Source organism: Nicotiana attenuata, chromosome 1 (assembly GCF_001879085.1).
Source record: "Nicotiana attenuata strain UT chromosome 1, NIATTr2, whole genome shotgun sequence".
NCBI lineage: Eukaryota > Viridiplantae > Streptophyta > Magnoliopsida > Solanales > Solanaceae > Nicotiana > Nicotiana attenuata.
In genome coordinates, this window is record NC_031989.1 from 73,930,410 (window position 1) to 74,002,498 (window position 72,089).

Consider the following 72,089-nt stretch of genomic DNA (forward strand, 5'->3'; position numbering starts at 1 on the left):
AATAAGTCAAAAATAGACATTTTTTTAAAAAGCAAAAGTCCACCTTTGTGGATGTGGTTTAGGCGATGACCCCAACCCGTTGTTGCTCCCAAACGCACACGCAAGTATACGTGGTCGACAAGTAATATAGGATTGTAAGTCCAGATATCGTACCCACAGGGACTTGTGATTAACTATCAACTAAATTAAACCAAACAATTAATCTATTCAAGCGAATCCTAGCGTATGAATATTTAACTAAAATTAAACTAGAGTAACAAATTAAGAGATCAAAGAAAATAAGTTGGCGAATTATAGAGACGAATTCAATGTGAGTGAATATTCTAGAGCTATGGGTTGGCTAACAATCCCGTTGAGTTTTCTACCTAAATTGTCTAATTAATTTATCTAGTTTATTGATTGACGGGGTTAATATTGCTCGTAGCCTTCTCCCGAAGTACAACTCGCCTATTCAAGCTAACCTAATGCCTATATTCCTATGGAATTAGGATTAACAAGAACGCATTTATAATTCCCGTATAATAACCAAGCAAGGCGATTAGGTATATTCCTATCCTAACCGCAAATCCGCTTCCCCTAAGAGTTAAGATCTTGCTCTACTCAATCTTATATGCAATCTAGAATTCCCTCTCCCAAGTTCAATCCTAGATACGTAGATAGTATTCAATTGGTGATCAAGCAATCAAATAATTAAGCGCAAGATTGAATAAATAAACCAATATGATAAAATAATAAGAACAATTCAAGCTTCAAACTATAACGTTCATGTAGCACCCAAAACTCTAGAACTAATGAACTATGAAATTAAAGGAAGAGAAGAGAAGAAAAACTAGTTCGAAGCCTCCTCCAAGCGTGGTGTGTGTTGCCCCACGTGAATTCTCCTCCAAAGTATGTTAGTTATCCTCAAAAGTGGCGTCCTCCTCTCAAAAAAAATATGTTTAGTCTTGCTTTTATACGTGTTGGGTAGGTCTAGGGCCGAAATAATCTTTTCCCGGGCAAAGTTGGACAAAATTCCCGTCATTGGCGCCCTGGCTAGCGCCAGGCGCCCTCCACGGCCCTCCAATTTAGAGTATACTGTTTTTGGCGCCACAGGTAGGGCCGGGCGCCACCTGTGGCGCCTAAATTCGCAAGTTCTCCGATTTCGTTCGTTTTGGCTCTAATTTTGCACGTTTCGCCCCCAATTGCTCCCGGATCATTCTTACACATAAAAACACATCAAATTAACATAAATCAATACATTTCACATGCTAAATCCACGAAACAAAAGTAAGATATGAGGCGATATACATGCAAATATATATACTTTAAGCTAAACATCAACACCCCACACTTAGACTCTTGCTCGTCCTCGAGCAATGGGACTATCTAATAAACCCCCTAACTACGTACAAGTATCAATTATAGAGGAGCACTTTAAGTTTTAACCACACACTATACCCTTGACTATGATCAATACCGGCACAGAAGCATGAACATACGAAATTTTCATATTCTTCCCGTTTAAGCATACCCAAGTATAATATTTCAATTCAATAAATTCCAACAACCTATTCGTCACCACCCAACCTCAAAAGTCTACATGCAACCACTAAGCATCCTCAATTCATGCACTTACCCAACAAGAAAGTTTACAACATTACCAATCATTCATAAGATCATGTGCCCTCAACAACAAACAAAATAGTGAATATAAATTGGTCCACACATTCAAATGTGCTTTTGAATATAAATTAAGGACATCACACAATTGAACAAAATTCGCTCACTCTCACAAAGAATTCATATGCATCCCGTGGTCGTACCATAAGCTTGCCCGTAGTGTATATCTCTACTAATTTAAGCTAGCAAAATCTAGGATCAATTAGGACTTTTAAGATTGTAATGTAGGCTAAGGGACGGGTAGGATATATTTAGAAATAGTGACTAACCCTCCTAAGCACTTTAATACACTACACTCACAACTTAAATACATATTCTTCTTAACCAATTCACTTGTCACAAACCATATACAACATTTCCCTTTTTCAATTAAGCACTTCTGTACTCCCACTAGCACAATCAATAAGAATTGGAGGTGTGTGTTTTTCTAAATTATTTGAGCTATCATATTTTATTCTCTTTTCTTGCAATTTTTCTTTTCCTTTCTCTTTCTTTTTTTTTCTTTTCTTTTCACACTCCATACATTAAAGTTCATCGGCTAGTGACCTTTGATTTCAACTTTAGTGCACTAACGGGCCCTTCCATGGTTCCACTCAAAAGCTACTCCCCAATTTCTAACCTTACTTCTTTTAGCGACTAAGTGCCTTAGGAGGTAAAAGTTCAATCAATATCAAATTAAAAACAAAATAGGGGTATGGCTTGTAATGTGGGTGCCAAAGAAAAGTTCTATAGGCTTAAAGGGGCTAGCAGCGGAAAATTTTATTTTCTTATGTGACAAGCACATCTATGATCAAGCAAGAGAATGCCTAAGTCATCTCCTAGATTAGCACAACTTACAATTTCTCTTCAATTAACACACGGGGCAAGTTCTAGACTACACAGGATAGCACAGAAAATCACAAATCCTCACACACACGTTGCACATGACTCAATCGAGACGGTTCTGTTCAACTCAAGTCGAGCAAGCACACATAATTGAGAAATTTAAGCAATATTGCACTATGTGGCATACGAGTCAAACAACTGAGAAAAGGCGTCACAAAATAGACTATTTACTTTACTTAGGCTTCAGAATTCAAACCAAATACACGGGAAAACAGAATGTATGTCATAGCCTAATGTGCCAGCATCAACCATGTCAATGAGTATCTCGGAGCGACTCAGTTTCTTCCTAAACTACTCCTAAAAAAAAAGAAAGTACCCGGTTCGAGCTACATCCTTGGAAAAGAACCGGTGCCCAAAGAAAAACCAAGGAATACTACCCAACTATTCTAAAAATCTTTTTGGTACTTTTAATCGGACTTTTATCCCTCAAGAAAATTGTCCAAAAGATCCATCGTCGGGAAAAGTCCGAACTTTTTCTAATTTTTTTTTACCTAGACTATGTCTACTACGAGTTTCAAAGAAAAACTAAATAAACAAAAAAATAGTTTTATACAATTACACTTCAGAAAGTAGTTTCCCCACCCCACACTTATTGTGAGCGCTACTGTGTTAAAACACAAAATCAGAAAAACTGTTAGAAAAATAAAAGAAACTGGAAAAATAGAATAGTTTAAGAAATATTCCAATATTTCGAGTCCACAATTTGCTTGTGTGTCCTTAAGGAACTTTAACCCCCTCACACGTTGCCAAGGTAATGGATTAAATCCTCCCAGGATAAAACGGAATAAACCTTCCTGCAACAGTGGCAATACAAACTGCAGGATACCAACGAACTTAAAGAACGGAACAAAATCACACTTACGAATTTTAGAGAGAGAGACTGCGAATTAGAATGCAGTATATTCAGAAAGAAAGAAGTTCTGGAGTGTTTTTTGTGTGTAGAAAATGGAGCCTTGCCTCAGAATTTATAGGCAATTATCAGAAGAGGTGTCTGGAAAAGGTGCCTTTTCAGAATAATACGCTGCCTGCCGCGGTTCTACCGCGGTTACGGCAGAACCGCGGTCAGAGAGGCTCTCTGAATCTGCCTGCCGCGGTTCTACCGCGGTTACGGTAGAACTGCGGCCAGAGAGTACCTCTGAATCTTCAGCAGGGTTCTGGCGTATTTTCAGCAGTGATTTGGCATTTAATTAATTATTAAATAATTAAATAAATTTTGTCCAAAAATAATCTTATCGATCGATCATTTGACAAATCCAAATCCAAATCCAAAGCCAAAGCCAAAGCCGAGCCGAGCGAGCGACGACGACGGCATGAGGGTTCATTCTCTTCAACTCCTTTTAAGAGCTTTAAGAAGTGATTCTATATATAAGCACACAAATGTGATTGTCCCTCACCAATGAGGGACAAAGTGCAAGACAAAAGTCCACTTCATCAAATTTTCATTTTTCCCTCCATTTTATTTCCCTCCATTTTCAATTCACACTTCTTCTACTTTAAAGCCCAATGGCTTAAAGTCCAACAATCCCCCCCATGAATGGGAATGGCTGTATCAAGAAAGATCATAGATGAAAGCTGTGTGATTTGCAAGTAAGGATTAATTGCATCTGGATAAGTAGGTTTCCCTTTGAACTTTCCGTAGTTAACATATGTCGGATATACTCGGTCAATCGGTAGATTTGATATCTTTGAACCGTCGAACTTTAGTGTATACCTAGACAACCATATGTCACACAATCAACCCTTAATCGTCTTTTAGTTCTCATTGTTGTGTTCGTTTCAGCCATGAACACCGCCTGGTCTCATAAGTGCGTAGAGAATTGGCCTTACAGAATTCTCATTGAAGCGGCTTCCACTTCACACTTACATAGGTGATTCCTAAACGTGTAATCCTTTAGATTGACACTATTTGATAACTACCACATCAAACTTAGGTAATCATTAAAGAACGTGTAAAGTTCTATCCTTGTTACTGAACATTGTCTTCATCACGAGAAGGGACCAAAGATTTTACTTTGACAATGTTGAACCGGTCAATCACAACTTTGTTTGAGCTCCTTGAACCTAGATCTCGGAACATCCAAAATTCTAGGTAGAGTTACCGCCATGTTGACTTGTCCTCGGCCATAGTCCCATTCCCTTAGATAGATTTCTCAACTCCCTCTCTAGTTAAGCCTTTTGTAAGCGGATCCGCCACATTATCCTTTGATCTTACATAATCAATAGTGATAATTCCACTAGAAAGTAGTTGTCTAACGGTGTTATGTCTTCGTCGTATATGACGAGACTTTCCGTTATACATAACGCTCCCTGCCCGTCCTATTGCAGCCTCACTATCGCAATGTATGCAAATAGGAGCCAAAGGTTTTGGCCAGAACGGAATGTCTTCTAAGAAATTCCGAAGCCATTCAGCTTCTTCACCGGCTTTATCCAAAGCTATAAACTCTGATTCCATTGTAGAGCGAGCAATGCACGTTTGTTTGGAAGACTTCCAAGATACTGCTCCTCCACCAACAGTAAAAACATATCCACTTGTGGACTTTGTTTCTGTTGAGCCGGTTATCCAATTTGCATCACAATATCCTTCGATAACCGCAGGATATTTATTGTAGTGCAAAGCGTAGTCTTGGGTATATTCCAAATATCCCAGAACTCGTTTCATTGCTACCCAGTGATGTTTGTTGGGATTACTTGTGAATCGACTAAGTTTACTTATCGCACAAGCTATATCAGGTCGTGTACAGTTCATGATGTACATTAAGCTTCCCAACACACGAGCATACTCCAATTGAGACGTAGTTTTCCACATTTATTCTTTATAAGATGATGATTTAGTCAATTGGAGTTCTTGCACTTCTAAATTCCAAATGTTTGAATTTTTCAAGTACCATTTTCACGTAATGTGATTGAGACAAAGCTAGACCCTGAGGAGTCCTCTTGATTTTAATTCCTAGAATTCAATCGGCAACTCCTAAGTCTTCATATCAAACTTACTAGCAAGCATGCGCTTAGTAGCTTGAATGTCGTTTGCTCATTATTAGCATATCATCAACATATAAGCAAAAATGACTATATGATTTGGAACGTTTCTAATGTAAACACATTTATCACATTTATTAATCTTAAAGCCATTTGACAACATTGTTTGGTCAAATTTCGCATGCCATTGCTTGGGTGCTTGTTTTAGTCCATAAAGAGACTTAACAAGACGACACACCTTCTTTTCTTTTCTCGGAACCACAAACCCTTCAGGTTGGTCCATGTAGATTTCTTCCTCTAAATCACCATTTAAGAAGGCTGTTTTACATCCATTTGATGGATTTGAAGATCATACAAGGCGGCTAACGCTATTAGCATCCGAATGGATGTAATTCCTTTTACCGGTGAGCATGTGTCAAAATAGTCAAGACCTTCTCGCTGTCTAAATCCTTTGACAACAAGTCTTGCCTTGTATTTGTCAATAGTACCATCGTCTTTCATTTTCTTCTTTGAAAATCCATTTAGAACCCAATGTTTTATTACCTGGAGGAAGGTAACCAATTCCCATGTATGGTTGCTCAATATGGATTCTATTTCACTATTGACCGCTTCTTTCCAATATTGTGCTTCTGATGAAGACATTGCTTCCTTGAAGGTACGAGGTTCATTTTCTAACAGAAAAGTCAGAAAATCTGGACCGATGAAGTAGATGTGCGTTTAACGATACTTCTCTCGGATTTTCCTCATTAGGCATGCCATCTGTTATTTCCTCCCGAGGTCGTTTTGACTTTTGGTATGTCACTTCACTTTCCTTTTTATACGGATAAATAGTTTCAAAGAATTCAGCATTATCTGATTCTATTATCGTATTAACGTGAACCTCCGGATTTTCTGACTTATGAACTAGAAAACGATATGCCTTGCTATTGGTTACATATCCAATAAATACACAATCAACCGTTTTTGGACCTATCTTAACCCTTTTAGGTTTAGGAACTTGTACCTTAGCTAGACACCCCCACACTTTGAAGTATTTCAAGCTGGGCTTCCTTCCTTTCCACTTTTCATAAGGAATGGACTGTGTTTTACTATGAGGTACACGGTTGATTATTCGGTTAGCTGTAAGTATAGCTTCCCCCACATGTTTTGTGGTAAGCCAGAACTTATCAGCAACGCATTCATCATCTCCTTCAATGTTCGATTCTTTCTCTCCGCAATTCCGTTAGATTATGGAGAGTAAGGGGCAGTTGTTTTGTGAATAATGCCATTTTCCAAACATATTTCTTCAAAAGGAGATTCATATTCGCCACCCCTATCACTTCTTATCATTTTGATCTTTTTGTTTAGTTGTGTTTCAAATTCACTCTTGTATTGCTTGAAAGCATCAATTGCCTCATCTTTACTATTAAGTAAATAAACATAGCAATATCTCATGCTATCGTCAATAAAAGTAATAAAATACTTTTTCTCACCGCGAGATGGTGTTGACTTCATGTCACAAATATCTGTGTGAATTAAGTCTAAAGGACTTGAATTCCTTTCAACGGACTCATAAGGATTCTTAGCATACTTTGATTCCACACATATTTGACATTTGGAATTAATGCAATCAAATTTTTGCAATACTTCTAAATTTATCATCTTTCGCAATATTTTGAAGTTGACGTGTCCTAAACGCGAATGCCATAAAGTGTTTGACTCAAGTAAGTAAGAAGAAGCATTCACTTTATTGATAGGAACTGCTATTACATTTAGCTTTAAAAGGCCCTCATTCAGGTAACCTTTTCCTACATACATATCATTCTTACTTAGTACAACACTATTGGAAACAAAAATACATTTGAATCCATTCTTGACAAGAAGTGAAGTCGACAAAAGATTCTTGCGAATTTCTGGAACATGGAGAACTTGTTTAGAGTCACTATTTTTCCCGACGTCATCTTCAACGCAATCTTGCCAACTCCTTCAATTTTGGCTGTAGACGAATTTCCCATGAAAATTTTCTCGTCGGGTCCTGCGGGGGCATAAGAAGAAAATAACTCATTGTTAGCAAAAACATGGCGGGTGGCTCCAGAATCTATCCACCATTCTTTAGGATTTCCTACCAAGTTGCATTCAGACAACATAGCACACAAGTCCTCCATTTCTTCAGCTTTTTCAACCATGTTAGCTTGATTCTTCTTCTTCTTATCATTCTTTGGTGCACGACAATCCACGGCCTTATGTCCAGATTTTCCACAGTTGTGGCAATTACCCTTGAACTTCTTCTTGCTTTGGTAGTTCTTTGGTCTAGAAGCCTTCTTTCTCTTCTTGGATTGTGGCGCCTCCTCAACAATGTTAGCGCCAATTATTGTCGAGTTCCCACGTGACTTCTTTTCAGCATTTTTGTTGTCTTCTTCTATCCTCAAACGCACAATCAAGTCTTCAAGTGTCATCTCCTTCCACTTGTGTTTTAGATAGTTCTTAAAATCTTTCCACAACGGAGGTAATTTCTCAATGAAAGCGGCGACTTGAAAGGCCTCATTTATGACCATACCTTCAGCAAGGAGGTCATGCACAATGAATTGTAATTCTTGGACTTGAGTTATGACCGACCTAGTGTCAATCATCTTGAAATCCAAAAATCTAGCAGCCACGAACTTCTTAAGTCCGGCATCCTCAGTCTTGTACTTCTTCTCTAGTGCATTCCATAATGCTTTTGAAGTTTCCATGACGCTATAGACATTGTACAAGCCATCTTCCAAACAACTCAAAATGTAATTTTTGCACAAGAAATCAGAATGCTTCCATGCTTCAGTTACAACAAGTCGTTCATCATCCGGAGTACTTTCTGCCAAGACCGGAGGATCCTCCTTGATGAAACGTTGCAAACTCAACGTAGTAAGATAGAAGAGCATCTTATTTTGCCAACGTTTGAAGTCAATACCGGAAAACTTTCCGGGTTTTTCTGCTGGTGCCATAGCATGAGCAGGAGTAGAACGGCTTGACGAGGCAGCAACACTCGTAATAGTAGCTCCCGTTCCCACAACATTTCCATTAGTTTGGTTTTCGTTCGTCATCTTTTCTGTAGAGTTGGAAACACAACAGAACTTTGTTAAATCAGTGAAGTTTTGATATCTTCAAACTGAATACCAAACCAAACATACGACACGTAACAATGGTGAAGTTTTTATATACTTCAAACCCGTACGTTTATTATTCCGGTAAAGTTTTTATATACTTTAAACCGGACAGAACAATTATTGGAGTAGAAAGCACGAAGGCTTTAGTCTCCAAAACAGTATACAAAATATGAATAACAGTTTAATATATGTTTCAACACAGAAACGTTAGTATAAAATTCCTTAAGCTTGTGAGCACTACTGTGTTAAAACACAAAATCAGAAAAACTGTTAGAAAAATAAAAGAAACTGGAAAAACAGAATAGTTTAAGAAATATTCCAATATTCCGAGTCCACAATTTGCTTGTGTGTCCTTAAGGAATTTTAACCCCCTCACACGTTGCCAAGGTAATGGATTAAATCCTCCCAGGATAAAACGGAATAAACCTTCCTGCAATAGTGGCAATACAAACTGCAGGATACCAACGAACTTAAAGAACGGAGCAAAATCACACTTACGAATTTGAGAGAGAGAGACTGCGAATTAGAATGCAGTATATTCAGAAAGAAAGAAGTTCTGGAGTGTTTTTCGTGTGTAGAAAATGGAGCCTTGCCTCAGAATTTATAGGCAATTATCAGAAGAGGTGTCTGGAAAAGGTGCCTTTTCAGAAGAATACGCTGCCTGCCGCGGTTCTACCGCGGTTACGGCAGAACCGCGGTCAGAGAGGCTCTCTGAATCTGCCTGCCGCGGTTCTACCGCGGTTACGGTAGAACTGCGGCCAGAGAGTCCCTCTGAATCTTCAGCAGGGTTCTGGCGTATTTTTAGCAGTGATTTGGCATTTAATTAATTATTAAATAATTAAATAAATTTTGTCCAAAAATAATCTTATCGATCGTTTTCCAAATCCAAATCCAAATCCAAATCCAAAGCCGAAGCCGAAGCCGAGCCGAGCGAGCGACGATGACGGCGCGAGGGTTCATTCTCTTCAGCTCCTTTTAAGAGCTTTAAGAAGTGATTCTATATATAAGCACACAAATGTGATTGTCCCTCACCAATGAGGGACAAAGTGCAAGATAAAAGTTCACTTCTTCAAATTTTCATTTTCCCCTCCATTTTATTTCCCTCCATTTCCAATTCACACTTCTTCTACTTTAAAGCCCAATGGCTTAAAGTCCAATACTTATATTATGCATAGTCGTCGATGCATGATCACAGAGAAAGATATTAAAACAAGGGTGAGAAATACTCCCCGAGACCCTCTCGGGCCTAGCTCGGACATGATCCTCAATATTAAGGGTCGGGACGACCGTACACTTAAGCTCAAACATGCTCCTCAGCTTCAACTTCGGGTACTCAGACTTCCCCTACTCTGCAAAACAAAAACAACACGAAACTTGACACTATATAAAAAAAATAAAAATTAAAAAAATTAAAATACAGGCTGGGTTGCCTCCCAACAAGTGCCTTATTTATAGTCGTGGCACGACTCCATCACTTTCACCACTTTTCCTTCCACTTTGAAGATATGAATTGCGCCCCCAATTTTGCATTAATTTTTCTATCACGTTCATGAGGCGGTGGTGTAAAAATAAAGAACCCAAGTAGTAGGTATCGCATCTTGCACTTCTTGGTCTTTAAATAAGGAATGTCGTTTTGTCTCCTTGACATCACAAATTTAGAATATAAGCACTTTGTTCCTCATCCATTGACTCCTCCATATGCTCGACTGGATCAATTCCTATGTCACCAACCAAATACAATGGTGAAAAGTGTTTAGAATGAGGTCCAATACGCTCTAACTCCAAAATTGCATTATTTTTGACATCCTTAATTTTGCACTATTCGTCAACCTTGGCATCATTAATAATATTTTGGTCGAATAGTTGGAATTCCTCTTTGTGCTTCACAAGTTGGCCAGTATCCACAAAAGTTGGCTGTAGGGCATCAGACACCTCAACCTTTTTATTCAATTGATCGTGCAGGTCATGGATATCTAAGCCAAGTTGGCCTATCTCTTGCCTAAGCTCAGTTCTTTTGTCTATCAGCTGTTCTGTCATATTTGAAAGACCATCACGAAGAAACTCTTGAGTTTTTATCAGTTGATCTTGTTCCTCTAGCCAAGATTGGCTCACTACATCTGCTTCTTCAAAATTTTCTTTTGGTGGGAACTCTCTCTCTTCAGCCACTTCCTCCGCCTCAGCCATCATTCTCATGATTGCTTCACTAATTCTTTGTAAAGCCTTTTGATTTTTATCTTGTTGCTTGGCTACTTGCCTCATCATCATCTCATGTTTCTCGACTACTTGCCTCATCATGTCCATAATACGAACCATGCTTTCCATATCCTCCACTTCATTGCTCCTATCAAACTCATAAACATTATTAGAAATATTATCATAGGAACTCTGGGAAGGATAATAAGAATTAGGACAACCACAAATGGCCACCTTGACAACCACACATATTATAAAAATTTCACACATCAGATTGAGATGCACAATTTTGCCCTAAGTATGGTCCTCCACAATATGGACAAGGATCACCATAATAAGAATAACCAATATTCGACCAATTATCATTCCAAGATGCCATATCAACAAAGATAGTAAAATATTAAACTAAGATAAAAAAAAAAACTTGAATAGGCAAAAAGTAAAAATCCAATCTAGTAAATAATTAATTTCTAAGTCCCCGGCAACGGCGCCAAAAGCTTGTTGCTCCCAAACGCACACGCAAGTATACGTGGTCGACAAGTAATATAGGATTGTAAGTCCAGATATCGTACCCACAAGGACTTGTGATTAACTATAAACTAAATTAAACCAAACAATTAATCTATTCAAGCGAATCCTAACGTATGAATATTTAACTAAAATTAAACTAGAGTAACAAATTAAGAGTTCAAAGAAAATACGTTGGCGAATTATAGAGACGAATTCGATATGAGTGAATATTCTAGAGCTATGGGTTGGCTAACAATCCCGTTGAGTTTTCTACCTAAATTGTTTAATTAATTTATCTAGTTTATTGATTGACGGGGTTAATATTGCTCGTAGCCTTCTCCCGAAGTACAACTCGCCTATTCAAGCTAACCTAATGCCTATATTCCTATGGAATTAGGATTAACAAGAACGCATTTATAATTCCCGTATAATAACCAAGCAAGATGATTAGGTATATTCCTATCCTAACCGCAAATCTGCTCCCCCTAAGAGTTAAGATCTTGCTCTACTCAATCTTATATGCAATCTAGAATTCCCTCTCCCGAGTTCAATCCTAGATTCATAGATAGTATTCAATTGGTGATCAAGCAATCAAATAATTAAGCGCAAGATTGAATAAATAAACCAATATAATAAAATAATAAGAACATTTCAAGCTTCAAACTACAACGTTCATGTAGCACCCAAAACTCTAGAACTAATGAACTATGAAATTAAAGGAAGAGAAGAGAAGAAAAACTAGTTCGAAGCCTCCTTCAAGCATGGTGTGTGTTGCCCCACGTGAATTATCCTCCAAAGTATGTTAGTTATCCTCAAAAGTGGCGTCCTCCTCTCAAAAAATATATTTAGTCTTGCTTTTATACGTGTTGGGTAGGTCTAGGGCCGAAATAACCTTTTTCCGGGCAAAGTTGGACAAAATTCCCGTCATTGGCGCCCTGGCTAGCGCCAGGCGCCCTCCACGGCCCTCCAATTTAGAGTATACTGTTTTTGGCGCCACAGGTAGGGCTGGGCGCCACCTGTGGCGCCCAAATTCGCAAGTTCTCCGATTTCGTTCGTTTTGGCTCTAATTTTGCACGTTTCGCCCCCAATTGCTCCCGGATCATTCCTACACATAAAAACACATCAAATTAACATAAATCAATACATTTCACATCCTAAATCCACGAAACAAAAGTAAGATATGAGGGGATATACATGCGAATATATATACTTTAAGCTAAACATCACCCGTATATTATCAAAAATAATTGAGGACATAGACCATAGCCTCCAAAGCAAGATAAGGACTGATAGTCATTGCTTATCAACAATTAGCCATTAAATTATACAATTAAAAATATCCAGAAAAAAAGATCAACATTCAAAAAACCTAACCAATTCTTTTCTTCCAATGGGTATTGTTGGACTTTGCTAAAATGATATAAATGAGGCAATATTAAAATTTGAGCAAAAAATTACACCGATTGTGTCTCTAAATGACTGATCTTTATATAATATCCATGTTTTTGACTTTTTTCTTTGCAAATAGGCTTCTTCTTGCCAAGAATACGATCGTTATTCAATATTGGAAGCTTGAAATTATTATTTGGGATTAAAATTGAAAAGTAATGATTTATTATTATTAAAATCGTTTGAATATTGATAATTTATGCTTAAATTTTTAGTTCAAATATTTGATTTAATGATTTATATTAAAAATCTCAAAACTCTATTGTTTGTCCTTAGAAAGTACTGAAGAAGGCAAACTATATCTTTTGGATTTGATGTTATTTGACTAAATTGGTGATTGGGTACCGATTTTGGTAGTATTTGGAGGTTTTGTTTCAAATTTGAGATTATTTGGAGCAGATTTGGGGTGGTTTGATCGAAATTGAAATTGCGATATATCGAAGAACACTTTGTTGAACAATACAGAAAAGTTATACCAATCGAGGTAGACTTTGATGAACAATTTAACGGATAGGTCAGTTGTAGATAACACAAACTCATACCAATATGGTAGAGTTTAGCAAACAATCGAACAATTACAAAGCCATGCCAACTAGGTAGAGTTTGTGAACAATTAACGATGTAGGTAGAGTAAATATAATATAAAATTTACCAATCCGAGAGAGAAATTTCTGATAAGCAATAAGTATGTGTGGTGCTGGAGGTTATTTTCTAAATACATTAAAAAAACAAGGATAATATTTAAAGACGAACCCCTTATAAGGTCCTTTCTGTCAATCATCTAAATTTGAGAAAGATGAGAGGTTATTTAGACTGGTTTGAAGTCAAAATTCATAATTGAAATCATTACCAAGAAAAAAATAAATTTGTAACGGACAAGTGTGTGACAATGTTGTGACAAATTTAACCAAATTTATTAATGTAAACAAACTTTGTGACGGACATAATGATCTCTCACAATTTTCGATTACAAATTTATGACGGAGAAGACGATCTGTTACAATTCTGTCACAAATTTGTGATGGAAATGAAGGTCTGTTACAACTTCATCACAAAGTTATAACATGTTTGGTGATTCGTCACAAATATACTATTACACAATTTCTTTTTTGAAAAACAAAGTTTATGACGGAGCCATCCATCACAAAATAGTGAGTCACTTGTCAGCCCGTCTCAATCTTTTTAACAAGACAAATTTTATTAAAATTATTAAATGTTACGACGGAACCTTCTGTCACAAAAATTGATGATGAAACAAACTTTTGAAAACCAAATGTCCCACATTGGAAGACAAGGAAAGACGTAGGTTCAGGAAAAATTTAAGGAAGATCGGAGGTGATTCCTCTCACAAATTTGTGACGGATTTATATTTTTTTAATCCGTCAATTTCTGATAGATGTAATCTTTATCACATCAAATATTTTGTAACCCCTAAGCAAAACATGTCTTTAACTGAGAAGGACATGTCATAAATTTTGTAAGTTCTTGTAATGAATCGAACTTATTTTTTTTTTTTTACAATACATGTATCTAACATGAATCTCATATACATGTATATATGGATATACAAGAGATACACAGAGGATACATATCTTATTTTCTTTCTCTGTGATGACCCGATAGGCCATTTTCCGTTTTAGCCTTCATTTCTATGTTCCGAGACCTCGAATAGCTCTATTTAGCCTTTCTCGATTTGCGTGTGCAATACGTGTCTTTTTCCTAAAAACTTTTATGTGAAAAATTAATAAAAATGTGAAATTTAGCTTTAGAAATGAATTGAGTTGACAACGGTCAATATTTTATGTAAACGGGCCCAGATCAGTGTTTTGAAGGTCCCGGTGGGTCCGTATTATGATTTGGGACTTGTACGGATACCCGGCGGAAGTCCCTAACTTGATTTAATGCAATTTGTTGAAAACTAGTAATGTGAAGGTTTAAAAGAATTCCTAATTTTGACCGTAGGTTGACTTTGTTGCTACCCAGTTCGAATTTTGGTTTCGAAATTTGGTATAGGTTCATTACAGTATTTATGACTTGTCTACAAAATTTGGTGCAAAACGGAGTTGATTTGAAGTGATTCGGACGTCCGGTTGTAAAGTTGCATGTTCTCAAGTTTCTTTGAAAATTTATTCGTTTTGGTGTCCGATTCATAGTTCTAAGTGTTATTTTGGAGTTTTAATCGCGCAAGCGAGTTCGTATGATGTATTACACTTGTGTGCGTATTTGGTTTGGAGCCAGAGGGGCTCGGGTGAGTTTCAGATAGGCTACGAATGATTTTGAACTTAGAAGAATGCTGGTTTTTGAGGTCTGTTGATATTTGGTGCATCCTTCTGCGCGATTGCGAAGCTACTCTCGCGGTCATGAAGCTACTCTCGCGATGGAGAAGCTACTCTCGTGATCGCGAAGAGTAACCTGGGCTGGGGGTGAATTTTCTCTATGCAAACGCGAGGCCTGGGTCACGAACGCGAATCAATGGTGGGATCACCCTTCGCGAATGTGACCAAAGCTACGCGAACGCAAAGGGTATGGTCCTGGAAAGGGGGATCAGCTGCTTTTTCTACGCGAACGCGATCATAGGGTCGCGAACGCGATGGCCAGGGGGGAAGAGCTATCGCAAACTCGAAGGACAGCTCGCGAATGCGAAGGCCTTTGGCCGCTGCTGGTTTGCAATCGCGTCAGGTGTCTCGCGAATGCGATGACACCTGACGCCTAGTCTTTTAAACTTCTAAAAATCGGGATTTCACCCATTTTTCACCATCTTTACCTTAGAGCTCGGCCTATAGGTGATTTTGAAGAGAAATTTCATCACCATTTCATAGGTTACTATACTTTAACTCGTTTCTTCCATTTCTATCAACACCCATTGATTTCTCACCATAATCTATGCTCTTTTATGGTAGAAAATTAGGGATTTGGGAAGAATTGGGAGTTTTTGTAAAAATTGAGATTTAGACCTCAAGTTGAGGTCGAATTTCAAAACTAATCACATAATCGGGCTCGGGGGTGAATGAATAATTGGATTTTGGTCTGAATCTCGAGTTTTGACCAAGCGGGCATGGGGTTGACTTTTGTTGACTTTTTAGGAAAAGTGCAAAGAACTTAGCTTTATGTATTGTAATTAATTCTTCTCGCGTTATTTATTGATATTAAGTCGATTTTGGTTAGATTCGATTGGTTTTGAAGCTAATTTTGGAGGAAAGGCCCCAGTTGAGCTTTGATTTGATTGCAAAGCGAGGTAGTGTTGGGTCTAACCTTGATTTGAGGGAATTAAGTACCCTTTTACTGTGTTATGTGAATTACATGTGTCATGACTTATATGCAAGGTGACGTGTGTATATACGCCGTCAAAATGATTGTTTTCATGCTTTCCCATATTTCATTAATTATCTTATTCCATGTCTTAACTGTCACATGCCTTAATTGCTTTCTATGCCGAAACTTGTTACTTGTCATCTATTTACTCTTGTATTGAAATGTTCGTTTCTTCCATGATTCTATGATTAATTGCAACTTGCCTTGTCCTACTTGTGCATCTTAAATGTCATATATTTGGCTTATCTTGTCGCTTTATATTAATTGTATATTCCTTGATTTGGTACGGGGTTCTTTTATGGATTTGCTTTCATACTATTTAATCATAGAGACTCCCGTGAATTGATTATATTTATTAATTTTTGATTATGGATCGGGTTGCATAACGCAACGGGTGGAATAAAGGAGGATTGATATTGATATGGTGGATCAGGTTGCATGCCGCAACGGATTTTATATGTGATTTCGATATGGTAAAATAAGGGAGGATTATAATATTAATTCTGATTATACGGTGGGATCGGGTTGCGCGCTGCAATGAATTTTACATGTTATTCTTGATATTGATATGGTTAAATAAGGGAGGATTGTGTTTGTACGGTGGGATCGGGTTGCGCGTCGCAACACAATGTGTGTTATGTATTCATTGTTGCATTGTGTTAGCTTTCAATATTTCACACAAGATTCTGAGGACTGATGTTTCTGGTTTTTCGAAGATTGAGTTTATTTTCTTAAGTTAACTGCCTTATTATTATTATTATTATTATTATTATTATTATTATTATTATTATTATTATTATTATTATTATTATTATACTGCGTACATGTTATTGTAGGTGACCCACCTTAGCCTCGTCACTATTTCGTCGAGGTTAGGTTTGGCACTTATAGAGTACATGGGGTCGGTTGTACTCATATTTCTAACGGTGGCTTGCCTAGTAAGTGAAATGTTAGGCACCATCACGGTCCCGAGGGTTAGAATTCCGGGTCGTGACAAGTTGGTATCAGAGCACTAGGTTGCCTAGGGCTCACGAGTCATGAGCAAGCTTAGTAGAGTCTGGAGGATCGGTTCGGAGACGTCTGTACTTATCTTCTAGAGGCTGTGGAGTTTATGAAAAATTTCACTTCTTTCTTTCTCTATCGTGCGATTTTATTCTATCATTGATGATTGAACCATTCTATTCTTGTTCTCTAATAGATGGCAACAAGACGCACTGCATCTATAGCTGGACGGGAGCCGGAGCCCCCTGTGGCAGCTATTACCAGGGGCAGAGATCGAGGCAGAGGCAGAGGCAGAGCTCAGCCTAGAGCTCGACCAGCAGCATCCGTAGTGGAGCCTCAGATTTATCATGAGGTGGAGGTTCCAGCTCAGACTGTACCAGTCGGACCAACTCAGGTCCCCGAGGGGTTCATAGCCACTCCAGTGCTTCAGGACGCTCTAGTCCGTTTGGTGGGACTTATGGAGAGTATGGCCCAGACCGGTACATTCCCGGTGGCACCAACCGTCTCTCGGGCTTGGGGAGGAGCACAGACTCCTGCTACTCACACCCCGGATCAGGCGACTCCCTAGTATCAGACTCCACCAGCCCCCCTCGTTGGGGTGGTTCAGCCGGTTGTTGCGGCATAGGCCGGTGTTGGGCCCTCTATGTCTTCTGAGGCTTTGTTGAGGTTGGATAAGTTTACCAAGCTCTTTCCTATTCATTTCACTGGCGCACCTTCTGAGGACCCACATGATTATCTAGAACACTGCCATGAGGTGTTGCGGAACATGGGAATAGTTGAGACCAATGGGGTCGACTTTCCAGCGTTTTCAGATGACTGGTTCCGCCAAGAGGTGGTGGAGAGATTATATGTTGACTAGACCAGCTGGGTCGCCTGCACTTACCTCAGACCAGTTTTCACAGCTATTTCTAGAGAAGTTCATTCCGGTCACTTTGAGAGAGGATTACCGCATGCAGTTTGAGTGTCTTTAGCAAGGTAGTATGACTATTATCCAGTACGAGACTCGATTTGTGGACCTAGCTCGCCATGCCATTATCTTGCTCCCTACTGAGAGGTACAGAGTGAGGAGATTCATTGATGAGCTCACTTTCACTATCAGGCTACAGATGGCCAAGGAGACTAGAGATGATACTACTTTTCAGAGGGCTGTAGATACTGCTAGACGGATCGAGATGGTCCTTGCTCAAGAGTGGAGGCTGGTGTCTGATAAGAGGCCTCGTCATTCCAGTAGTTTCAGTGGTGCCTCAACTGGAGGCAGGGGTACTTTTGGTAGAGTCCATCCTCCCAAGCCATTTCAGTCAGCGCTTCAGGCATCTTACAGTGTTTCAGGGAGTTGTGGTCCTTATGTACCTCATTATGGCAGCCAGTCTATAGTGCACCATCATCTCCTATTAGTGCGCCTCCGATACAGAGCTATCACCGTGGTTATCCGACCCGTTCGGGTCAGCTTCAGCTTCAGTAGCCTTATCATCAGGATGGGTGTTTTGAGTGTGGAGGTACTGGTCACATCAGGAGGTTCTGTCCGAGATTGTTGGGCGACATGCAACAGAGTTCTCGTGCCATAGTCCCGACACCGGTTGCTCCACCGCTCGCTCAGCAAGCTAGAGGCAGGGGTCAGGTAGCCAGAGGTAGAGGTCAGGCCGTTAGAGGTGGAGGTCAGGCCGTTAGAGGTGGAGGCCAGCCAACTAGAGCCCGTCCTAGAGACGTAGGTCAGAGTGGTGGGACCCAGCCCTGATTTTATGCTTTCCCAGCTAGGCCCGAGGCCGAGTCATCTGACTCCATTATCACATGTATTGTTTCAGTTTTCCATAGAGATGCTTCAGTTCTATTTGATCCGGGCTCTACTTATTCCTCCGTGTCATTCTATTTTGCTTCTTATCTAGTTGTGCCTCGTGATTCTTTGAGTCCTCCTATGTATGTGTCCACGCCTGTGGCAGATTCTATTATTGTGGGTCGCGTCTATCTCTTGTGTGTGATTACTATTGGGAGTCTTGAGACTAGCGTAGATCTCCTACTTCTTGATATGGTAGATTTTGATGTTATCTTGGGTATGGATTGGGTGTCACCTTATCATGCTATATTGGATTGTCACGCCAAGACGGTGACCTTAGCCATGCCAGGGTTGCCTTGATTAGAGTGGAGAGTGACTTCTGGCCACTCTACCAGCAGGGTTATTTCTTATGTGAAGGCTTAACGTATGGTCGAGAAGGGATGTCTAGCATATTTGGCCTATGTCCGTGATCCGAGTGCGGAGGTTCCTTCCATGGATTCGGTATATGTTGTGCGTGAGCTTCCAGAGGTGTTTCCTGCAGTTCTGCTGGGTATGCCACCCGACAGAGATATTGACTTCTGTATTGATTTGACTTTGGGCACTCAGCCCATTTCTATTCCACTATACCGTATGGCCCCATCGAAGTTGAAAGAATTAAAGGAGCAGTTGCAAGACTTTCTTGATAAGGGATTCATTAGACCTAGTGTCTCGCCCTGGGGTGCGCCTGGTTGTTCCTGAAGAAGAAAGATGGGTCGATGAGGATGTGTATAGACTATCGACAATTGAACAAAGTCACTATCAAGAACAAGTATCTGTTGCTGAGGATTGATGACTTATTTGATCAGCTTCAGGGTTCCAAGGTGTTTTCGAAGATTGATTTGAGGTCTAGCTACCATCAGTTGAAGATTAGAGCATCAGATGTCCCTAAGGCAACTTTTCGGACTCGGTATGGGCATTATGAGTTCCTAGTGATATCATTTCGGTTGACAAATGCCCCAGCATCATTTATGGATTTGATGAATTGGGTGTTCAAGCCTATTTGGATTCTTTTGTGATTGTATTAATTGATGATATCTTTATCTACTCCCGCAGTCGAGAGGAGCATGAGAAACATCTTCGGATTGTACTTCAGACTCTGAGGGATAGTTAGTTATATGCCAAGTTTTCAAAGTGTGAGTTTTGGTTAGACTCAATTGCCTTTTCAGGGCATGTTGTATCGACTGAGGGAATAAAGGTAGATCCTAAGAAGATTGAGGCATTTCAGAACTAGCCTAGACCTACTTCAGCTATAGAGATCCGGAGTTTCCTAGGTTTGGCGAGTAACTATAGCTGGTTCGTGGAGGGGTTTTCATCCATAGCAGCCCCATCGACTAGATTGACCCAGAAGGGTGCCCCATTCCTATGGTCGGATGAGTGTGAGTTGAGCTTTCAGAAGCTCAAGACTGCTTTGACTACGTTGCCAGTGTTGGTGTTGCCCACAGGTTCAGGATCGTATATGGTGTGTTGTGATGCATCTCATATTGGGCTCGGTGCAGTATTGATGCAGGATGGCAGGGTGATTGCATATGCGTCGCGGCAGTTGAGGGTTCATGAGAAGAATTACCCTGTTCATGACTTAAAGTTGGGAGCCATTGTTCATGCGCTGAAGATTTGGAGGCACTATCTTTACGGTGTGTCGTGTGAGGTATTCATGGATCATCGGAGTCTATAGTATTTGTTCAAGCAAAAGGATCTTAACTTGATTCAGAGGAGGTGGTTGGAGCTGTTGAAAGACTATGATATCACCATTTTATATCATCCCCGGAAGACCAATGTGGTTGCCGGTGCCTTGAGTAGAAAGGCTGTAAGTATGGGTAGCCTTGCGTATATTCTAGTTGGTGAGAGGCCGCTTGCATCAGCTGTTCAGGCTTTGGCCAATCAGTTTGTGAGGTTAGATGTTTCAGAGCCCAGTCGCGTTCTAGCTTGCACAGTCTCCCGGTCTTCCCTGTATGAGAGCATCAGTATGATGACCCTCATTTGCTTGTCCTTAAGGACACGGTGCGACAAGGTTTGTCAAGCAGGTTTTTGTTGGAGATGATGGGGTTTTGTAGATGCAAGGTCGTATTTCTATGCCCAATGTGGATGGGCTTCGTGAGTTGATTCTTGAGAAGGCCCACAGTTTCAGGTATTCTATTCATCCGGGTGTCCCAAGATGTATGACGACTTGCGGCAGCATTATTGGTTGAGGAGGATGAAGAAGGATATAATTGCATTTGTAGCTTGGTGTCTAAATTGTCATCAAGTAAAGTACGAGCATCAGAGGCTTGGTGGTTTGCTTCAGAGGCTAGAGATTCCTGAATGGAAGTGGGAGCGTATCACTATGGATTTTGTTATTGGACTCCCACGGACTCAGAAGAAGTTCGACGCAATATGGGTCATTGTGGACAGGTTGACCAAGTCGGCACATTTCATCCCAATGGCGGTTACCTATTCTTCAGAGCGATTAGCTGAGAGCTACATCCGCGATCGACCGCCTTCACGGTGTGCCCGTGTTTATCATTTCTGATCGAGGTACACAGTTCACCTCGCACTTCTTGAGGGCCGTACAATGTGAGTTAGGCATACGGGTTGAGTTGAGTATAGCATTTCATCCCCAGATGGACGGGCAGTCCAAGCACACTATTCAGATATTGGAGGATATGCTTCGCACTTGTGTTATGGATTTTGGGGGTTCTTGGGATCAGTTCTTGCCGCTTGTGGAGTTTGCCTACAACAACAGCTACTAGCGGAGGCATTCAGATGGATCCCTATGAGGCACTGTACGGAAGGCGGTGCCATTCGCCAATTGGTTGGTTTTAGCCGGGAGAGGCTTGGTTGCTGGGTACCAATTTGGTTCAGGATGCCTTGGATAAGGTCAAGATTATTAGGATTGACTTTGCACCACTCAGTCTAGGCAAAAGAGTTATGCCGACCATAGAGTTTGTGATGTTGCATTCATGGTTGGAGAGAGGGTATTTCTCCGGGTTTCACCCATGAAGGATGTGATGAGGTTCGGAAAGAAGGGCAAGTTGAGCCCTAGGTATATTAGACTCTTTGAGATTCTTGAGCGAGTGGGTGAGGTGGCCTACAGGCTGGCATTGCTACCTAATTTATCAGCAGTCCATCTAGTGTTCCATGTGTCCATGCTCGGGAAGTATCATGATGATCCATCCCATGTGTTAGATTTCATCTCAGTCCAACTGGACAAGGATTTGACTTATGAGGAGGATCCAGTGGCAATTCTAGTCTGGCAGGTCCGGCAGTTGAGGTCTAAGAGTTATCCTTCAGTTCGAATGCAGTGGAAAGGTTAGCTAATCGAGGCAGCCACGTAGGAGTCCGAGTCGGATATGCGGAGTAGATATCCATACTATTTCACCAGTCCAGGTACCTTTCTATGTCTGTTCGAGGACGAACGCTTGTTTTAGAGGTGGAGAATGTGATGACCCGATAGCTCATTTTCAGTTTTGGCCTTCATTTTTGTGTTCTGAGACCTCGAATAGCTTCGTTTAGCCTTCTTCAATTTGCGTGCACAATCAGTCTCTTTTTTCAGAAAATTTTTTGTGTGAAAAATTGATAAAAATGAGAAATTTAGCTTTCAAATAATTAAGTTGACTACGGTCAACATTTTATGTAAACGGACCCGGATCATTGTTTTGAAGGTCCCGGTGGGTCCGTATTGTGATTTGGGACTTGGCGTATGCCCAGAATCGAATTCGAAAGTCCCTAACTTGATTTAACGTAATTTGTTAAGAACTAGTAATGTGAAGGTTTAAAAGAATTCCTAAGTTTGAATGTAGGTTGACTTTGTTGCTTCTTGGTTCATTTTGGTTCCGGAACTTGGTATAGTTCATTACAGTATTTAGGACTTGTCTGCAAAGTTTGGTGTGAAATGGAGTTGATTTGACGTGATTTGGACGTCCGGTTGTAAAGTTGCATGTTCTTAAGTTTCTTTGAAAATTACATTCATTTTGGTGTCTGATTCGTAGTTCTATGTGTTATTTTGGTGTTTTGATCGCGCTAGCGAGTTCGTATAATGTTATTACACTTTTGTGTGTGTTTGATTTGAAGCCCGAGGGACTCGGCTGAGTTTCAGATACACTATGAATGATTTTGAACTTAGAAGAATGCTGGTTTCTGAGGTATGTTGATGTCTGGTGCATCCTTCTTCGCGATCGCGAAGCTTCTCTCGTGATCACGAAGAAGAACCTGCACTGGGGGTTGATTTTTTCTATACAAATGCGAGGCTTGGGCCGAGAACGCTAAGCAATGGTTGGATCACCCTTCGCGAACGCGACCAAAGATACACGAACACGATGGGGTTGGGCCTGGAAAGGGGGATCATCTGCTTGTTCTACGTGAACGCGATCATAGGGTCGCGAATGCGATGGCCATGGGGGAAGAGCTATCGCAAACGCGGAGGACAGCTCGCGGACGCGATGAACACCTGACACCCAGTCTTTTAAACTTCTAAAAATCGGGATTTCACCCATTTTCACCATCTTCTCCTTAAAACTCGGCCTAAAGGCGATTTTGAAGAGAAATTTTATCACCATTTCATAGGTTAGTATACTTTAACTCGTTTTCTTCCATTTCCATCAACACCCATTGATTTCTAACCTTAATCTACGCTTTTTCATGGTAGAAAATTAGGGATTTGAAAAAAATTGGGGACTTTTGTAAAAATTGAGATTTGGACATCAAATTGAGATCAGATTTTGAAACTAATCACCTAATCGGGATCGGGGTGGATGGGCAATTGGGTTTTGGTCCGAATCTCAGGTTTTGACCAAGCGGGCCCGGGGTTGACTTTGCTGACTTTTTGGAAAAAGTGTAAAGATCTTAGCTTTATGTATTGTAATTAATTTTCCTCGCATTATTTGTTGATATTAAGTCAATTTTGGTTAGATTCGATTGGTTTGGAGGCAAATTTTAGAGGAAAGGCCCTGGTTGATCTTTGATTTGATTGTGGAGCGAGGTAAGTGTTGGGTCTAACCTTGTTTTGAGGGAATTAGGGATCCTTGAACTATGTGTTATGTGTATTACATGTGTAACGGCGTATATGCGAGGTGATAAGTGTATATACGCCGTCAAAATAATTGTTTCCATGCTTTCCCGTATTTCATTATTTATCTTATTCCATGTCTTAACTGTCACATGCCCTAATTGCTTTCTTTGTCGTAACTTGTTACTTGTGATCTATTTACTCTTGTATTAAAATGTTCATTTCTTCCATGATTCCATGATTAATTGCTACTTGCCTTACTTGTCTTACTTTTGCACCTTAACTGTCATATATTTGGCTTGTCTTGTCGCTTTGTATTAATTGTAGCATTCCCTGATTTGGTACGACGTTCCTTTATGGCGTTGCTTTCATACTCTTTAATCATAGAGACTCTCATGAATTGAGTTGTTGAATTGATTATATTTAATTATTTTTATTTACGGATCGGGTTGCATGCCGCAACGGGTGGAATAAGGAAGGATTGATATTGATATGGTGGGATTGGGCTCCACGCCGCAACGGATTTTATATGTGATTTCAATTTGGTAAAATAACGAGGATTATGATATTGATTCTGATTGTACGTTGAGATCGGGTTGCGTGCCGCAACGGATTTACATGTTATTCTTGATTCTGATATGGTGAAATAAGAGAGGATTGTGTATGTACGGTGGGATCGGGTTGCGCGCCGCAACGGATTGTGTGTTATATATTCATTGTTGTATTGTGTTAGCTTCCAATGTTTTTATACGAGATTCTGAGGACTGATGTTTCTTGTTTTACTGATTTCGAAGATTGAGTTTATCTTCATAAGTTAACTGCCTTACTTCTCTTGTGTTCCTTTCCTGTTATTATTATTATACTGCATATAGATTATTATAAGTGACCTGACTTAGCCTCGTCACTAATTCATCGAGATTAGGCTCGACACTTACAGAGTACATGGGGTCGGTTGTACTCATAATATACTCTGCACTTCTTATGCAGATTCTGGAGTCTGTCCTAGTTGCGGTCAGTAGTTGCTCGGATTGATTGCCTGACAGAGACTTGAGGTACAAATACATGGCATTTGTAGCCCTAGAGTCCCCTTCTACCTTATTCTAGCTGTTTATTTCATTTCAGACAATCGTGTTTTCATTCAGACCATTATTTTGTATTATTCTAGTCGCTCATGTACTTGTGACATAAGTTCTGGGATTGTATCTAGATATCACTGTTATTATGCTTTCTCATTCTATTGCAATTTATTCAGTTTCTGGTTTATTATTTAATTTGAATTGTTAAAAATGGCTAAAACTAATTCTATCGCTGGCTTGCCTAGCAAGTGAAATGTTAGGCGCCATCACGGTCCCGAGGGTGTGTTACACCCTATGTTTTCATACGTAAGAGTACGTCGTAAGTCAATTGATATAAGCTCAGAAATGAAATCATCTTTGAAAAGTTTATAAAATAAGTTAATCATGTTACCGTGGAGGTTACAAATATTTATGATCATGAATAACAAGTACCAAGATGGTTAGAAAGCTTTGAAGGTAAACGAATTGAAGAAAATAAGTTTTGTCGAAAGTCGACAAGTTTGGTGTTACACCCTGTGCGTCCTAGTATGACGTATAACGAATATGAGACTTGTTAATCATGATTTGAAGAAGTGTAAAGTCATAATATGATTATATCTGATGTTTGGATATAACATATAAAGTTTGGGAAAAATTGGATTTAACTTACGGAAAAATCGAGTTAAGATTTGCCTTGTAACGAACCGTTTTGAGAAATTAAATTCGTAAGCTTTATGATTTCATTTTAGGACATATATCATACCAAAATGAAGGTCTTGGAACCTAGTTTCCAATGGTCCAAACCAATTATTCATACGACATCAGGGTAGAGAAATATAAATTTTTAAAGTAGGGTCACCAAGTCACATCGCCGCACTTCGGAGAAACTGGCAGCTTTATAGGCCAGATTACGAGGCCATTTTCTCTAAAATCTATTGAGAGTTACATGGATATCTTTATATGGAATTAGAGCCCTATGTTTGTAGTTTTCAACGCTGCAAACCGTGTATCAATACGATATTGGAGTAGAGAGATACAAGCGTTCGAAGTTGCACCGCTCAAGCTGCCAAGCAGGCAGCTTACCCACCTGCTTGGAGAATTGAGGCGGTGGGCTTATAAGTTATCTTCTCTCTTATATATCTTATCATTATACACAGAAGACTTACACAAAAATACTTTCAAGCTCTCCAAGGCTGTTCCATGAAATTCCAAGCAAGATCAACATCCCTTTCACGAAATCAAGAAGCGATAACATTAGAACGATCCCTACGACGTAAGTATCATTAAACCGCCTCTATTTTTCCTTTGTATTTTGAGTTTTAGAAGGTACTTCATATTTAAGAAAATACCTACTTTCTGTATTAAAACTTTTAAATATCAAGGAATATTGGTAAATTCATTTCCTAATAGTTAGAACTCACGGGACGGTGATCGAAAGTCGTGGGTTCGATTTATTTCACTTTTTGTGGACAGTTTTGTAGTCCACTCGTGTTGGCCTATGTGCTACTGATTTATGGAGTTTGAAATGATGAAGGGCGTGGAGAAACGCCACATGTGGTAGGGTAGTAGGCAGGTAGCTCATCGTTGCAATTTCAGGCTAATTGATAACTTGTTGATTGGGTGTGTTATGATATATTTGGGGTTTTTGTTGTATTGAAGGTCCCAAATTGTAGTTGGTTTTTTTTTGAGTTGCTGATTCTATTGTGTTTGTATCTCGCCTATAGTAGGCTTGAGGGAGTAGCAAAATCAGGGAAAATGCTGCTCGTTTTATTTTAGAATCGAGTTATCGTTTGAGATACGTGATATACTAGCGCCATCTAAGTTGTACATGTATTTCTTTGTTATAGGGTTGGCGCGCTAGTTGTCATAAGCTTGTTGTTGAGTTGCATTGACGACTTGAGGTATGTTAAGGCTATCCCTTCTTTCCTTTTGGCATGATCCATATGATACAACGAAACGAGCAAGCACGTAACTTTCACAAATAATTCTATTCTTAGAAGTACTAGGGTTGTCTATGTTGTTGATTCCCCATATGTCCTACTATCATATCGTCTATTCATGGGTCTCATGACATTTCGAGAGATCTTATTGACTTACTTCATTATGCATTGCATCTATTTATACATGTATATTGACCCGTGATCAGATGGCGTTATATACGCGTATAGTATATGTATATGGGGTATGGGGAAAGGTTATGGCATTATATACGCACCACCACCTGATCAGCTGGTATACGTTGATAATTTCGCCCACAGAGGACGAGATGATATGATGGGATGCCCTCAGAGGCTTGATGATGTTAGGAAGTCTTTCATCCCCGCTTTCTACCAGCTATAGTACTGGCCGTTGAACAAGGGTGAACATGTGGTAGATTGTCCTTCATTCATCTACGATGGTGCACTCATCTTGTGAATCTCTCAAAGGTGTTAGGCTAGTGATTGAGAGCCTGCTCTAATACCAATTGTTAGTTTAGTATACCACATATTCACTAGAGAGGGGAGGGGGTTTAATAATGTATTGATCTATTAAAATTTTACACCAAAAATTGTCATGTTATACCCAAAATCAGGTTGTTCAACTTGTTCTCACAACTCCCGTAACAAATAAGTACGAAGAGTAAAGAAGATAAGAAATTTTATGTGGAAAACCTCCTTGCTTAAGGGAGTAAAAATCACGACTCAACTTTAAGATTTTTCTCACAAACTTCACTAAAAAAAACGAGTAGTTTCAGGTTACAAAAATCTTTTATTTTGATACTAACCGTAATCGCCCTACAACCTGCAACCTAGATGAATGCATCTACTCTCTAAACTAATTTCGTAGTGTAGATGTGAAAAGAAACTCTCTAAAAAAACAATCCTTATAAAAGTGCTTCAAGAATAAGCAGAGCAAGGTTATAATTCAAAGTGGCTACTACAAGATCAATTCATTTGAAACTGGGCCAAACAGGCATCACATTATTGAATTTAACAAGTTTCTAGCGGCTGATACTCGCATTCAAATTTCTCAAGTCCCTTTAGGTGATGGAATCACCATTTGCAGGCAACTGTGAAGTTTCTGTACTTCATATGGAATATTTTGTTGAACGATGAAACAAAACAATGTATTATGTACGTAGATCCAGAGAGACTCTCATTTCTTCTTTGTTTCTTCCTTAGGAAAAACATTGTGTATCTAGCTGTTTCTGCTGTTTGTCGAGTGTCCTAAGTCTGAAGATAAAAGGTGTTACTATAATAAGAATTGATGAACAATCCTTTCTTTATTAGTTGTTGTTGCACTAATTATTAGAAAGTTCCCTTCCACTTAGAGTTTGTTTGGAAAGCCATATATAATTACCTGGCTGTGTAATTATAAGAGTAATAATTATATAATAGTTACAATGGCTTGTTTGTTGTCATAATTATAAAAGGTTAAATTAATAACAAGGAACAAAAGTAACTAAATTCTATAAAACATCCCAAGGATTGGTAGTAAATCATGAGCCACTAAGATTCAAAGTTGCAAAACTGTTACAAAAATAAATACAACATCTGTTTGACGATACCTAAACAGAAGTATAATCCTAAACAACCAAGAACAAGTTGTAGCTTATATCCGAAATTCAGGTACATCGCCAATGCAAGGCATCATCCTCCACAGCTACTCGGCTCCCAGATCTGCACGCAAGGTGCATAAGTGTAGTATGAGTACAACCGATCCCATGTACTCAGTAAGTATCTTGACTAACTACGGTGAAGTAGTGACGAGATTTTAGGTCAAAAGATACTCACCTATTATTAACCTGTGCGGATAATAAGCAGGAAAACAAGGCGAGGGATGCGATGAGTAATAGTAAGAGCATCAACTAGAGAACTAAGGAGCAAGTTAACAAACATAGCAAATAAGACATAACCTTATGAACCATTTCTACGAGGGAAACAAAAATTATGAAGTACGTGAAAGGGTCATAACCAAACATCACTAACAAATACGTTTTAGCGTGCAACCCGTTCCCAATATTAATAAATACTGTTGCGGCATACAACCCGATCCCAATATTAATAAGTACTATTGCGGTGTGCAAACAGATTCCAATATCAATATATGTATATTGTCGCAGCGTGCAACCCTATCCATATGTCAATGTATATACCGTTGCGGCGTGCAACCCGATCCATATATATATATATATATATATATATATATATATATATATATATATATATAGCTATCCAAATATATATCAGTTCATATGAAATTATTTAATAACAACCAAGCACAGAAAAATTCATAACATAACACCAAGAAAACGAACACACAGAATTCAACTAGGAAATACAAACTCAAACAAAGTAAGATGGACAACCCAGTACCCAAGAGCTAGTCTCCCAGGCTTCCACAAAGCACAAACGCACAATGAATCTAATAGTCACCCAATCCGACTAAGCATAGAAGAATAGGACATGAAATGAGTAAAGGAGTATGACAAGTAAACATAGTTATCAAGTAGAGGCATTTAATAAATGAGCTCATGTAGTAAGTGAATGCATGTAGCGAGCAAGGGCGTATAGTCAGTGAAGGCATGTAGTAAGTGAAGGCATATTGTAAATAAAGTTATGTGACAGGTAAAGTCTGGTAACATGTAAAGGCAAGTAAAAGCGCGTAACAAGTAAAGGCATGAAGTAGGTAAGTACATGTAACAGTAATAAATCAAGTATAAAGCGTATGTATAACGATAATAAACAGGGTAGGGACATACATCTATAATAACAGGACAAAGAGGAAACATAGAGGTAAACTAAGTAAGGAAACATAGATATGAAAGTAACAGAGAAGATACAACAACAACAACAACAACAAACCCGGTGTATTCCCACAAGTGGGTCTGGGAAGGGTAGTCTGTACGCAGACCTTACCCCTACCTTTAAAATGTAGGGAGGCTGTTTCCGTTAGACCTTCGGCTAAGGGAAGATAAAGGGAAGGTCCAATGACAAGCAAACCAATCGGAAAACAGGCGGAAACACACAACTATCACTAACTAGTACAGTTATAATCGAAGCGAAGACAACTACAAGTAATAACAGAAGTCCAAAAGGCGAAAATACATAAGGACACTAAGTGGTGTACTAAAGCTACTGTAACAAAACAAAGACAAAGCTCGAATACCTAACCCTCTATCATAATTCCCAACCTCCACACTTTCCTATCCATGGTCATGTCCTTAGTAAGCTGGAGCAATTCTATATCTTTCCTAATCACCTCTCCCTACTACTTCTTCGGCCTGCCTCTACCCCTCCGTTGGCCCTCCAAGACCAACCTCTCACACCTCCTCACTGGTGCATTTGTGCCTCTCCTCTTCACATGTCCGAACCATCTTAGTCTTGCCTCCTGCATCTTGTCCTCCACAGAAGCCACGGCCACCTTGTCCAGGATAACTTCATTTCTAATCATGTCTAGCCTGGTATGTCCACACATCCATCTCAACATCCTCATATCAGCCACCTTCATCATCTGGACATGAGAGTTCTTGACTGGATAACACTCCACCCCATACAACATAGTCGGTCTTACCACCGCTCTATAGAACTTCCCTTTAAGTCTTGGTCGCAAGTACTTATCACAAAAGACACCGGAAGTGAGCCTCCATTTCATCCATCCTGCCCCAATGCGATGTGTGACATCCTCGTCAATCTCCCTATTCCCTTGGATAACGGAACCAAGATACTTGAAACTCCCTCTCTTAGGGATGACTTGTGAATCTAGCCTCACGTCTTCGTCCACCATCAGAGTCGCATCACTGAACTTGCACTCCAAGTACTCAATTTTGGTCCTACTCAACTTGAAACCTTTAGACTCTAGGGTCTGCCTCCAGACCTCTAACCTCCTGTTAACACCGCCGCACGTCTCGTAAATTAGCACAATGTCATCTACAAATAACATGCACCACGACACTTCCCCCCTGAATATGGTGCGTCAGTGCGTCAATTTCCAGGGCAAATAGGAAAGGGCTATTACATGTATGTGTCTAAGGAACGAGTAAGCATAACGTAAGGTCCAACTTCCATCCTCTTCGCAAAGAAACAACCCACGTGCCAATCTCATTTCAAACCGCATAGAAATACCCATTGTGCAAACATTATATCAATCGCACGGAAATACCTATCGTGCAAAACATTCCCCTAAGGCCCCAATCATAGTTATGAATAAAGAACCTCAAGTAACATGAAATGACATTTACAAATGTGTGTTGATAATATATGAATTTCTACGGCCAAGTTAAGTACGTCGACAATCTCAAAAATAGCTCATTAAATTCCTTTAAGATGTCAGATGTTTTAACAGGATCTCTAGCATGGATAAATTAACTCATTTAGCCATAGAAGTAAATAAAGCATAGGTCAAAGGCCACAAAGTTCAACAAGGCACAAAGAAGCATATAATTTACTCCGAGTATAGATAACCCTGACACATGTATATACGCTCATCACCTCGCATATGCATCACCCCCGCATGTAGCAAACAATATCATTTATTAGGAATTTTTTTTTCAACAATGCTAAGCAAGACACATACCTCAAACAAGCCAAATCAATACTCTAAAAACATCTTCCCATGCGAATCGATCTCCAAGCGACTTGAATCTAGCAAAAAAAATCAATAACATCAAATAATGCCATATGAATCAAGACCAAACGATAAAGGTCGAGTCTTTAATCAAATACTCAAGTGAACCAAAAAATCAACCTGGGCCCGCATCCCGGAATCCGACGAAACTCACAAATCCCGAACACTCATTCCAATATGAGTTCAAATATATAAGTTTCATCAAAAATTAACTCCAAATCGAGGTTCTAATCTCGATTTTTCAATTTAAAAAAGTTTTCCCAACCCCCCCAACCCCCCCCCCCCCCAAAATACACTTTCTTATATTTCAAGCCAAAACCCTCTTTTCTTCTTAAACATTCCTTGATTTAGAGCCAAAATCAATGATAGATTTTTTTAATCATAAATTCGAGTTAGGTTTACTTACCCCAATGAAGTAGATGATAACTCCCTAAAAAAGTTGCCTCTTCCCGAGTTCCAAAACTTTGTGAGAAAAAGTAACTAAATCCGAAATAAGTAAAAAAATACAATTCCTGTCCCAACCCAAATCAGATGCTAGATTATCTCGAAACCCACATTTTATAAGCCCAACATGATCCTTGCGAGATTACACCCAAGATAGCCTTTTGAATCACCCAATTTGGCCTTAAAATGAGGAGATATGATATTTTGATTTTTTAAATGAAGTATGAAAATTTGAGGAACATAACTAGTATTTCTTAATTATTTACTCTAAAAAAATCAGCAAATAAACAAAATTTGTTTTAGCACCCAAAACTCATTCGGAACCTTCCTTGACACAAACCACGTATGCATTTTAACGGTAAAACACACTACGAACTTGATTGTGCACTCAAAAATACCAAAAAGAGATCGTCTTGACTCGATATTGACCATGGTCAAACTCCAAATCCTTAACTTAACTAGTCTCTCAACCAGTGATCTTAAACACACCCGAGCCCCTCAGGACCCCATCAAATCATACTAACAAGTAAAAATACAATATCCAAAATTTTCCAACGCCTCAAAACACCCACAAAAATATCACAATAAATAATCGACGCTCAAACCGAATAGAATTTCTCTTAAGTTGTTAAATCTTCTTTCCTTCAAAATAGTGCCCGAATCACACTTACTGTCACGATCCCAATTTTCCTCCGTAGGATATCGTGAGTGCACCTAGTCTCTACGACTATGTAAGCCTAACATTTGATAATAACTTGACCGAAATAATCAACAAAATAGTACAACAAGTCTGATAAGTTGATATAAACTCCTAAAATAGAATCTCAACAATGCACTCCCCAAGACCGGTGGAACTAAGTCATAAGCTCTACAGAGTAAGCTAAATGTCTACAACATCACTGTCTAAATGTCACGACCCCAAACTCCTTTCATAGGATATCGTGATGGCACCTAGTCTCTAAGACTAGGTAAACCGATTACTATAAGAATTAAGCCAGTTTTTAACAATGATAATTTGAAATAGAGTTTAATATGAATACCGAAACAAGAGCGAAATGAGCCTACGCGGAAATAATCATAACAACCTCCCAAGACTAATAATGCAGATTCACGAGCTCTAGCTAAGTACATGGAAAGATCTCAAAGATCAAAATACAATACTGTTCAAATAACAAGTTGACAGTACAATGAAAGAAAAGGACTCCACGGGACTGCGACGGCCAAGCAGCTCTACCTTGAATCCTCGTGACCAATATGCTCACTCTGCTCGAGTCTGATACCTCCAATACCCGGCTCTGCATAAATATGTGCAGAAGTATAGTATGAGTACACCACGATCAGTACCCAGTAAGTATCAATACTAACCTCGGTGGAGTAGTGACGAGGTACAAGTCAAGACACTCACTAGACAAAATAACCCGTGCAGTATAGAAGTATAAAGCTAATAATGTAAAGCAGAAATCTGTAAATGGAACCAAGAATCAACAAGTGATATAAATAGTAAAGCAATAAGAACACCATGAAGTACCGTTGAAACGAAATAAGGAACACAAAGGACAACAAATTAATCAAGCTGCTCTAACACAAGTTTCACAACGAAATCACTCCGTGATACCTCATCTCATAGTCATAAGTCAGGGGGTCTTAACCCACCATCCTATGCTCACCGCACCTTGTGCCCACATTTCAATTCACAACCGCACGGACAACTCACTTGCAAATATCTCAATCTGCCCGGCATGATCACAAGTTCACATTCACAATCCGCTCGGCATGATAACAGGCTCACAATCATAATCCGCTCGGCATGGTCACACGCTCATAATCACAATCCGCCTGGCGTGGTCATAGGCTCACAAATAACAATCCGCCCGGTATTGTCACAGGCTCAATATCAACGTGAAAACAAATAATACAAGAACATATGGGCATGAGCAATAAATGTCAAGTTTCCTACTCCTGAGCTAGTATAGGTGGCATGCTACGGTGTATGCTTGTGCGAGTGTACTAGTGTAGCCCAAATTAACAAGTAATATCAAGACATCGATTAGCTCATCGAAGCAACACAACAAATCACGTAAGGTGTATGACATACACAAGGAAAAAACACACCATCACACGAATATCACCAACAAAATGTCCCCAAGCCATATCACATCATCCCTGACATTGCCACCCTTATCTCTCCGATAGCCACCCGTTACACTCCGCCCTGACATTAATCATTAGCCACCCATATCACTATGATAGCCACCCATATCACTCCGTATAATAGCCACCCTTATCGCTCCGCCTGGACAATAATACAATAGCCACTTGCATCACTCCATACATTCAACAATAGTGAGATACCACCCTTATGCCCGGCATAACAACAACGGTGAAATATCACCCTTATACTCCGCATAACAACAACCAAACCACACAACAATTCACATGTGCTAACATCACAACAACACGACAAATCAACTCGTATCACAAGTGCCCATAAGTCACAACCTTTCCAAAGATCCAACAATATCAATATTTCCACAACAAATAGCCTGCGGCTCAATGCAATGTGCATAGAATTTGAACAACAACAAAATAAACGAGAAAGTAACTCAACAAGGAACAACACCCCCTTTAAACACAACTTCAATTAAAATAGATTAATGACTTTCGATAACCTCAATTTCAATTAATTGTTTAAGGATAAACTCAATAGTGAAAGTATTTCTATGAAATGGCAAACTTCAGATTCTAGTGTATGAATAGGCTAACAATGAAAGAGATGGAAAGAACTAGTACTATGTCTAAATGCATGAGAACAACCCGGCAACAAAAAGATATCATGTAATAACAATTTCAACTAAGAGTAACTCCACAATAAAAAGAAATCACATAATGATAAAAGTGATAATAACTTCAATAAAGCATGCGATAGTAGACATGAGGAATAAGAGATATAACATGTACTAACAATTCCAAATAAGTACATGAAAGAAGCCTAAGAGTCTAAACCGGTCAATTTCCACATATAAGCCCAAGTACTGCTACTACTCGTCACCTCGCGTACACGGCTTTCACATGACAAAAATAGCACAAACGAATCAATTCCTAAGGGGTGTTTTCTCATACAAAGTTAGGAAAGATACTTACCTCAAAGAAGCTAAACTGATACTCTAAAATGACCTTCTTGTGTGAAACAACCTCCGGACGGCTCAAATCTAGCAAAAATAACTTACTATCATAAATAAAACCCATAGGAAACAATTCCGGATTATAAAGCTTTGATATTAATGAAAACTAAAAAGCCAACCCAAGAGTATTGTCACAGAATGTTGGTGAAGCATTACCACACCAAAAGACCAGTTAACTTTTTTGCTATGCTGATCCAGCACCACCGAGCTGACCTATTTCTTCTAATCCTCCTCGACTTGTCTTCAGGTCAACACTTTCCCTTATCGGTACACAATGATCCTAAGTCAAAGCTCTATGCGGAAGACCCTAGCACGAACCACGTCGTCTGAAAACCCTTAAACAATTGTATTTCCTCTAGAGCACCCAATTATGCTGTAACCGTAATACTCACTCTGAAGATACCTTCTGTGAATCTGAAGATGTTTCTCTTACCTCTCTAATACTGGAATGTAGATTTAGCAATGATACAGATATACCAAAAGTTCAAGCACCATCCTATGAACATATCAAATCTTAGTCATGTACGGGCAACCCCTCAACACTACATATATACCTCGGACCCAAGACTAATATGACACTTGGCGCGGAGTCATAGAGCACAACATCCCATAATCCACATTACCTACCTTCATAAGCTCGTACATCACCAATCAGAAACACGAACCAGTTGCATCCCACACTTGAACAATTGAAGATCTATCAACACGTCCGCGTCCTTAGTTTGGAAAATACCTCGAGACAATGATCGAGCATCTATGGCCCCCTCGTAACCCATTTGCAGCAATATAAACCATTGGAGCATAGCTATTGCTGAGCGCACAACATCATATATGAGTGGATGTAAAGGGATATAAGATATATGCTTCAAGTTGAATCAATGTCGCACGATAAGGAATGAAAGAAGTAGTTCCTAATAGTTTTGTAGCCTCTTGAAGATAAGTACAGACGTCTCCGTACCAACCCGCAAGACTCTACTAAACTTGCTTATGACTCATAGAACCTATGAACCTAGAGCTTTGATACCAACTTGTCACGACCCTAATTTCCCACCTTACGATGTCGTGATGGCACCTAGTCTCTAAGTCTAGGTAAGCCTAACATATGATGATTTAATAACAGAATTGAAATATTTAATCATTTATCATAAACCATTAAATGACACATATAACTGCAAGCGGCCAATAGTTATATCCCAAAATCGGTAGTACGGGGTCATAAGAACTACTAAAACACACTAGAATTGCTAAATACAATACTGTTTTGAATTACAATTTAACAGTAGCGTAATAAAGTAAGATGGTGACTCCGAGGCCTACGAACGTCAAGCAGGCATACCTTGAAGTCTCCCGTCGCGCAGACGCAACTCTAAACAACACAATCAGAATACTTGGATCTGCACAAAAATGTGCAGAAGCATAGTATGAGTACACCACAACGGTACCCAGTAAGTATCAAGCCTAACCTCGGTAGAGTAGTTACGAGGCCATTTCATGACACCTATTAGACATAGAAACCTGTTCAAGATATACATAAGCTAACAATGGAAAGATCATCAATGTAAGACCAACAACGGAAAAATTATTGATTTACAACCAACAATGAAGTAATAAAACATAAATGGCAGCAAGTAGTAAATGAGTAATAAAGAAACAACATAATCAGGACACCGATGAGATGTAAATGAACACACATAAGGAAAAAACGGATGACAACTCAAATAATCAAATCGCTCCCAATGCATGGACTTTCAACAAGAATTACCCCGAGGCACCACACCTCATAAAACACAAGTCATGAACAACAATTTCCCAATTCATACAATATGGCACCTCGTGCCCACAATAACAATAACCTTGGTACGGCAAGCAAAAAGTAAAACTCGGGCCCGCGGAACCTGAACTCATAAAATCCGACAACTCATTCAATTACGGGTCCAACGATACTAATTTCACTCAATTCCAACTCCGAATCGGTGTTCAAAACTCAAAAATTCACTTTAGGAAAGTTTAGACAAAAACCCCCAATTTCTCTTTTGAAATCATCAATCAAATGCTAAAAATGACGATAAAATCATAGAATATGATCCAAACCGAATAGAAAACACTTACCCTATGGAAGAAACTTGAAGAAAATCCTTGGATTCTTCCAATCCCAAACTTTCAAGATGAGAAAAACTCAAAACAACATTAATAGCCAAAAATGCCTAGCTGTTCTGCCTTGTTTCTTGTACCAAATGATTCCGAAACTCGCTTTTTGATGCCTCCAATGGATTCCTCGTGAAATTCCAGTCATGTTAGGCTTTTGAATCACTCTATTTGACCTTATAATGAAGGAGATATGTTGGTTTCAATATTGGAAATAGTGCAGATTTTTAAATACGAATTCAGTGGCCATTTCGTAATTAATCTGAAAAATCTGGCAACCTAATTCTTAGTAAAATGACCTCAAATTCCTTATACGATGTCAAAACTAGATGATTTCAGTTGCTATGATTCCAAAATTACGATACGGATATAATAGTTTAGTTGAAAGACGAAGCAAAGGCGGTTTACTCAGTATGGTAACCTTTATGCTCAAATCGACGTCAAAATCGAAAACAATCACCATACAATCCAAACATATCCAAAACTCATCGGAATTTAACCAAAATTTGCTGACATGTCAAAAATCATCATATAAGATTATTGGAATAATTAATACCCGATTCCAAGTATGTTTATCCAAAAGTCAAACCTTCGTCAACTCTTCCAACTTAAAGCTTCTAAAACGAGAATCATTCTTCCAAATCAATCTCGAACCGCTCGAAAATCGAAACCAACCATATCGTAATACATAATATGAAGCTACTTAAAGTCTCAAACCACCAAATGGAATGCTAAATCTCAAAATGACCGGTCGGGTCGTTACAAATATGAAGCTACTCGAGACCTTAAGCCACCGAACGAGATAATAATTCTCAAAACGACCGGCCGGGTCGTTATACTCTCCCTCTCTTAAACAAACGTTTGTCCTCGAACGTGCCAAGAATCGTTCCAAAGTCATCAAATCACTGAATGAACTTAACATACATATACTTGCGGGTGATCCCACATCACCCCAATTCACATAGGCCTGACAACACCATTTTCACTGAAAATTATTCCTTCCACCCACCCTAATAAACCTTAGAACCAAAATTTTCACCATCCGATCATTTCCCAAAGACCCGATTCCCACATCAACACATGGTATCAGCCTCAACCAGCTACAACAACTTATGCCTACACCCACAATGTACAACCACACAACGTAACACATCACACATATGCCCATAACAACATCTCTGACCACCATAGCTGCCCATAATCAAATCCAACATCGGCAATTAACCTCATATCAGCTAGAACCTTGTTCCAAACCTTCATAACACTGACAACTAGGCAAGAAACATGAAGATCCCATGACCATTCACTCAAATCAACAAGTCACATCTAACGCCACTTGGGCACACACATCCAAGTTAAAACCAAATAAGCACATTACGAATATGACTGAATATGCAAAGAGAAACACTTGAGAGAACTATCAAACAAGCCCGACAGGCACAGCTCCTTATCACTACCATACTATGAATAAATTCTACAAGGGAGAATTAAATCATATGAACTAATCACAAGGATCTCATCCTAATATAACCCCATCGTGGCACGTAGCCCTGTTCAAACATATCAAACCACATGAAAACGCGAGGATCCCATCCTCAGCTCTGAATCACAAGTAGAGTGCACGTCATACCAACTGCAACCTTCCACTAACCCAATTATGCGAAACAAAATCACCACACATAACAGACTCCCAATACTGGTAGAGCACCTAAATCACGAATCATAGCTAAACCATCAAGAAATCGCATCAAAACTTACCATATTGAGTAACAAAAAGTTCAATCTAGTAGTATAGCTCTCAGTGGTGAACAAAACAAAACGATAGACACGGGCTACCACTATAGAATCTCCTAGCAAGGGTAAACACATAAGCAGAGTACAAAATCATGAAACTCACCCATATGTGAAGCAAGCTAGGAGGACTCACCCCGACAAGCACAATTGAATCCAAATAAGAATGATGCTCCTCTATAATAAATCGAAACCATACCTGTAACAACACCATCTGATGCAACAGCCTCAGCCCTACCATAGAAGGCATATCAACGGGCCGGGCCTCCCCCCTATGGTGCCCTCTACCCGCCTATCCTCCACCCCTAACTTGCTGTGCAGGTGGAGTAGCAACTGGAGAGCATATAGCCTAAGCGCTCTGACGAAATTTACCCCTCCCGAGTCCGGGACAATCTCTCATTATGTGCCTAGTATTGATGTGCCGTAGAATTTAGGCACTTTTGATACAAATAACTTTGATTTTAGCTTGTCTTTCAATGCATTTTTTTAGCTAATTCTTATCAAGTGTTGGTATTTTGTAGTGCATGAGACTTGAAGACCCAAAACATGGAAAAGAAGTCAAAAAGTCACAAAAGGATAGAAATGCTGCAAGTATGCGACCGCAGAAGTCAAATGCGAATCGCATAACCTCCGCAAAGTGAAGCAGAGCTTTTGGCCAACTGAAGAGAAAAATGTGCGGCCATTATGCGATTGCATAACGCTTCTGTGGACCGCATAATGACTGCACAATTCAAACTGAAGCTGCTAGGTAGCTATTCTGCGATGGTATAATGCGGTCGCGTAATGGATATGCGGACCGCATAATTGGAATGCGACGGAGATCTGGGCTTCAAGACCTATAGCTATGCGATGCAAATGCTGATTATGCGGACCGCATACTTGGTCTGCGTTATGCGGTCGTAGAAGGTCTCCGCAGGGGCAATTTTGTCGGATTTTGACCACGACTTTTGGTCCACTATAAAAAGAATAACTAGGATTTTTGTGGGGCATTGAGTTTGAAAAAGGGACAACATTGAAGGCATTGAATACTCCATTAATTTGGAAGCTTGTGAAGAGAGAATCTTGCACTTTTGTAAGCTTTATGTCTTTATTTATTGATTTGCTTTTGTATTTTAGTATAAATAGCTAGTTTTAAATCTAAGGTTGTGGACCCTAATGTTAATGGGTATTTGACATTGAATATATATATAATGGTTGGTTGATATTTATTCATTTCTTGTGCTTTATTTATTGTTGGTGGTTGCAAACATTAACATATTCCATCTTACTCTTTCTTTGCTTGGAAAAACGGGTTAGGGTTTGGTAGAAGTGAATATCAAGAACTCAAGACTTTAAACCTTGTTTAATAGCATCACTTAGGAATAAGTGAGTTCTACTTGGCAAAAATTGGTTGTTCTTATTTGCAACCCTTTTATATTTGGGAAAATCATAAAGAGAAAATACTATCCACCAATTGGAAAATATTGGGTAGTCATTTAGAAACCATTTGCATATCAAAGGACCTTCCATTAAAAATATATCATATTAACAGCGATAGCATTACATTTCATTGATGGAGACACAACCTTGGTTTCCTTAATCAAATTAATCACATTCTCATAACAAAATAGTTATCTTGTTAAATCACAATTATATCATTCTCTTGTTAAGCTAAAGGAATAGAATTACGACCTAAGTCAAGTTTCACACTACTTAAGTAACCTTTTCACACCTATTCCCTGTGGGATTCGACCCCAACCTTGTCGGGTTATTATATTTGATACCGACCGCCTTACACTATTTATTTAAAGTGTAATTTGAGCGTATCAAGTATCACCACACTAATAACAACCCCTTTGTGGGCGTGGCTGCTCGTACTGAGTCCGTGCCGGACAACTAGAATAACTGATGTAGGAACCCCGTGTCGGTGGTGCACTAAAAGATGACTGCCCCACATGAGTACCGTGACTAACTGGAGCACCACAAGTAGTATGAAGTGCGGATTGGACTGGCTGACTGCCGGAGCCTCCGCCACAATTAGTCATAGCTGAAGAGTAGACTCCACTAAACCTCCAGAACCTCAAGACCTCTTGGTCTCCTTATCCTCCCTCTCCTAACCCCGAATACGCTCTAACATCCTAGAAACTCCAGCATCTGCTGAAATAGAGTATCACTCTGCAACTCCCGAGCCATGCTGAATAAAAAATCACAACTGAGCCCTTTAATGAATCTGAAGACTCGTTCTCTGACTGTAGGAACCAAAGTAGGTGTATGACAGGATAAATCACTGAACCGGATGGAATATTCTGACATCGTGATGGTGCGCTGACGCAGCTGCTCAAACTTGGTACGCCATGCATTTTGGAGGGTCTCGGGGACTAAATCCCTAAAAAACATCTCTGAAAACTGAGCCCAAGTGGGTGGTGCTGCATCTGCTAGTCCACCCTCCTCATAAACCTGCCACCACTGATATGCTGCTCCCGACAACTGAAATGTAGTAAAAGCAACTCTGTTCACCTCCACAATATCCATGGTATGGAGAATACGATGACATTTGTCTAGAAATCTCTGTGCAGCCTCAGTAGATGTGCCATTGAAAGTAGGTGGACTATAACTCTTGAACTTCTCCAGCCTCTTCTGCTCCTTCTCTGATGCCCCTGGCCTGATCTCAGGCTGTACCGGCACTACACCCAGAACCTGAGCAATATGAGCCCGGCGCTCTGGAGTACAGGCGGTGGGAGTCTGAGCTCCTCCCCCAATCTGCGAAGTAGCTGGTGCAACGGAGATCAATCCTGACTGAGCCAATGGCCAAAATTGCTTAGGAAATGCTAAAGTCTCCTGAAGTCCGGGGGTAACAATATGCGCCTTGGTGCTTGTCCCCTAACCGGAGCTACAGACGACTCCTAAAATGCTATTCTGATAGGTGTTGTAGCTATGATGCGCGCCCTTCCTCGGCCTCTACCTCGGCCCTGGCCTCTCACGGATCTAGCAGGGGGCACGGGTGTCTGCTTAGCTGATCCGGTAGCGCGTGTCCTCACCATCTATGAGAGAATAGAGATACAAAGGCTCAAAATTCGAAATCAACAAATCCACACGACATGAATGAAAGAAGTGGAATTTTACAAATAGTTCTGTAGCCTTTTGATGATAAGTAGAGTCGTCTTCGTACCGATCTGAGAGACTCTACTAAACTTGCTTGAGACTCGTAAAACCTATGAACCTAGAGCTCTGATACCAACTTGTCATGACCCCAAACTCCCTCCATAGGATGTCGTGATGGCACCTAGTCTCTAAGACTAGGTAAGCAGATTACTATAACAATTAAGCTAGTTTTTAACAGTGATAATTAGAAACAGAGTTTAATATGAATACCGAAACATGAGCGAAATGAGTCTACGCAACAATAATCATAACAACCTGCCATGACTATTATTACAGAGTCACTAACTCTATCTAAGTACATGGAAAGATCTCAAATATAAAAATACAATAGTGTTCAAATAACAAGCTTACATTACAATGTAAGGAAAGAGCTCCAAGGGACTGCGACGACCAAGCAACTCTACCTTGAATCCTCGCGACCAATATGCTAACTCTGCCCAAGTCTGATATCTCCAATACCTGACTCTGCACAAAAATGTGCAGAAGTATAGTATGAGTACACCACGGTCGGTACCCAGTAGGTATCAAGACTAACCTCGGTGGAGTAGTGACGAGGTATAAGTCAAGACACTCACTAGACAAAATAACCTTTGCAGTACAAAGCTAATAATAGAAAGTAGAAATCAGTAAATGGCAACAAGAATCAACAAGTGATATAAAAAGTAAAGAAATAAGAACACCGTCAATCTCTTCTAGCAGCTTGGATGCTTCCTTTGCGTCGACACACCTGAGTAGACCCAAATCAGGAGTCCTCCTATACAGGATTCCTCCACTGTGAAAGAAGTTGTTGGATAACCTCCGAAGTGTGCGCTTATGAATAGGATTTGCAAGTTCTGGGTATTCTCCTTTTGTCAAATATTCCTTGATATCCTGAAACCAAGGTTTTTCGTCTGCTTCTTCCTCAACATGGGCACAGTAAGCCGGCTGATTATGAATTTTCACCAAAATGGGACCAATGAAATTCTTATCGGGATGCTGTATCATGCACGACAAGGTAGCCAATGCATCGGCGAATTCATTCTGGATTCTGGGAACATGTCGGAATTCTGTCTTTGTGAACCTCTTTCTCAATTCCTGTACGTGATGCAGATACGGGAGTATCTTAGAGTTCTTGGTTGCCCATTCTTCTCAGACCTGATGTGTGAGTAAGTCTGAATCTCCAATTACTAGCAACTCTTGAACGTTCATCTCAATGGCCATCTTGAGCCCTAGGATGCAAGCTTCATACTCGGCCATATTATTGGTGTAGGGGAACCTGAGTTTGGCAGACACCAGATAATGCTGACCGGTTTCTGATACTAGGACTACTCCTATGCCAACTCCTTTGAAATTTGCCGCTCCGTCGAAAAACATTCTCCAGCCGTCATAGGATTCTGCAATGTCTTCTCCTACGAACGATACCTCTTCATCGGGAAAATATGTTTTCAAAGGTTCATATTCTCTATCAACGGGGTTTTTAGCAAGGTGATCTGCTAGTGCCTGTCCCTTGATTGCTTTCTGAGTCACGTAGATAATGCCAAATTCACTCAACAGGATTTGCCACTTGGCTAGCTTGCTAGTGGGCATGGGCTTCTGGAAGATGTACTTCAAAGGGTCCATCCTTGATATGAGATATGTAGTGTAGGCACAGAAGTAGTGCCTCAGCTTCTGGGCCACCCAAGTTAGAGCGCAACAGGTACGCTCTAACAGAGAGTACCAGGCCTCGTACGGAGTGAACTTCTCGCTGAAATAGTAAATGGCCTGCTCTTTCCTCCGCGTTTCATCATGCTGCCCCAGGGCGCAACCGAAGGCACTGTCTAATACTGCAATGTAGAGTAGTAAAGGTCTACCCGGCTCGGGCGGGACCAAGACTGGTGGTGTTGATAGGTATTCCTTAATTCTGTCGAAAGCTTTCTGGAAGTCATCGGTCCACTTAGTAGCGGCATCCTTCTTTAACATCTTAAAGATTGGCTCACAGATAACTGTGGACTGTGCTATGAACCGACTGATGTAGTTGAGTCTCCCTAAGAAACTCATCACATCCTTCTTGTTCTTTGGCGGTGGTAGTTCTTGAATGGCTTTCACCTTTGATGGATCCAGTTCTATTCCTCGGCGACTCACAATAAACCCCAGCAATTTTCTAGTGGGTACCCCAAATGTGCACTTCGCGGGATTCAGTTTCACGTTGTACCTTCGCAACCTATTGAAAAACATTCTCAAATCTTCCATGTGATCGGTGGCCTTCTTGGACTTGATGATAACATCATCTACGTACACCTCGATCTCCTTGTGTATCATATCATGAAAAATGGTGGTCATAGCCCTCATGTAGGTGGCCCCTGCATTCTTTAAACCAAACGGCATCATCTTGTAGCAGTACATTCCCCACGACGTAATGAAAGCCGTTTTCTCAACATCTTCTTCATCCATCCAAATCTAGTGGTAACCGGCGAAACAATCCGCAAATGATTGCAATTCATGCTTGGCGCAATTGTCAATCAGGATGTGCATGTTTGGAAAAGGGAAGTCGTCTTTCGGACTGGCCCGGTTGAGATCCCGGTAGTCGACACAGACTCGCACCTTCCCGTCCTTCTTTGGTACTGGCACAATGTTAGCTAACCATGTCAGATACTCAACGACCCTGAGAACTTTAGCTTTGATCTGCTTAGTGACTTCTTCCTTGATTTTCAGACTCATATCAGGTTTGAACTTTCTGAGCTTCTGCTTTACCGGTGGACATGTCGGGTCAGTTGGTAGTTTGTGAGCCACAATAGACGTGCTTAGGCCCGTCATGTCGTCATATGACCAGGCGAATATGTCCTCATATTCTCTTAGAAACTCTGTGTATTCCTTCTTTTCTGATGACGATAAGTGAACACTGATTCGCGTTTCTTTGACATTTTCTTCATCTCCCAGATTAACAATTTCTGTCTCGTCCAGGTTGGATTTTGGTTTGTTTTCAAACTTCTCAACTTCCTTAAAATTTCTTCCGATATGTCATCTTCCTCTGAATCTATATCCGTTTGTTGCGTTGTCTCATTGCATGTCACAGTCATCGGTTCATCAAGATAAGTAATAGTAATGCTGTATAAGTAGAGTAATGAGAGAAAATAATAAGAGTGTTGATTTATAAGAAAAAATTGAAATGCTTTGATAAATTCCATAACTGTTTTGAACATTGAAGGTCTTATTGTGGAAATTTAAAATGCGAAAGAAAAACTAGTAAAGTTAAAAGATAGTGCATGATGCTTGTTCAGCCTTGCTACCCCGAGGCTCGTCGGGCTCTGGTGGTTCTGATGGTCCAGTTATTGAGGCATGCTCCTCCACTCACAGCTTGTATGGAAGGGCCTTCCTCCCCCTCTTCCTCGAGAACGATGCAACGATCCATATCATCATCTTCCAGGAACAAATTCTTCACTGCTGCCAGTGCTTCCTCTTTTTCTGACCAATAGATAACATCGGCCGGTTGGAAAGTCTGTTCCAAATGTGGTATTGGCTGCTCCAGCGGATAGTAAGGACCGCGCCATGGTGGCGACCAGTTGTTGAATTCCTCCCAGGTGTACTCATATCCCAGACTGAAGGTGGTGCCATGCTTCTTGAGCTTTATGGGCTTAGCAATTCCTTGGAGGTTCTTGCCAAGCCCTTTACCCGGTTCGTACCCACTCCAATTCAATATGCTCTCGATTTTGTTGTCCCACCATTTATCCTTGTCAACGGCGTTGACTCGCTCGATGTGGTGATAGGTCTCCCCACCTATCTTTCTTCTGCCTCCGATTGTCGGGATGGTCTGGCGACTGTATATAGGGTTGCTACCGTCATCGTAAATGATCACCTCCTGGTGATTCCACTCAAACTTTACTGCCTGATGTAGTGTTGGTGCTACGGCTCCAGCAGCATAAATCCAGGGTCGTCCTAACAGCAGATTACAAGATACCGGCACGTGTATCACTTGAAAATCAACATCGAACCAAGTAGGCCCCATTTGCAAACATAGACTAATTTCCCCAACGGTGGACCTTTGGGAGCCGTCGAAAGGTTTTACGTTGATGGCCCCGTCCTTGATCTCATGCAGTCCCTTTCCCAATGTCCTGAGTGTTACCAACTGACAAATGTTGAGGTTGGATCCCCCATCAATCAGGACTCTGGTGACAAAATAATCTTCGCACTGCACGGTGATGTGCAAAGCCTTGTTGTGACTCAACCCTTTTGGTGGCAGCTCATCTTCATGAAAAGTGATCTTGTGACTTTCCAATACCTGTCCTACCATGTTAGCCATCTCTCCGCCGGTGATGTTGCTTGGCATATATTCTTCACTCAGCACCCTTAACAAGGCATTCTTGTGTGCATCGGAATTTTGTAGCAAAGCAAGGATAGAAATTTGCGCCGGTGTTTTGTTTAGCTGATCAATGATCGAGTATTCCTTATCCTGTATCTTTCTCCAGAGATCATCCAGCCCGGTCTCAGTGATGGTTGGCCGGCTAGAAGCCTGCTTGCTTGACTCAGCCAGATGTTCCGGGGTATAAACTCTACCAGTTCTCGTCCTACCCTGTGCTGCAATAGCTTCTCCGAACATAACCTTGACTTTCCTTCTTGCCTCAGCTGTGTAGTCCCATGGTATAACCTTTGTATGGAACGGTGGTCAATGGAATGGCGTGGCTATCTTTACTACGAACGGAGCCTGCATCTTGGGCGGTAAAACTACAACCTCGAATGGTGTAGGTGCCTTTGTTGGAGACACGAATTCGACCTCAATTGGCGTTGACGTCTTTGCATATGGTGGCGCTTCAAACTCCAGCGGTATGGACATATTTACTTGGCATCCCCAGAGGGCTGAATCTGGACTACAATCGGATTAAGGGTGACTATCGGTTTCGTTGGGTCGTCACCTTATGTGATCAAACCGATCGATCCCTTGGGATCCCAATCATCCTCTATTTCAATCATGTGAACGCCTTCTCCCTTGTGGTCTGGCAGAGGGTTATTGCGAACATTTGGAGCAGGCTCTTTTTCCACAATAATCTTGTTATCAATTAGAGTCCGGATCTTATCTTTCAGAGAACGGCATTCGTCAATGGTGTGTCCTTTCATGCCAGAATGGTATGCACAGGATTTATTTGGATCAACCCACTGAGAAGGGTTCTCAGGGGTTACAGCAGGGATAGGGGTGACATAACCAGCAGCTTTAAGTCTTTCATACAACTGGTCGATAGGTTCAGCAATAGCTGTATATTATTTTGAAGGTCTTCGGTCAAAGTTTGGTCGACGTCTAGGGAAATTTTGGCGTGCAGGTGGGGATTGATAGTGGGCTGGTTGAGTATTGTAGGCTTGGTAAACATGTGCGGGTTGGGAATATTTGGGTGAAGTAGGCTGATAAGTAGGTGGTGGAGGTGATTGATAAGTGGGTGGTGGAGTTTGGTAAGAGGGTGAGGGTGTTTGGTAGTTTGGAGTAGGCTGATATGTGAGTGGAGGCATTGGGTAGGTTTGGTATTTGATGGGAGATTTGGTTCTTTGTGCAACCATCACAGCTCCTACGTCTCTCTTTTTGGACACACCACCGGACTGCAAGGCCTTGTTTGTAGTTTGCAAGGCCTCAAAGTTTGTGACCATACCGCTCTTAATGCCCTCTTCGATACATTCCCCCAGCTTGATGATGTCAGAAAATTTGTGGCTTTCAATCATCATTAGTTGCTCATAGTATTGCGGGTCTTGTGCCCGGACAAAGAATTTGTTCATTTGTTCCTCCTCCAAGGCAGGTCTGACTTTAGCGGCTTCCGACCTCCAGCGAGTAGCATACTCGCGAAATGTTTCTGTAGGTTTCTTCTTCAGATTCTGGAACACATCCGGCGCATTTTCTGTGTTAAATCTGAACCTGTCCATGAAATCAGAGGCCATACCGACCCAACTTGACCATTTCTTAGGATCTTGGCTGATGTACCAGGATAGTGCATCTCCTTTTAGACTCTTCATGAGTAGCTTCATGCGGATTCTCTCGTCTTTTCCTAACCCAACCAATTTGTCACAATATGTCCTCAAATGGACCCTGGGATCACCTGTACCATCAAACATCTCGAGCTTAGGAGGTTTGTACCCCTCGTGCAATTCGACATCGGGCTGTATGCAAAGATCTTCGTAGTTCAGCCCTTCCATTCCCTTACTCCCTTCAACGCCCTGAATTCTGCTAGTCAATTCCTTAAGTTCTTTAGCCAGGTTCTTGATAAGCAAATCTTTATCATCAGACTCGGGTGTGTTTGAGATGGGTGGGGTGGAGTGCGACACAGTCTCCACGTAGATGGGGGTGTTATGGTGGGTGTGGCAGAGGTCATTTGTGGAGTTTTGTGGTTCTGGGATGAGCAGCGGGGTATTGGAAGTATGGCAGGTGTTGCAGTGGTGGAGAGGAGCGGGATGGTTTTGTTGCTTCGGGATGTTCTGTGGAGGTGTAGGGTTCTGAGCATTTGGGAAATTGATATCTGGAGTAGTGAGGGAAAATGACAGATTCGCCAGATTCCGGACCTGATCAAGTTCTTCCTGAAATTTCAGCAGCTTTTGTGCTAGTTGGGATGCATTTTCCTTGGGAGCCAAAGTACCATGACCGTGAGTGACCTCTACCCGTTCAGCTGAGTTCTCCTTTCTGGCCGTTGTTCAAATCTTCCATCTTCCCTTTGTTCTTGTGTTTGACGGGATTGAGAGGAGGAGTGGGTGGAGGGCCCCTGGATCTTGTGAAATAGGATGATGTTTCCAGAGTTCACGAACTAACCTTTGGGGAGGGGAATAACAAACAAAAATAAAACAAAAAAACCAAGTTAGTTGGGTTCATGAAAAATGTTGCAATATTTAAACACATAATGCGGGAATGTAAATCGTGTCCTAATTTGGGTAGGCCTAACGACAAATTGATTTGGAGAACTTGGAATGCTAAATGCCTCATTTTATTGATAAAAGATAGATGAATCCCAAATCGACACTAAATAACAGGAAAAATAAAGTCATTAATGGCCATTGGCCTTATTACATTTTAAATAGCGAAAAGATAAAGTCCTATCTACTTGGCCCTTGAAGGACCCTCCCCAGACTCGGCATCCTTGGCTCCGTCGAACAACTTCCCAGCTCGCGAAGTCCCAGCAGCAGGTAGGCTCTGGCTAGATGTCCGCCTTCGGTTTCTTCAGCATTTTGGCAATCTTCGACCCTTTTGAGAAACGATTTAGGTCACTAGAGTGTAAATCTTTTCACCAGCTTAGCAATCTTGGGTGGATGTTGGTGATCATGCCGAATCTGGGGTCTTCGTGCCTCATATTTCTGCAAGACAAAAGGGTTAGGCCCTTACCCCCACTGGATTCGACTATTTAAATATCAATAATTGGCATAAAAGCATTTAGTTCTCCAAATAAATGCACAGAACGTGATAATGTCCGTTTGGGTTTCAGGGAAACCCAGTGGACTTTGGACAAGGCTATCTTAAAGAGTCATTATGCAGACAACATAACTGACATGGCTAGGTTTGACCATGATGCATGCATAGTTAAACAGAGTAAGGTTTCTATGGGGTTTTAGAAGGGTACCCTTGAGCGGACAACTCAAGGGGGAAAGGCACGGAACTGTCGACTACACCGTTGATCGACTGGTTTTACCGCAAATATGCCTTTTCCATATTTAGGGGGTGATAATATTGGAAGAGCGCAACCACTCATTATAAGCGTTGCTATAGGATTTGTTTGGCATGAGTGGAATATGATGTTGAGCATGATTATGCAACAATTAAAGGCATGTTGTCACGTATTTGCACGTTTAAGAAAGCAGTAAATACAACAGCTTCATAATTTAAAGCAGTAGTAAAGGAAAGCAAAAAGGAAAGAAACAAAAGACAAGTTAGTTTTGTAGTTGAAAAGAAAACTGAATGCTAAAAAGAAATAAACAAATAGTTGCGCATAAAGAAGCATAAATTCACAATAATAGCCTGAAATGGTAAAAGCCTCAAAAATCCCCAGCAGAGTCGCCATGCTGTCGCGCCCTCTTTCTCTCACGAAATCGGGTTTATGACATTTGGTTGGGACAACTCTTTCCTTTTGGGAAAGGGGTTTTGATATTTTGAAGAGTCGCCACCTAATGATCAGGGTGCATTAGGACACCAAAAGAGTTCGATTTGGATAACCAGAGATAGGGTAAGGGCTTGAAATTATTCTAAGGGGAAGGTGTTAGGCACCCCTAGAATCCACTAGTGTGGTTCCCGGCCAGACAATTATTGTGAATTTAGGTGCAAATAACATATAATCAAATAAGGCTCAAATAGGAGGGGATTTCATCACATAAAGGTTTGAAAGTAAACAAGGTTTGAAAGAGTAATTAGAAAAATAAAGAGTTAAAATGCTGAAAAGAAAGAAATAAAGAATAAAGGGAGAGGGGTCCTAGGTTTATTAATAATATGGATCACCCCACACAATGCCCGGTAATCACCCCTCAATGAGGGGCTACACGTGACATTATCGCGTGGTCATCATATCCATATCTACCCTTCCCATCCCGTTAAGGTATTAAAGCGCGAAATGTTCTCGATTACTTATTGTATGCTATTACCAGCCCCAATCCTATCAGTCCCGGAGGCACTTAGGACTACTAATCCTAAAAGGGGAGGGATATTGGGCTTATTTGAGGTTTTGAAAGGTAAAAATCTAAGGCGACATACAAAACACATATAGCACATTTTAGGAGGAAAAGCATATAAACAAACAGGGGCTCAATTATACCTCCTTGAACAGAAAAGCACATAATTAGCATGACTTTCACATACTATTTAGGTCTGATTAAATACTAAGTGTGAGAGAGAATTTAAGAGTTGAGGCAGACTGGTTCATTACATAATTCAGATAAGAAACCCGAATCAGGCCTGCCTGCTAGTTGTAATTGTTAAAACAGATTCAGTTTATAGTTATTACCCTATGGCTTGCCTAAGTGTTAAGACGGGGTCCTATAGGCATGATATCTACTGAATTCAGAAAATAGTAAGGCTTGAAATAAATTGTTTGAATGCATACTTGTTAAACTTGCTAAGTGAGGGAATCAGATTATTTAAAGAGAGGCAGGATTTAACAAATTGATTATAAATTCTACAACTGACAGTATCCATTATTACTGGTTTTATATCTAACATTGAGTGAGGCGAATCAGATTCGATTAGAAATTCCTATAGGCATGCTTTCTATGCGTTGCTGATTTTAAACTTTATAGACATGGTGTAAAAAAAGGCAGAAACCTTATAGACATAGTATCTAAATGCATAAGGCTTGTTTTAAACCTATGAACATGGTATCTAGATGTAATTGAATATGCAGAAGTGAATAATCCTATAGGCATAATTTCTATACGAAGTTGGCTATGCAGAATTCAGAATAGACCTATAGGCATGATTTCTATTTGAATATGCAGAATTCAAGATACCAATAGACATGGTTTCTATATGAAATTGGATATGCAGGAATATAGTAGTCCAATAGTCATGATTTCTATATGTATTTGAAATATGCAAAATTATAATAGACCTATAGACATGATCTCTATATGTATTTGAAATATGCAAAATTATGATAGACCTATATACATGATCTCTATATGTATCTGAATATGCAAAATTGTAATAGACCTATAGACATGATTTCTACCCTTTGCATGCATAGTTACCCACCCTCTTTCACTAGCCAGCCCCAAGCGTTTTTTACATTTTATTACAAACCAGAATGAATAAAAAATTACATCAGAAAAAAAATTTAAAAAAAAAGTACAACCAAAGAAGAGCCTGATTCAGACTTCCTGTCTGAAATATGAGATAGACCAACTCAAAGACCACTGATCCAAAGCCTTTCTCCAATCTGAGTGTGTCAAAGTTCCCTAAGAGCCTCAATGGGACTCTCGGCAATGCTCACACCCAAATTATATCACCAGAATAGGGACAAGTGCAGTATGGAAGGGCCAGCCCTCAAGTGTCCAAGTTCAGAGGGAGCTCAAAGGGTCCCAAGGCAAGGCTCACAAGAGGGGGGCAGAACTTAAAATCTAAGAGAGAGTGCAAGTGAAGAACAGAATTCTAAGGAATAAAGGAGAGGGAAACAGCCACAAACAGGTACACAATGGAATAGGGGAATTGCAAAGAGCCTATTGCTTAGGCTAGGGCAAGCTTTAGGCATATCCAGCAATGGAGGATGCTGGCATGCCTATAAGTCTGCCAGAACACATCATATTAGAGGCTAGGATCCCAGGGGATCAAGTTTGAGTCATGGACAATAATTTGCAGTACTGTCATGCCTCAAACCATAGCATAAACACATAGGGAGTGGGGGTTTTGGGATTCACAATAGATTTAGAATAGGCAGAAGGAAATTACAGCATGCTAAAGTAAGTATTGAACTACACATAAGCAGTAGGCAGACATGCAGGTAAAGGTAGTAAATAACACATTGTTGTAATTGCTGAAAACCTTAATCAGGACATACCAGTTTCAAAGAAGCAAAATACAGCAGTAGCAGTACTTGGAAAATAGGCCACAACACAAGTAACAAGGTACAATGCTTTTGAATGTGAATGTGAGTTCAGAAAACTAAGAGTGTTCGTGTGTGTCGTGTCAAGTGAAAGAGACTAGGTATTAGTAAGTGTGTAAAAACGAGGTCAAGAAAATAACCGTCTACAAATTAAAATCAATCAGTAAAGAAAGAACTTCCTTAATTAAGGAAGTTCAAACTTAAACGGTAGTGAACAGAAAATCATTTAAGGAAAAGATCGAGTAAGCATCTTGTGCAAGTAGGCAATTAGGGGTAAATACATAGGAGTTTAATTAAGGGAATAATCTTTAAAATACACGGTTTAAACAAATAAGGTAAGATACCCAATAATCAATCATGTACATAGTAATCAAGGAGTCAGGGGTTCGAAATCACTGTTCACGAGTAAACCAAGTCAGAAAGTCTAGGAAAGTTTTGAATCAAACCAAGTAACAGGGAAAATTAGCACAAGAAGGAAAGAATCAATCAGAATTTACACAAAGGAGGTCTGAAATCAGTCAAAAAATTGATAGTCATTTTAGAGGGGAAGCTCAGCATATATAAAGAGTACACAAGTATTAGGCATGCGAGGCTGAATTTAGGACAAAGAAAAGGCGTCATGCAATCACAAAATTTAGTAAGTAGTGAACTATAGGAACATGGTAGTCATCTTAGTGACAAAGAAGAGGGAGAGTATCAAATAGCATGCAGAGGGTCCAGTAGAAAGACCCTAGAAGAGTTTAGCAGGAAATTAGAATTATATAAAGAAACAAAGGTTGAAACAAAGATTTCGAAACTCAGTCGAGCAGCAGATGAAACAATCTACAGAAACTCGAATAGATCCAAAGAAGTTAGGGTTTTGAAATCAAACAAGTTCAAAGAGAGAAGAACAAGCAAATCACATAGTGAATAGTCTCAATACTCGGATGAACCCCAAATTTTAGGGTTTTCCATCAATCGAGTGTAGAGATGAAAAGACAAGTAATCAAGGCAAAAATACTAACGAAATAAGCTGAGAAATCTCAGAAAGGAACTGTGACATTTAACATGCATTTTCCAGTAGAAGAACAATCATAAGAAACACAATAGAAGAACACATAAGAAATACAATAGAAGAAACACCTAGGAAATACAGTAGAAGGAACTTATAAGAAACACAGTAAAAGACACACACTGCGAACACAGTAGAACATGCTAAAGATCAGAGAAACTTTAAAGATAACTTAACGAAACCTAAATCGCGAAAAAAAAAGATGGAAGGCTCTAAAGGTATAGTTTTGAAAGAACTTTGAGAAAATGTTTAAAAGCTTAAAGAAAACACTGATATACAACGGATCTAAAAGAATCAAAAAAACCTCGAAGGGTTAGGGTTTCAAAAGAACCCAGGTGATGAGAAAGGCTTGGAAAGTCATTGATCTGAGCCGGAGAAGTCGAGATCAGGCTCGAATGACCATGGCTGGCCGGAGCGAGGTCGGAAACAGCCATAGAACTAGAATCAAACAAAGTCTGGGCCAAGCTTCCTCATGGTCAGGCCTTGAAACCACAGTAACCAGGCGTGTAGGAGTTATGGGAGGCCGGTATAGGACTTCAATGGCCTTGGATGTCATGGATTCCGGTGGTTTTAGGGTGGAAGTGGAGGGAGGCGGCTAGGGTTTGAGAAGCTTTGAGAGAGAATTGAGAGAAAGGGGGTTTCAAAGGTGGCTGGGATGCAAAATGACTAGGGTTTGGGGGTAAGGGGAAATTAAAAAAGGAAAGATTAGAAGGTGGCCGTTGATCATTTTGATCAACGGCCTGAATTGAATGGGGAATCCGGGCGGGTTGTTTAGAAGGGTTGTGGGTCGGATAGATTAGGTAAGTGGGTTGGGTTATTGGGTTTAATTAGAGGTCCAAATCTGGCTAAAATTGAAATGCAAATGGGCTATCATTTAAATAGCCATTTTTCCCTCATTTAATTTATAAAAAATAATATATAATTTTTGGAAGTAAATTAAAGGCACTAAAATGATTAATAACATATAATTATCAATTTGAAAATACTGGACTTAATTTTTTATAAATATAAACGCAATTAAATCTTAAAAGGGGCTAATATTGCAATTATATGCAATAAATTCGTAAAAATATGCAAAAAAAATATACTAGCTATATTTTAGTATAAATATGAGAATCCAATAAATGAATCACCAAAATGATGATTTTGGGAATTATAATTTGTTTTTTTTTTATGAATAAAAATAGGGGAATAAATTAGTTTAAAAATCTTTAAAAATTAAGGAAAAATAATAAAATATTTGGACATGCTTATATATGCGTACATATGCTATTTTGAAAGTATTTTGCATATTAAAAATATACAGGGAAAAATTGGGTATCAACAATGAGTCCCCGAGGATTTTGTCCTCGGTCTATCCTTCGATCGTTTCGAGGTGGGTTGCGCCTTGGGTCCTTTCTCCAGTCTTCGATGTATGACTGATATCTTTCTTTGTTTGGCTTTGGCTCCTTTGTCAGGAGCCTGCTTCGGTATACCGAGCCTGAGGGGGCCCCTAGCTGGTCGTCCTCGACCCTGATTTTCGCTGGTATCGGTTATGGACATCCGACCAAGTCACGGTCGGGTACTCGACTAGGTTCTGCTTTAGCTGTTTGGAAGCCACCGAGCTTCGTTCATTCAGACCTTGAGTGAAGGCCTACACCGCCCAGTCGTCGGAGACCGGTGGTAGTTCCATTCGTTCCATCTGAAAGCGAGATACGAACTCTCGCAGCATCTCATTATCTCTCTGTTTAATCTTGAAGACGTCGGATTTCCTTGTTGCTACTTTGATGGCACCAGCATGTGCCTTAATGAAAGAATCTGCTAACATGGCAAATGAATCTATCGAGTTTGGGGCCAGATTGTGATACCACATCATCGCCCCTTTAGAGAGCATTTCCACGAACTTTTTCAGCAGGACGGACTTGATCTCGTCGTCCCTAAGGTCGTTGCCCTTTACTGCAGAAGTGTAGGCGGTGACGTGCTCGTTGGGGTCCAACGTTCCGTTATACTTAGGTCTGGAATTCTAAACTTCTTTGGAATGGGTTTCGGGGCAGCTTCTTGTGGGAACGACTTCTGTACGAACTATTTTGAGTCCACACCCTTCAAGATCATGGGGCGCTCCTGGAATTTGGTCGACCCTGGAGTTGTAAGTCTTGACCTTCTTATCGTTGGCTTCTATCATTTTCTCGCCCGATTCGATCCTTCTGGTGAGGTCCTCGAGCATCTTTACGATGACGGGATCGGCCATCGACCCGTTATTGCTCGATCTCTCCGGTATCTGTTCGGCCGGGGGAGCTGTCCCCGGCGCTACTGTGCTAGGAGTTTTCTGGTGGCTTTGCAGCTGAGCAATAGCCAGTTGTCGTGCCTGCAACATTTCAAAAATAACATGAAGGCTAACCTGTCGTTCTTCCCGGGCTGGGGTTTCCTGGGCTTCTTGTTGGTCGCCTTGGTGTATGCTCCTATTAGTGTGGGAGCTCATTTCGACGTGTTGAGCGTCGCGCGAGACTTCGTCCATCGGAATTGGTCCTGGTGCGTTCTCAAAGTTTCGTGGTGGCTCACCAACACCTGGAACAGCCACACCATTCTCTCTATGGTTCTCAAGGTTATTGTTTACTGAATCAGACATTTCGACCTGAAATCAAAGATCTTTGGACAAGAAAAGCGTGAAAGATAACTTGCGTTGTGTAATGGAACCCACAAGAAAATAATCACTATTACTTTTAGCCCCACGGTGGGCGCCAAGCTGTTTACCGTGAAAATGGTAATAACAATTAAATTTGATTATGGGACTCTAAAAATACGTGATCTATTTTTATGTCGGTTGTTTAGAAATTGATGCTATGCGTGTGAGACTTAGAAACGAAATAAGAGTTAAGGATAAGGTGATGATCAAACCGATAGGTTAACAATCGGGGCCTCGAGCTTGTCGATTTAGGGGCCTCGAGGTCGATTTCGGGGCTCGACTATGAGCTATCGAAGGTGATCGAAGTATGACTAACAGTTATAATAAACTCTAAGAAGGCTCTTTATGGCCAATGATAAGCAATAAATGATGAACAATAATGAAGATAATAAATGGAAGCAATAATATCAAGCGAATATGTTAGAAAGCAGAGAGAATGTTCTTGGATATTTCGTATGGAGCAGCTGAAGCAACAGATCCTTACAAAATGACAAGGACTCCCTTTATATAGGAGGGCAATCCCAGCATAGTACAAAATACATTTAATTACATAGATATGGGGATGGGACAGCTGAATGACACCCTGATTTGGGTTCAGAATAGCCCACTAGACTTTGTCAGCCCTAGCCGTGTGCCTTGGGAACTCCCCATTTCTACTATAGTCGGGTTCAGTATTATCTTAAGGTCGAGCGTCGACGAACCTCGAGGAAGGACAACTCGACCGTAGCCTCGTAGCCTCGAGCCTTCGCGATGATCTTCCGAGGCACCTTGATTACGTGATATCGGACCCTCCGATTCTGCCGTATACAGCAGGGAACCACCCAGTACTGTCCCTGGATTCCCTAACTTGATCCCAGGACGGGAGGAACTACCAATGTCCCTATCCCAATAACCAACCCATTCATCCTGTTTGGGTACCCCACCATGTCGGCCAACTCCCCCGGTATGCCTTCCGAGGTTCGCCTCCAAGCACCGTTTTCAGGAATAGCATATACAGTGTTCACAGCACAGCCAGCCTCTACTATGACGCAACTAACACTGGCTCAACAAAGCTTTGAGAGAGCTGTGAGGAATCCTGAAGAAGAAGAGATAGCATGAAAAATGAAAAGCATCGAGCAAAGCCTCAAGAATATGCAGGGCCTGAGTGGCCAAAAGAGCGTTTCATATGCCGATCTGTGCATGTTCCCTCACGTGCATTTACCTGTTGGTTTTAAAATGCCAAAATTCGGAAGATATGACGGGCATGGAGACTCGATTGCCCACTTAAAGTGATATTGTAACCAGCTGAGGAGTGCTGGTGGAAAAGAGGAACTGTTAATGGCCTGTTTCGAGGAAAGCCTTACCAGAGTTGCCTCTGAGTGGTATATAGACCAAGACATATCCCATTGGCATATATGGGACGACCTAACCTGAGATTTTGTAAGGCAATTCCAATACAATGTTGATATAGCCCCGGACAGGAATTCTTTGACCAACTTCTAAAAGAAAGCCTCAGAAAGTTTTCAGGAATACGCTATCAAATGGCGTGAACAAGCAGCTAGGGTAAAACCACCGATGGATGAGGCCGAGATGGTCTGTTTTCTTACAAGCCCAAGAGGCCGATTATTTCCAAAACATGATATCTGCCATGGGCAAACCGTTCGCGAAGACCATAAAAATTGGAGAAATGGTAGAAAATGGCCTGAAAACAAGCCTCATCATAAGTCAATCAGCTTTAGGAGCCACTTCCCAAGCCATCCAGAGCGGCTCGGGAGGTTCAGCAAGCCGGACGAAAAAAGAAGGAGGAGCCATGATGGCTTCAAGCTTGAGAAACTCTCGTCAACTCCGGGATTATTTTGGTCCACCTTCCAGGACCCCGCAGCATTACTATCCCCACCAGGATGTAGCATATGCTATGGTCCCGCATCCTTATGCGGTAATGAACGCCCAACCACATGCACCGCCACAACAGCATTACAACCAAAATAGAGCTCCACCTCCAAGAAATAACCCTCCTCACCAAGCTCCGTATAATCCTCGTCTACCACAGAACAATTACCAATATAACACACGCCTCCGTGAACCTCCCAGGAAGACTGACTTCACCCCTATTGGTGAGTCTCACTCTAGCCTGTTCCCGAATTTAGTCCAAATGGGTCTATTGCAGCATGTACCTCCCAACAGGCAGAATCCGGAATCTCCATCTTACCGACCAGGTACCAGGTGTGCTTATCACTCAGGGGTGGAAGGGCATGACACTGAAGATTGTTGGACACTTAAGAGAGCAGTCGAGAATCTAATAGAACAGAAGCGGGTGGTGTTAAAGGACGAGGAAGTCCCTAATGTAACCAACAAACTGTTACCGGCTCACAACAACGGGACGGTCATCGGGATGATCTGTGAGGACAAAGAATTTGACCCAGCATTAAAAGCTATCATTGCCATCGCCGACTCAGAAAATAAACCCAAAGCGGTGGTAAAACAGGCCGGAGATGAGAAGAAGATAAATTCCACTCCCCAAAATGCAGAAAAGATGATGGAGACAAAGGCAGGGGCAGCACCTGCTAAAGAGGCTATTCTCTACGTTCCTAGGGCCCCCAGGAAAGAACAACTCGTGTTGAGCCCTCCCAAAGACTTGAAAAGAGGAAAACCACGCTGAATATGCCAAATATGTATGTACCAAAAGGGACTTACGTGGCACGAAGGCCGATAATTCCACCCAGGATGGATGAGCCTTTAGTCATCAGCCGCGCACCACAGAGCCCCTTGAGAGACCCCACTGTCGTCCCTTGGAACTACAATAAGACAGTGGTCACATACAAAGGAAAGGAAGTTATGGGAGAAGTAAATGAAATGAACCAATCTGGGAAGTATCACAACCCAAAAGAATTGAACAAAACAAAGCAGAAGCGGTTTCCACTCAAGAAGCTAGTTAGTTCTGAAGAAGCGGAGGAATTTTTTCGGAAGATGAAAACCTTGGAGTATGCTGTAATTGATCAACTTAGAAAGACTCCTTCCCAGGTTTCACTTTTGTCCTTGCTAATGAGCTCAAATGAACATCAGAAAGTGCTTCTAAAGACGCTGAATAAGGCGTATGTTCCGATTGAGACCACAGTTGAACAGTTGGAAAGAATGGTAGAGCGATTTTTTGAGGTCAACTGAATCTCCTTTAGCCAAAATGACTTGCCTCCAGAAGGAGCCGCCCACAACAAAGCCCTTCACTTGATTGTCAAGTGCGAAGGATATTATGTGAAAAGGGTTATGTTAGACGGTGGGTCTGGAGTTGACATTTGCCCCCTATCAACATTACAAAGGATGGAAATAGGGACAGAAAGGATCAGACCAAACAATGTTTGCGTGCGTGCTTTCGACGGTGTCAAGCGGGATACGATAGGGGAAATTGACCTGGTCCTAACCATTGGCCCTATAGATTTTGAACTAATATTCCAACTTCTGGACATGGACACTTCCTATAACTTTCTCTTAGGAAGATCATGGATCCATGCCGCGGGAGCCGTGACCTCTACTCTTCATCAAATGGTCAAATTTGAACATGAAAACCAAGAAATAGTTGTCCACGGAGAAGATGAACAGTCAATTTACAGGGACCCGTCAGTCTCATGCCTGGAGGCTAGAGAGGGAAATGAACACATCGTCTACCAAGCCTTTGAAATCGTGGTCGCCGACCAGTGCGAAGAAGGAACCCCATGTCCTCAACCCTACTTATCAAACGCATCAATCATGGTTGCTAGTGAAATGATCAAACATGGGTACAAGCCCGGGAAAGGGCTCGGGGTATCCTTACAAGGCATCACAGAGCTCGTCACTTTGATTGTCAATAAGAAGTTCTTTAGCATAGGTTTTCAAACTACCGATGCCAACGTAAAGTGGGTCGATGAATGTAAGAAAAATAGGTTGGTCCTGCCTCAGCCAGTCTCGCACCTCGCCAGGTTAATTTTTTAAGCCAAGGTATATAGAAGAAGAAGAAGAGGACTTCACGGCCGAAGAAATTGAGGACATCTGTGAGGCAATGAGGCAAATGTTGTACGATGTTCACATGGTCCAACCGGGCGAAGGCTCAAGCACTACTGAGTTGCTATACTTGGGGCCAATGATAAACTTCAAAATTGGAAGGCTACTCCATTCCCTATCAGGTGGGAATCCAGGTAGTTCAGTCTTTCCATCTTTTCTTCATTCCGAGTTATTTCAGCGTGTAACTCGAATGTTTTAGTTTGTTGTCTTTTAAATTCTGATGTAAACCCTCCTATATTCAAATTCAATGAAATGAAATCAATATTTCATCGTCTATGAATCTTTTTCTATTATTCTTTCTGATTTTGTTATTTTTCTTATCTTTCTCTTTTCAGTTCTGATATTGCGGACTTAAATAACACGACATGCTTGCGGACTTCATGCCCAGATCCTAAAATGCTGTCTAACTATGAAATAATGAATCAAGAACCAGAATATGATGAAGATGAGTCTTTTAGGGAAATAAATTGAGAATTGGAACAATTTGAGAATAAGCCTAAGCCAAACCTAAATGAAACTGAGCCAGTTAATTTGGGCAGTTTAGAAGAGATCAGACAAACTATGATAAGCATTCACGCTGAGGAAAAAACTAGAGATGCATTGATTTAACTTTTGTTTTAATTTAAAGACGTGTTTGCATGGTCTTACGAAGATATGCTAGGACTAAGTGTCGATTTAGTTGTACATAAGTTTCCAACTTATCTCGCATGTCCACCCGTCCAACAAAAGAAAAGAAAATTTAAAACAGACATCAGTGATAAGATCAAAGAAGAGGTTGCCAAACAATTAAAAGCTGGTGTAATCTGAGTAGTCCGATACACCACATGGTTGGCGAATGTAGTCCTAGTACCCAAGAAGGACAGGAAGATCCGAGTATGTGTTGACTATAGGGATTTGAACAAAGCAAGCCCCAAGGACAACTTTCCATTACCAAACATCCACATTCTTGTTGACAATTGTGCCAAACATGAGATACAGTCTTTTGTGGATTGTTATGCTGGGTATCTCCAAGTCCTGATGGATGAAGAAGATGCAGAAAGGACAGCTTTCACCACACCATCGGGCACTTACCGTTACAGGGTCATGCCATTCGGTCTGAAAAACGCAGGAGGAACATACATGAGAGCTATGACCGCCATCTTCCATGACATGATGCACCAGGAAATTGAGGTGTATGTGGATGATGTGATCATTAAATCCAGAGCGTAGGAAGACCATGTGTGGATCTGAGAAAGTTCTTTGAGCATCTTCGCAAGTATGACTTAAAGTTGAATCCAGCTAAATGTGCATTTGGAGTTCCATCTGGGAAACTTTTGGGATTTATAGTCAGTCGGAGGGGTATCGAGTTAGATCCAACAAAGATAAAATCTATTCAGGATTTACCACCTCCGAGAACCAAGAAAGAGGTCATGGGTCTGCTGGGAAGATTGAATTACATCAGCAGGTTCATTGCTCAACTGACTACCACATGTGAGCCCATATTTAAGCTGCTAAAGAAAGACGCGGCGATTAAATGGACGGATGAGTGTCAAGAAGATTTTGATAAAATCAAAGAATATTTGTCAAATCCGCCGGTGTTGGTTCCGCCTGAGCCTGGAAGACCTTTATTCTTGTACTTGACGGTCATGGAGAATTCTTTTGGTTGTGTTCTCGGGCAACATGATGCAATCGGGAAGAAATAACAAGCCATATACTATTTGAGCAAGAAATTTACTGGTTATGAAGCCAAATACACGTTGCTGGAAAGAACTTGTTGCGCCCTAACTTGGGTCGCGCAGAAGCTTAGACATTAGTTGTTGGCCTACACCACATATCTCATAACAAGAATGGATCCTCTGATGTACATATTCCAAAAACCAATGCCCACGGGAAGGTTAGCAAAGTGGAAAATCCTGCTCACTGAGTTTGACATTGTCTATGTCACCCGCACGGCGATGAAAGCTCAAGCCTTGGCGAATCACCTAGCCGGGTTGATGATGAATACCAACCCCTGAGTACTTACTTTCCGGATGAGGAAGAAAATTTAGTTGAAGTAATTCTAGAAGACACCAATGCTTGGAAAATGTTCTTTGATGGAGCTGTAACTGCAAAAGGTGTTAGGATTGGGGAAATTTTGATTTCTCCCACTGGTCAGCACTATCCGGCCACAGACCGAATTCGGTTCTTTTGTACAAACAACACCGCTGAATATGGAGCCGGCATTATGGGTATGAATATGGCGGTCGACATGGATGTGGAAGAATTGTTAATCATGGGAGATTCTGACTTGATTATTCGACAAGCTCAAGGTGAATGGGAAACTCAGGACATCAAGCTTATCCCATACAGGAAACATGTGAAAGATCTTAGCAAACGATTCAACTCTGTTGAATTCAGGTACATCCCTCGATTCCACAATGAGTTAGCTGATGCACTAGCTACCTTGGCTGCAGTGTTGCCGTATCCAGGCAATGCCCATATTGACCCGTTGGAGATCCAAATTCGAGAAAGGTATGGTTATTGCAATACTGTTGAAATAGAACCAGATGTTCAGCCACGGTATCATGATATTAAAAGATTCTTGAAAACAAAAGAATACCTCGAGCAGGCTAATAGAGACCAAAAGAGAGCCATTAGAAGGCTTGCTAGCGGTTTCTTCTTAAGCGGAGAAGTTTTGTACAAAAGAACTCCAGGTCTAAATCTTTTGAGGTGTGTAGATGCCAAAGAAGCTAAAAAGATCATGAACGAAGTTCATTCAAGAGTATGCGGCCCCCACATGAACGGATATGTCCTTGCAAAGAAAATCATGCGGGCAGGTTATTACTGGATGACCATGGAAAATGATTGCTTCAGTTTTGTCCGAAAACGCCATCAGTGTCAGATACACGGTGACCTGATTCATGCACCGCCTTCAGAGTTGCATCCTATGTCAGCACCTTGGCCACTTATTGCTTGGGATATGGATCTCATTGGGCCGATCGAGCCGAAAGCCTCAAATGGGCATAGATTCATCTTGGTTTCCATTGATTATTTCAAAAAGTGGGTTGAAGCAGTCACTTTCAAAGCCGTCACCAAGAAAGCAGTGGTGGACTTCGTACATTCCAACATTATTTGTCGTTTTGGTATTCCAAAAACTATCATTACAGACAATGCTACAAATTTGAACAGCCACTTGATGAGGGAGGTATGCGAACAATTTAAGATTACCCATCGGAATTCTACCCCTTATCGGCCCAAAGCTAATGGTGTTGTTGAAGCGGCAAACAAGAATATCAAGAAGATCCTCAGGAAAATGATTCAAAGTTCTAGACAATGGCATGAAAAGCTGCCTTTTGCATTATTGGGATATCGCACAACCGTGCGCACATCAATTCGAGCCACACCCTATTTATTGGTTTGTGGCACAGAAGCCGTAATACCTATAGAAGTTGAGATTCCCTCTCTTCGAATCATTGTTGAAGCTGAGATTGAGGATGATGAATAGGTCAAGACCCGGTTGGAATAATTACCTATGATTGATGAAAAGGGGATGGCCGTAGTTTGCCACGGGAGTTGTATCAACAAAGAATGGCCCGCGCCTACAACAAGAAAGTGCGGCCTAGAAACTTTAAGGTGAGGCAACTCGTTCTGAGACGTATTCTCCTGCATCATGAGGAAGCAAAAGGAAAATTTGCTCCGAATTGGAAAGGTCCGTACATTGTAAGAAAACTGTTGCCGAAAGGAGCGCTGTATCTGGGAGACATCGAAGGAAATGATCCCGAAACAGCTGTCAATGCAGATGCGGTCAAAAGGTATTCTGTTTGACCCTTTTACGTGATTTTAGTGCTCTCCGATTGGGATGACGAAGGCTTTCATTCTCGCTACCCAAACACTATCAACCCTTTGCAAATCCTTTGAGCCGATTACTCTTCTTTGATCACCCTCTTTGGAACTTGAAAGTGTTAAAAAAAACAAAAACAAAAGAAAAACAAAAACAAAAGTTTCCTTGAACTACGTTCGACTTGATTCCAAAAGGATACGTAGGCAGCCTCTCTCTGGGGTTCAGTCACACCAAAACAAAAATCCATATTTCCCCAAAATTGAAATTGGGGCAAAAGTTACAATGATTCGGCAATGGTTTCGCCTTAAAGGTTCCAAAGTTGTAATTCAGTCCAAATTCTTTTACCCAAATCCTGTTCAAGTCCTTCCGATCAATCAGCGAGAATGTTCAAATTGGAGGATACAATCGTTTGGATCTGATACAACAAAATAAGAGATATAAAATGAGAGAGTCTTATTGGTGAAAACCTTCACGGGCACCGTAAGGTGATGAAAATGAGAGTCTTATTAGTGAAAACTCGCAAAGAGCACTATCAGGCGACGGTGAGAAGAGAAATGAGAGAGGTCAGCTGGTGAAAACCCGCAAAAGGGCGCCACTGATCGAAAAGGGGATCGTCACAGCCATCGGCATCGACAGAGTCCTGGCAAGGTTTCTCAGTTTTGAGGTATGAGTTATAATGAATTTATGAGAGTTGGACGACTTACACAAATCGCGCATCCAGTCTAAGAGGCATGTCATGTTCATTGAAGTCCACATGCACTCCAGATAAGTCTTTCTTTCTTTTCCCCGAAAGGGATACCTCTCGTTTAAATTCATTTGTCCATTCCATTGCTTGTTTTCTTTGAATCCCTTTCTGTCTAATTCTGTTCTAAAACTAAGACAAAGAAAGGATGGCAAGATTGAATTACGGGGCTTTTGTTTGACACGAGCCAATGTTCAAGAAGGCACCTAGCCTCGGCAGGTGCATCGAGTCGACTTCGACTGGCCATGTTGGTCGATGCTTTGAAATCAAAAACTCCTGGAAAAAAAAAGGAAATCAAAGTCAAATGCCCACGAGGGTGAAATAAAGTTGAAAAAGGTTAAGTTCTACGTGATTAACCATCATGTAAAGTTCTGGAAAAGCCAAGTTCGCCACGGCCAGAAATAAAGTCGGTGCTCAGGGAACAAGCAATTGTAGTCCGGGCTGAGATCAAGTGACTGGAACGCTCAAGGCCACAAAACCAACCACTGTTTCAAACTGACAAATTGTTCTTTGTTTGAAAAACAAGAAACAGGTGTTAATTCAAAGCAACTTTGCAAGAAACAGGTGTAACAAAAAGAAACTGCGCAGAGACTAAAATGGCTCTGCAGCAATAATCAATCCAAAAGGGAAGTCTCCTCCAAATTCTTTCTAAAAATGATGAAAAATGAAATGCAAAGAAAGAAAAGAAGAAAAGTTCAAAATCATGGTAGTATAGGGTCTCCAATCCCTAGCTGTGTTTTTTCCAACATAGGATCTCCATTCCCTAGTTGATGCAAGCATAGCCTAAGCCAACATAGGGTCACCACTCCCTAGTTGATGTCAAAATAGGATCTCCACTCCCTAGTTGATGCCAGCATAACCTAATATCAACATAGGGTCACCACTCCCTAGTTGATGATTTTCCAACATAGGGTCTCCACTCCCTAGTTGATGATTTTCCAACATAGAGACTCCACTCCCTAGTTGATGCCAGCATAACCTGATGATTTTCCAACATAGGGTCTCCACTCCCTAGTAGATGCCAGCATAACCTGATGATATTCCAACATAGGGTCTCCATTCCCTAGTTGATGCCAGCATAACCTGATAATTTTTCAGCATAGAGTCTCCACTCCCTAGTTGATGATAGCATAACCTGATGATTTTCCAATATAGGGTCTCCACTCCCTAGTTGATGCCAGCATAACCTGATGATTTTCCAACATAGGGTCTCCACTCCCTAGTTGATGCCAGCATAACCTGATGATTTTCCAACATAGGGCCTCCACTCCCTAGTTGATACCAGCATAACCTGATGATTTTCCAACATATGGTCTCCACTCCCTAGTTGATGCCAGCATAACCTGATGATTTTCCAACATATGGTCTCCACTCCCTAGTTGATGCCAGCATAACCTGATGATTTTCCAACATAGAGTCTCCATTCCCTAGTTGATGCCAGCATAACCTGATGATTTTCCAACATAGGGTCTCCACTCCCTAGTTGATGCCAGCATAACCTGTTAATTTTCCAACACAGGGTCTTCAATCCCTAGTTGATTTTACTTTTAGGCGTAGGGTCTCCACTCCCTAGTCTACGTTTCCTCCGGATGCACCACTCCCGCCTCTTTTATCGCTTTTAATAATGAAGTAACATAGAATTTCTTTACAATAACTCACAAAAGTTTCCTAGTGAAAACTGAAGCAGAAAAATTTCATTCGTTCGTTTTGATGCCTGAGTAGGTAATACCTCGAGGTGCAAGATTCGAGACGACCAAAAGAAGAAGTTTCAGTCCAGAATAAAAGAAAGAAAAGAAAAGAGTTGAAACCAAAGTGCAGAGATGGAAAAAAGATGTGAACTGCTCAAAACATGGATAAATCCACAAACTTGTCCCATACTGATCCGAAAGCTGAAGAAGAATGAGCTAGCACCTGCAACTACCAAGCATCAAGATTCAGATCAGAGTCTGATTGAAGAACCAGCCAAGACTCAAGATCAAGCTTCAGAAGATTTATAGATAGGAATCTTTTAACTCGTAGTTGATAGGCTTAGCTAGTTTTTTCATTTTGACTTTGGTGTAATAAGGAGCTCACCAGCAGTAACAGCAGTGAAATCACAGCTTTCCGCTAGTCCCACTTACTAAAATTTCAAGAACTACACTGACCTGATTCCTTTAACTCCAAGGATATGTAGGAAACCTCCAGAGCAAGGCTCGGTCAACCTTTTTTAAATTCTTCCCATGGAGTATCCAAACGGGCAAAAATCACTCGTAATTTCTCATTTTATCTTTGTTCGAAAACACTTCGTGTTTCCGAGCAAAGAGGGGCAGCTGTGAGCACATGATTTTTGCCCGACTAGAAATACTCCTACAAAATTAAAAAATAGGTTTTTCTAAATTATTTTCGTTTTTATAGAATTTTTTTAGGAATTTCTTGTTAATTGTTTGCATTTAGTTGCATTTTTTGTGCACATTTAATATTTTAAAATCATGAAAAATACCCTAAAGAAATGTTCAAAATGTCATGCATTGCATTTTAGGTTGTTATTTGCATTTTTAAGGTTAAGTCGTTAATTAATTGTTTTATTAAAATAAAAATTACAAAAATAATGTTTATTTTTACATTTTTAGTTTTAGTGTTAAAATTAGTAATTTTCGTTTAATCATTTAAGATTGACTAATTATGTAAATAATAAAAATAAATGGTTATTTAAATTTTACAAATTAAGATAATTTAGTACCTAATTTAGAATTTAATTAAACTAATTAGATTTTTAAAATTAAACAAAAATGGGTTTAGTTAAGTGTTGGCTGAACTGGGCCAATTTTAAACCAGCCCAATCCACACACCTAGTCCAAAACCGACAGAGCCCAATACCCCGGTCCAGTTTAAAATCCCATCTAACTACGTTTTGGTGCCAATCAATCCAAGCCGTTGATCTTCACAAGATCCAATGGCTCGGAACCCCCTTCCCTTTAGTATAAAATTGTCCTAACGACCCCCTACCCCCATCATTTCGTCTCACCCCCCTCTCTCACATCTCTCTCTCTAACCACACCTCAAACCCTAGCTGCCTTACGACCCTCTTGCTTAAGCCGCCGTCGGAATTCACTTATGACAGCGGTGACGCCTGAAACTACCCAAAAAACCACCCTATCCTCTCTGCTCACTCTTTCTACACCTCACCCTACCAATCAAATCCCCAAAAACTCCCATGAAAACCAGTAGATCTTGAACCTAAAAAGAACCAGAAACCCTAGCACCGCCCTGAGTCGCCGCCGGAAATCGCCTACGGCAGCGGCGACACCCCAAAGCCACCCAAACATACCCCATACACTCCCCTACATCTCCTAAATCCCACCATACCAACTAAACACCCAAAAACCCCACCAAAAATCTCAGATCTAAGATCTGAAATCCTAGAAACCCTAGCACCGCCGCCGGAAATCGCCTACGGTGGCGGCAAATCCCTAAACCTACCCTAAACCTTACCCTATAACCCCCACACCCCCTAGAACCCTATTCTACCCATAGACCCCGAAAATACCCCATCAAAAATCCTAGATCTTAGATCTGGGTTTCCTAAACCCTAGATCTGCTTTCCCCCTTTTTGATTCTACCTAGTTCGTATAATAATCCTCGTGCCAATATCTCCCATCAGGGATCTCAGATTCCAGATGGGTGTATTGGCACGAGGGTTTTTAACAGCTAGATTTCCCTTTTCCCAAAACAATTCTTTAGGTATAATTTTTTTTTCATTTTTCTTTTCTGTTTTTTCGTTTATCTTTATTATTATGTGTTTTATTAATTTTATGTTTATTTTTGTAGTATTACTGTTTCTATTTTGTTTGCTGTTATTTTATTTAAATTAATTAAGTAAAATTATTGTTGTCTTTGTTTATTTATTATTTTTATTGTGTAGTTGTTTAGGAATTGGGCTTCACTAAAGTGGCCCATTCCACTTGGCTCAGAAATTGGGCTTGTCTAATGGACAGGCCCATAGCTTTGTAAAAGCATATAACGCCCAAGGTCTTTAGACCAAGAGTCACACTACTCATGCCCAGAACCAGTCTGGTTGTGAGGAAATTTCAAGGCCTTGAAGGGTCTGTTTTGGAATCTTAATTTTTAAATTTTTCAGTAGATGTTAAGAAATTTCTAGAATAGGGACAACTGTCCCAATGCTGAGTAGGAACCGATAAGGTGAGATACCAAATATCCAAAAATTGGAAAGTTGTCCATTTTCTGTGATAAGAAGGTACTAGAAATTGGACAGCTGTCCATATTTCTGTTTAGGAAAGATGCCTTTTTCTTCATTTTAGGGAATGCTGGGAGATTCCTTTTTGGTACCCTAATCCTTATCCCTTTTCACTGCCTCACTCTATATAAACACTCCTTTTTCTTCATTATAGAGACCGGGAGATAGACACAAATATACACCAACCTACACACACAGAAAATTCCCTGAAAATACATTGATTCTGCACTGCTTTTGAGTCTCTTTCCTTCATTTTTAGCAAAGAACTCCTACTAGTTTCATACTTTTGCTAGGATTTCTGAGTTTGAATTTGAAGCTATCTTGGTTTCCTTTTGGTATTCTTGTTGCTGTTTTTGCTCAGATCTTTCAGAGACATATTTTCCCTCTTTGTTTTGTTTTCTTGCTGCTATCAAGGTACTATTCTCAACAATGTAAAAGTTTAGTTTCTATCATGACTTTGATTTTGCCGTTCGTCAAAAATGATGTTTTGTTTGAATGTGGTCTTGGGTATAAGTTAAACTACTGCATGAATCATATTGATTGTAATTAGTCTAGTTGAAAATTATATGCAAATCTGTGTAAAGCTAGTCGCTATAAGTTGTGTCATTTTCATGTTTAAAGCATCCTTAAAGGTTGTTCAGCTTCTATTCGAACTTCATGTATTTGTTTATATTAAAGGGTCATACCCTGAAAACTTATGTATTTAGTTACAACAATAGGAGTAAAACAGTAGTCAGAAAAAGAATTGTAAGATTTGTTATACATAAGTTGTAATAATTTAGTTACTACCTCTTTTCATATAGCATGTTAGTTTATACATTAGTTAATCTGGTTGTATCATTTGATATAAACAATTCTTTTTTCGTTAACTTTTAGAACTTTTGGATTATGCAAAATTGAGTTTTCTGAGCTAACTGAACAGTAACCATGGTACATTTTCAGGCCCAAATCAATTGGGTCTATGGGGATTGTACTCAAGGTTTTCTGCTAATAAATCAAGTTGACAATTCGATCAAAGGCATTTACTCTTTAAAGTTTAAAATACATAAATAATTTTTAATATTATCACTTTAACATAGTGTTAATATAAGATATAGAAGACTTAGGAAAATCAGTAGACAAATTATCGAATTTAATTGGATTTTTGATTTACTTTACTCGCGTCCCAGACCCCCTTAAGCATCCTATTTTAAAATATAAATATAAGTAAAATCCTATAATTGCTATTACAAAATTTGTCTCAAATTCGTTAAAAATATGCATTGGGCCAGAGTCATTTGGACTCAGTCATCATCAGGCCCAAATCATCTTCTGATTAATTTCATTTAGCTGTTAATAAATATGCATTGGGCCAGAGTCATTCGTACTCAGTCATCATCAGGCCCAAATCATCTTCTGATTAATTTCATTTAGCTGTTAATAAATGTGCATGGGCCAGAGTCATTTGGACTCAGTCATCACCAGGCCCAAATCATCTTTGATTGAACTCATTTGGCTGCTCTAAAACATGCATTGGGCCAGAGTCATTTAGACTCAGTCAGGCCCAAGTTCTCTGCGAATTAAATTCATTAGCTAGTCCAAGTAATGGACGATACACGTCTTGGGCCAGAGTTCATTTAGACTCAGCCTTTATCAGGCCCAAAGCCTTTTAATTGTAGATCCATTGGGCAGCTAATATGTGAGCCGCCTAATTAATTGAATAAATGTATCACATAGTATAGAACCTTCTCACCTAGTTACACGACATAGAATATTCAGCTTAGAGACATGATCATAACTTTAGGTATACTTGTAATCGAACTAATTATTACCATTATGTACACGCACTCGTGACATAGTTGTGATGCCAAAAATAAACCAAGGTACACGTTCGCGTGACCACAGTCAAACATTCTTAGTAATAAAACTCTTTAATAAATACTCGTAGAAATGCTTTTAGGCGCGGTTTTTTTAAAACTACTATCATGATTGCGTACATGTTCGCGTGACGTGATTGCGTTTTTTTTCAAATAAATTCAAAGTACGCGTTCGCGCGACTTTGACCAAACCTTTTTATCAAATAAACTAAGTGTTGTGAATTGTGTACACGTACGCATGATGTGATTCTTGACGCACCGAACTAAAACGAGTATACGTGCGCGTAACTCGTCTTAAGATAATTCTTTAAATACGAGTTATCAAGTGATTAATAGCGGTAAAAGGTAAAATAAATATAGGTCCTAAAATGAGTAATTACATAAAATAGGCCAAGTATAAATTGCCAAGCAACCGTTCTAAAACCACGAAATTCGGAAGTGCCTAACACCTTCTCCCGGGTTAACAGAATTCCTTACTCGGTCTTCTGGTTTTGCAGACTTTAAACGGAGTCAAATTTTCCTCGATTTGGGATTTAAAATAAACCGATGACTTGGGACACCAATAATTATCCCAAGTGGCGACTCTGAATAAAATAAATAATCCCATTTCGATTATGTCACTTAAAGTTAAAAAAACTCCTTATATCCCCCTCGAGAAAAAGGAGGTGTGACAGCTCTGGCGACTCTGCTGGGGAACGAACCCATAATCTCTGGTTTTGAAGACCGGGGTTCAGAATTCGAGCTTGTAATGTAATCTGTACTTGGCTATATTATTTTGTTGATATTACTGTGTTTTTGGGCCTAATGTGCTAATTGCCGCTTATTTACCGCTTTGGTATTATTTGAACTGTATTAAACTATCTTCTTATGCCTCCCTTCTTAGTTTTCCAAAAAAACATGGTGCACACGTTCGCGTGGCCCGCTTTTCTGTTAGAGGTCGTACCAAATAGAATGAGGATGGATCAGCCACTA

General features: G+C 40.3%; 2 protein-coding genes across 2 annotated transcripts; one reads left to right on the top strand and one right to left on the bottom strand.

The window, feature by feature from the left end:
• On the bottom strand, positions 30,205–41,146 carry LOC109237399. Its single transcript, XM_019403708.1, has 4 exons — positions 41,065–41,146; positions 33,410–33,466; positions 33,239–33,299; positions 30,205–30,895 (listed from the first exon to the last, which is right to left on the bottom strand). Exons 1-4 carry the CDS (start codon positions 41,144–41,146, stop codon positions 30,205–30,207), a joined length of 891 nt encoding a protein of 296 aa, XP_019259253.1.
• LOC109237409 lies at positions 62,549–63,357 on the top strand. Its single transcript, XM_019403719.1, has 3 exons — positions 62,549–62,693; positions 62,775–63,226; positions 63,319–63,357. Exons 1-3 carry the CDS (start codon positions 62,549–62,551, stop codon positions 63,355–63,357), a joined length of 636 nt encoding a protein of 211 aa, XP_019259264.1.

What these genes read in the sequence shown, in the direction of transcription:
- LOC109237399 (XM_019403708.1), bottom strand. Translation starts at nt 41,146, where the DNA reads ATGACTAATTGTGGCGGAGGCTCCGGCAGTCAGCCAGTCCAATCCGCA. An exon ending in TGGTGCTCCAGTTAGTCACG is followed by an intron (nt 33,467 to 41,064) that starts GTACTCATGTGG and finishes TTCCATTTACAG; the next exon opens with ATTTCTGCTTTACATTATTA. An exon ending in TGCACGGGTTATTTTGTCTA is followed by an intron (nt 33,300 to 33,409) that starts GTGAGTGTCTTG and finishes ATATTTATGCAG; the next exon opens with AGCCGGGTATTGGAGGTATC.
- LOC109237409 (XM_019403719.1), top strand. Translation starts at nt 62,549, where the DNA reads ATGTTCTTTGATGGAGCTGTAACTGCAAAAGGTGTTAGGATTGGGGAA. An exon ending in ATATGGAGCCGGCATTATGG is followed by an intron (nt 62,694 to 62,774) that starts GTATGAATATGG and finishes GACAAGCTCAAG; the next exon opens with GTGAATGGGAAACTCAGGAC. An exon ending in TGAACGAAGTTCATTCAAGA is followed by an intron (nt 63,227 to 63,318) that starts GTATGCGGCCCC and finishes TGATTGCTTCAG; the next exon opens with TTTTGTCCGAAAACGCCATC.